The 72,089-nt window shown below is 34.0% G+C and overlaps 4 protein-coding genes across 6 annotated transcripts; 1 reads left to right on the top strand and 3 right to left on the bottom strand.

Moving 5' to 3' along the window:
* The first annotated feature begins 21,645 nt into the window (after positions 1-21,645).
* On the top strand, positions 21,646-30,114 carry LOC139890748 (vacuole membrane protein KMS1-like). The gene is made up of 8 exons (XM_071873662.1): positions 21,646-21,969; positions 23,911-24,122; positions 24,276-24,354; positions 24,893-25,195; positions 25,961-26,115; positions 26,293-26,409; positions 29,242-29,421; positions 29,665-30,114. The coding sequence occupies exons 1-8, from the start codon at positions 21,957-21,959 to the stop codon at positions 29,824-29,826; spliced, it is 1,221 nt and encodes a 406-aa protein (XP_071729763.1). The 5' UTR covers positions 21,646-21,956; the 3' UTR covers positions 29,827-30,114.
* Positions 30,115-33,321: 3,207 nt separating this feature from the next.
* Positions 33,322-36,453, bottom strand: LOC139887803 (uncharacterized). Its single transcript, XM_071870858.1, has 2 exons — positions 35,877-36,453; positions 33,322-35,792 (listed from the first exon to the last, which is right to left on the bottom strand). Exons 1-2 carry the CDS (start codon positions 36,451-36,453, stop codon positions 33,322-33,324), a joined length of 3,048 nt encoding a protein of 1,015 aa, XP_071726959.1.
* A 475-nt stretch (positions 36,454-36,928) lies between these two features.
* Positions 36,929-39,286, bottom strand: LOC139890747 (pentatricopeptide repeat-containing protein At5g15300). The gene has a single exon (XM_071873661.1). The coding sequence runs from the start codon at positions 39,136-39,138 to the stop codon at positions 37,567-37,569; it is 1,572 nt and encodes a 523-aa protein (XP_071729762.1). The 5' UTR covers positions 39,139-39,286; the 3' UTR covers positions 36,929-37,566.
* A 472-nt stretch (positions 39,287-39,758) lies between these two features.
* On the bottom strand, positions 39,759-45,140 carry LOC139890746 (cyclin-T1-4-like). 3 transcript variants are annotated; one of them, XM_071873659.1, is made up of 7 exons: positions 44,994-45,140; positions 44,089-44,671; positions 43,923-44,004; positions 43,705-43,839; positions 43,123-43,298; positions 40,281-40,426; positions 39,759-40,061 (listed from the first exon to the last, which is right to left on the bottom strand). In XM_071873659.1, the coding sequence occupies exons 2-7, from the start codon at positions 44,664-44,666 to the stop codon at positions 40,030-40,032; spliced, it is 1,149 nt and encodes a 382-aa protein (XP_071729760.1). In that variant the 5' UTR covers positions 44,667-44,671; positions 44,994-45,140; the 3' UTR covers positions 39,759-40,029. The 3 variants fall into 3 exon arrangements, 2 of the variants coding, with proteins under 2 accessions (XP_071729760.1, XP_071729761.1); XR_011773438.1 differs by lacking the exon at positions 39,759-40,061 and adding an exon at positions 40,710-42,891 and having other exon boundaries at positions 40,289-40,426; XM_071873660.1 differs by lacking the exons at positions 39,759-40,061; positions 40,281-40,426 and adding an exon at positions 40,436-42,891.
* Between the last annotated feature and the right edge of the window lie 26,949 nt (positions 45,141-72,089).

The raw sequence follows: 72,089 nt of genomic DNA, 5'->3' as shown, positions 1-72,089 counted from the left end.
AGACTTATGTATTTCGGGGTTTTGCTTATACCTAAGCACTCGCCCATATATTTATAACTTTCTATGTTTAGAAAGTCACTTATTTTAATGAATGCAATATTTTATCAAAACGTATCATATAGAGGTCAAAACCTCACTGTGGAATCAATGATTAACGTGCCGTGTCAATAGCGATTTTGACGGGTCGTTACAGTTACCATCAACTCGGGTTCACACTGACACGCTTCAAATACCCTTTCAACTTCTTGCAACCAATTGAGAGTTACAGTCGGATCAGTACTTCCAGAGAACTCGGAGAGTTTGGAATCACGAAAATTTTTTATAAGTACACATTTTGGATGGTTGCATGTAAGGTTGTTGGAACATTTGCATTTGGTATGGATTCATCATTATGGGATTTTGGTAAGTAAAGGTGTTTTGTGGTGGCATATAATATTGGTTAGGTATTTGATTCTGAAACTGGTTCCGGGGCACATTAGGAATCGTTTGGGATTGCGCTGTTGGGAATCCATTTGGTGTATCATCATTTCCAGAATGCCTCGCCAATTCAAGCTCATTAATTTTGTCCTCAGCCTGTTTTAGCTTGCTTTCTAACTGAAGGATGTAACTAGTCTGATCATCATCCGACTCAACACCCTCTTCTGGTGCTCTGAATATTCTGGGGTTGGAGGGGCCAGTTGCGTTTCTATCAGCCATACCTGTCCTACAAAACATCTCACACAAAGCTTAGTGGATAATAGTTAGTTCAATCATAACTAACACACGTATATCCTATTTTCCACTTAGCCCCCACTCCTACAGACATGTTTGACTTGCCTCATGGTTTGGGAACAAAATACGCGCACGTATTTGCTGCCAAACCATGCTCTGATACCAACTTGTAACACCGGCCATTTTTTTATACACAGCGGAAGACTATATTAATAAACACAGTATAGGTCACGTCATTACATTAATCCATGTAATTAAGTTTACACCACGGTGTTACGTTATCACAAAACATTATTTATACAAAAGTCCACATCAGAGTTGGGTTGTCAAACATGTCTTCTGCAACAGCACCCATCCCGACTAACAGTACCTAAACCTGCAAGGGGAGAATATGTGGGGGATTAGCGCACCGCTAAGTGAATGGAATCTATTTAACAGATATAGCTTAAGTCACAAAGCTATATACTAACAACAACACATGCTAACTACCAACTAGCATACAATAAGACAATACGAGGATCGGCGGCTTGTACGAGCACACGACTCCTAGCTGATCGGACTTGAGTCTACCGATAGTCCCTGCTACTCAATTCGCAGTATAGTTATCCAGATGCAGGTGATGCATCGTTCACACTATACTCCACAATTAGTAGCCTATGGACCCAACCTCCCCTAGGCACGGTTGACCTCATACGGACTCTAACCTCTCCTAGGCATGGTCTCGAGTCCCCAGTCTCCCTAGGCCCGACTGGTGCCATTCACACAGTGTACACATAAATCACATACAACATCAGGCATACTATATTATTCTAACATGGCAATTTCTACACTATGCATGGTAAAAGAGTCAACCACAGTAGCATGATATGCTACTTAAACTCTATCCGGAGATAGACCCACTCACCAATTACCAGCAACTGCTCAGTTATTATTTCTGAGCTTCCTCCTTGTCCTTATAACCTGAGAACAACACAAACAAAGTTAATATACATATCCAATAAATAATATAATCATTTCATACGATTAACTAGGTCATAACACCATATATTCATAATTTTATGAGTCTACATCATGACTCCATTAAATAATGGCATACAGGTGCGTGCAAAACACGACATACACACTAAAACTCCTTTTTCGGCCCAAAAACAATTTGATCTAGTTTCTTAAAAGTTCACCATTGAAAAGTATTCTTTATTACAATTCTAACGATAGTTTATTCATCAAAAACGGAGTTACGTTTTGAAAGTTACGCCCGTTTCAATTTCAAAAAAGGACTGTAGCAAATAGTGGCACTGTAGCAACTCGGTACTATAGCAAATAGTGACACTGAGCAACTTGGTACTATAGCAAATAGTGACACTGTAGCAACTCGGGCACTATAGCAAATAGTGACACTGTAGCAACTCGGTACTGTAGAAAATAGTGACACTGTAGCAACTCGGTACTGTAGCAAATACTGTAGCAAAATACTGTAGCAACTGGGTTTCAAACAAGTTCGCTGATTTCGAACATTTTTCGCCCAAAACTCGATTTTTGAGCGATTTTGATCAAATTTTAAGCACATGGAAGCTACTAAATATATATATAACCTTTTTCTAACATCTATTGAGCATCACAAACACATATTATCAAGAATCAAGCATCAAAATGCATAAAACCCATATGAACCCAAAACCCATTTTGAGCAAGAATTAATATATGAATCTATGATATGCATACCTTATATTGATCACGAAATCACAAGGAATATATCTCTAGCTTCAATTAATCCAAAGGCTCACAAAATCAAATTAGGGTTTATGTGTGTGTTTGTGTATGCGTTCGTGTGTGTGTTTGATGAAATGAGAAATGGATAGAACTATCCAGATATATACACTTAAATGAGTTACAAACTCATACCCCATATCACACAGGTATTTACCAGTTATCTTATCTGATAACCTTTCGTATCTCCTTAGGCGGTCCTAACGGAGTCCAAATTAAATAAACCAACCTGCTCTGGGACCCTTGTCACAAACTGGTCACAACACAATTATAATAAAACACTAATAAAATAATTAAAATAAAAGCACTTAAGACTAAGCACAAACCCTAAGGGCAAAATAGGCAACTTACAACTAGCCCGGGTTTCAGTCTGTTACAAAAACTCCCTAACTTTACTGGTTTCAAGTCAATCTTAAATGTTTCGCTAACCAGTTTAATTTCTCGATTCCGACATATATTCCCTGCTGTAATTAATTTACCGTTTGCTAATTCGAGTAAAAATTTATTATCCAAGGACATCGGTGAACAACTTAGTTTAGCACAAAAATCTCTACTCATATAGCTTCTATCCGCACCCGAATCAAATAAAACATAAGCAGATTTATTGTCAATGAGAAACGTACCCGTAACAAGCTCCGGGTCTTCCTGCGCTTCTGTCGTATTAATATTGAGAACTCTTCCGCGGCCCTGCCCATTAGTATTCCCCTGATTCGGGTAATTTCTACTAAAGTGGCCCGGTTTTTCACATCCAAAACAAACTATGGCGGTGTTATTGGTTTCGACATTATTTGTTCCTTTAGTTTTGTTATGCATTGGTCCGTAAATTTCGCACTTCTTCGCAGTATGACCATTTCTTTTACACCTGTTGCAAAATGTCATGCAGAACCCCAGGTGATGCTCTTCACATCTTTGGCATGGCTGTTTTTGGTTTTTATTGCCATTGTTGTTATTGAGATTGTTGTTGGGATTGTTATTGTTGCTGTCGTTGTTGTTGTTATTGTTGTTGGGATGATTATTGTAGTTGTTGTTGGGACGTTTGTTGAAGTTGTTGTTGCGATTGATGTTGCGGTTATTGGGATAGTTATTGCGATTGTGGTTGTGATTGTTGTTATTGTATTGGTGACTCTTGTCATTGGTTTCTTCCCACTTTCTCTTGACTTATTTCATGTTAGCCTCTTCGGTCGCCTTCTCTTTAATCCTTCCTTTGATCTGGTTCACTAATTTGTGAGCCATTCGACTTACCTTTTGTATGGAGGCGGGCTCGTGTGAACTCACATCTTCTTGAATTCTTTCCGGTAACCCTTTTACAAATGCGTCGATCTTCTCTTCTTCGTCTTCGAACGTTCTGGGACACAATATGCACAATTCTGTGAATCGTCGTTCGTACGTGGTGATATCGAAACCTTGCGTTCATAATCCTCTAAGCTCTACCTTGAGCTTATTGACCTCGTTTCTGGGACGATACTGCTCGTTCATCAATTGCTTGAATGCTAACCATGGTAGTGCGTAAGCAGCATCTTGTCCTACCTGCTCGAGATAGGTATTCCACCATGTTAACGCCGTACCTGTTAAGGTATACGTAGCGTACTTAACTTTGTCCTATTTAGTACACTTACTTATGGAAAACACCGATTCGACCTTCTCGGTCCACCGTTTCAATCCAATTGGTCCTTCGGTTCCATCAAATTCCAAAGGTTTGCAGGCAGTGAATTCTTTGTAGGAGCATCCTACACGATTTCTTGTGAAATTAGTTCCACTGCTAGATCCAGAGTTATTGTTATTTTGCATTGCAGCCTGTACTGCGGCTATGTTTGCTGCAAGGAAAACACGGAAGTCTTCCTCACTCATGTTCAAGTTCTGACGAGTCGCCGGTGCCATTTCCCTCAAAAATAGCCAAAAGAATTGAGTTAATCATATAGAATTTAAGAGTAGTCAATAGTATTTCATAGCATAATATAAACTTATTTATAAAAGCTTTTTCTTCATATTAGCATTTTATAGTTTTAATTCGGGTAGTACCTACCCGTTAAGTTCATACTTAGCTGCTATTATACAATTCAACTACTACGATTCTATATGAAAAACTTATTACAATAATATTTCGCGTTCAAACTTTATATAATATTTTACAAACTTACAATACCGCTATTATACATATAGGATGAAATATAGCACATAATAACTTGCTACCCGGCAGCTATGAAGGCAATTCTAGTTAATGCGCAAGTTGTTCAGCAAAATAAATAAAGACACGTAATTCATAAGTCCAGAAACAAGTCATGCATTCAGGTTTTACTAAGACGAATTCCCATCCTTGATCTTGTGTAAAGTAACCGTTATGACCATTGGCTAGACATCATGTTGTAATGTCATCAAAAGGATGAGAGTTTCGTAATGTCCAACAGCCCCGTAATAATCTAAAAACCTTGTTTCTCACCCCAACTACTGAATCCGTCACTTGTGGGAAGGTTTTATTTAAAGCTTGAAATCCGATGTTCTTTTTCTAACTTTGGTAAGAAGCGAACATCACTAACCCGTAAGCATAACATGCTTCTTTATGTTGCATGTTAGAAGCTCTTTCTAATTCACGAAATCCTATGTTGGGATATGTTAAGTCAAAATAGGTTCTTAACCCGTAGCGTAAAATTGCATTTGGGTTTCCCGCATTTAACGCTTTAAAGAAAACACGGCGTAACTTACGGTCTCCCCAATGTGATATACCTCACCTATCAAAGGAAAACCTTTTATAAACTAGGGCATTTCTGGAAAGTCTTTCAAATGTTTGACAAGTTAATTTCGCCATAACTAAATGTGCTGATGAATTCTGACCGACTCTAGACAAGATTTCCTCAATCATATTCTCTGGTAGGTCTTCTAAAATATTCGGTTGTCTACCCTTAACGTCCATTTTGTTTTTATACTGTAAAATAGACAAGGATTAGATTCGTAAATGACAATTAACAAACAATACAAGCAATTTTTACATAAAACATAAAAGGACAAGCACACTACAATACATATAATACACAACATGATTACAACCCTCTAATCTGAATCACTGTTTCTTCTTCTTCGGACTTGGTTCGTTTTCCTAATTTTCTAGGGATATATGGTGTTCCTCTAATACGAGCCGTCGTTTTCCACAATGGTTTAGAAAAACCTGGTGGTTTAGAGGTGTAACACCGGCCATTTTTTTTTTAAATAAACAGCGGAAGACTTTATTAACAAACACACTATTAGTCGTGTCATTACATTAATCTGAGTAATTAAGTTTAAGTTTACACCACAGTGTTACGTTATCACAAAACATTATTTATACAAAAGTCCACATCAGAGTTGGGTTGTCAAACATGTCTTCTGCAACAGCACCCATCCCGACTAGCAGTACCTAAACCTGCAAGGGAAGAATATGTGGGGGATTAGCGCACCGCTAAGTGAATGGAATATATCTAACAGATATAGCTTAAGTCACACACAAGCTATATACTAACAACAACACATGCTACTACCAACTAGCATACAATAAGACAATACGAGGATCGGCGGCTTGTACGAGTACACGACTCCTAGCTGATCAGACATGAGTCTACCGATAGTCCCTGCTATTCAATTCACAGTATAGTTATCCAGATACAGGGGATGCATCATTCACACTATACTCCACAATCAGTAGCCTATGGACCCAACCTCCCCTAGGCACGGTTGACCTCATACGGACTCTAACCTCTCCTAGGCATGGTCTCGAGTCCCCAGTCTCCCTAAGCCCGACTGGTGCCATTCACACAGTGTACACATAAATCACATACAACATCAGGCATACTATATTATTCTAACATGGCAATTTCTACACTATGCATGGTAAAAGAGTCAACCACAGTAGCATGATATGCTACTTAAACTCTATCCGGAGATAGACCCACTCACCAATTACCAGCAACTGCTCAGTTATTATTTCTGAACTTCTTCCTTGTCCTTATAACCTGAGAACAACACAAACAAAGTTAATATACATATCCAATAAATAATATAATCATTTCATACGATTAACTAGGTCATAACACCATATATTCATAATTTTATGAGTCTACATCATGACTCCACTCAATAATGGCATACAGGTGCGTGCAAAACACGACATACACACTAAAACTCCTTTTTTGGCCCAAAAACAGTTTGATCTAGTTTCTTAAAAGTTCACCATTAAAAAGTATTCTTTATTACGATTCTAAGGATAGTTTATTCATCAAAAACGGAATTACGTTTTGAAAGTTACGCCCGTTTCAATTTCATTAAAGTACTGTAGCAAATAGTGACACTGTAGCAACTCGTACTGTAGCAAATAGTGACACTGTAGCAACTCGGGCAATGTAGCAAAATACTGTAGCAAAATACTGTAGCAACTGGGTTTCGAAGCAGTTCGCTGTTTTTGCGATTTTTTCCCCAAAAACTCGATTTTTGAGCGATTTTGATCAAATTTTAAGCACATGGAAGCTACTAAACATATATACAACCTATTTCTAACATCTATTGATGTTTTTAAACATCAAACAACAAGATTTGAGCTAATTTCTTCAAAAACTCATAAGAACACTAAAACTCAATTTTCAACAAGATTAATACATAAATCTTTGTAATACTTACCTTAAGATGATCACAAGAACACAAGGAATCGATTGCTAACTTCAATTAATCCAAAAGCTCACAAATCAAGTTAGGGTTTATGATCATGGGTGCGTTTGGTATGCGTTTGTGTGTGTGTGTTTATTTTGAGAAAATGGTAGAAGAATCCAGGACATACACTTAATATTGGGTTATAAACCCATACCCCATATCACACGGGTATTTACCAGTTATCTAATTTCTTTCGTACTTAATTTGGCAACCCTAACGGAGTCCAAATTAAATAAACCAACATGTTCTGGGACCCTTGTCACAAACTGGTCACAACACAATTATAATAAAACACTAATAAAATAATTAAAATAAAAGCACTTAAGACTAAGCACAAACCCTAAGGGCAAAATAGGCAACTTACAACTAGCCCGGGTTTCAGTCTGTTACAAGAGGTTCTCGGGTTATTGTTACAATTTAGGAAATACGGACGTTGTCGATACATATAAAGTTCATCGGGGTTGGAATCAGGTTTCTCTATTTTTATACCTTTTCCCTTATTATTTTCTTTTGATTTATTAAATTGGGTCGAGGTAATTTCTATAACATCATCGGAATCCTCATCGGGATTCGATTCATCGGAAAATTGGTAATCTTCCCAATATTTTGCTTCCTCGGCGGAAACACCATTGACCATTATTGACTTTGGTCCGTTGATTGAGGATTTTCTTTTATTTAATCGATTTACAGTAGGTATCAATATTTCTTCCTCCGAAACCTCTTCTTCTTCCGGCTCCTCCTCTTCTGGTTCCTCCTCTTCCGGTTCCTCCTCTTCCGGTTCCTCTTCGGGAATTTGTGAATCTTCCCAAAGTATATTAGACTCTTTATTATTATTAGGTGAGTCGATGGGATTTGTACTAGTGGTAGACATCTATCACACAATATCAAACACATTAAGAGGTTAATATATCACATAATATTTACATATTAATAATATATAGTTTCCCAACAAAAGTGTTAAGCAATCGTTTTTAAAGAAAACACGGTCGAAGTCCAGACTCACTAATGTATCCTAACAAACTCGATAAGACACACTAATGCAAATTTTTGGTTCTCTAAGACCAACGCTCGGATACCAACTAAAATGTCCCGTTCATATCGATTATAAACGTTCCATATTAATTGATTTCGTCACGAGGTTTTGACCTCTATATGAGACGTTTTTCAAAGACTGCATTCATTTTTAAAACAACCATAAGCTTTATTTTATCAATAAAGGTTTAAAAAGCATTACGTAGATTATCAAATAATGATAATCTAAAATATACCGTTTACACACGGCCATTACATAATGGTTTACAATAAGAATATATTACATCAAAAATAAGTTTCTTGAATGCAATTTTTACATAATATCATACAAGCATGGACTCCAAATCTTGTCCTTATTTTAGTATGCAATAGCGGGAGCTCTTAATAATCACCTGAGAATAAACATGCTTAAAACGTCAACAAAAATGTTGGTGAGTTATAGGTTTAACCTATATATTATCAAATCATAATAATAGACCACAAGATTTCATATTTCAATATACATCCCATATATAGAGATAAAAATCATTCATATGGTGAATACCTGGTAACCGACATTAACAAGATGCATATAAGAATATCCCCTGTCATTCCGGGACATCCATCGGACATGATAAAACAACATCGAAGTACTAAAGCATCCGCTACAACGGATGGGGTTTGTTGAGCCCAATAGATCTATCTTTAGGATTCGCGTCAATTAGTAGACTGGTTTACTAATTCTTAGGTTACCAAGTAAAAAGGGACATATTCGGCTTCGATCGATCAACCAAAGAAAGTAGTTTCATGTACTTGTGTCTATTTTGTAAATCATTTATAAAACTGCATGTATTCTCATCCCAAAATATTAGATTTTAAAAGTGGGACTATAACTCACTTTCACAGATTTTTACTTCGTCGGAAAGTAAGACTTGGCCACTGGTCGATTCACGAACATATAACAAATATGTACATATATATCAAAGTATGTTCAAAATATATTTACAACATTTTTAATACGTTTTAATGTTTTAAGTTTATTAAGTCAGCTGTCCTCGTTAGTAACCAACAACTAGTTGTCCATAGTTAGATGCATAGAAATAAATTGATATATATTATCTTGACCCAATCCACGACCCAGTGTATACACGTCTCAGGCTAGATCACAACTCAAAGTATATATATATATATATTTTTGGAATCAACCTCAAACCTGTATAGCTAACTCCAACATTACTGCATATAGAGTGTCTATGGTTGTTCCAAATAATATATATAGATGGGTCGATATGATATGTCAAAACATTTGCATACGTGTCTATGGTATCCCAAGATTACATTACATAATATATTATAATACATGTATAATACAATATAAGTTAGCTAGGATATGATTTGTATAGAATTGTTACAATATTTCCCGTAGCTACAACAATCAAAAAAATATCCAACTTGTTTTACCCATAACTTATTTGTTTTAAATCCGTTTTGAGTGAATCAAATTGCTATGGTTTCATATTGAACTCTATTTTACGAATCTAAACAGAAAAAGTATAGGTTTATAGTCAAAAATATAAGTTACAAGTCATTTTTGTAAGAGGTAGTCATTTCAGTCGAAAGAACGACGTCTTGATGACCATTTTAAAAAACATACTTTCACTTTGAGTTTAACCATGATTTTTGGATATAGTTTCATGTTTATAAGAAAAATCATTTTCCCATAAGAACAAGTTTTAAATCAAAGTTTATCATAGTTTTTAATTATCAAACCCGAAACAGCCCGCGGTGTTACTACGACGGCGTATGTCCGGTTTTACGGTGTTTTTAGTGTTTCCAGGTTTTAAATCATTAAGTTAGCATATCATATAGATATAGAACATGTGTTTAGTTGATTTTAAAAGTCAAGTTAGAAGGATTAACTTTTGTTTGCGAACAAGTTTAGAATTAACTAAACTATGTTCTAGTGATTTCAAGTTTAAACCTTCGAATAAGGTAGTTTTATACATATGAATTGAATGATGTTATGAACATAATTACTACCTCAGGTTTTATGGATAAACCTACTGAAAATGAAAAAAATAGATCTAGCTTCAAAGGATCCATGGGTGGCTTGAAAGTTCTTGAAGCAGAATCATGACACGAAAACAAGTTCAAGTAAGATTTCCACTCGAAATAAGATTGTTATAGTTGTAGAAATTGAATCAAAGTTTGAATATGAGTATTACCTTGTATTAGAAAGATATCTTACTGTAAATAAGAAAGATTTCTTGAGGTTGGATGATCACTTTACAAGATTGGAAGTAAGCTAGCAAACTTGGAAGTATTCTTGATTTTATGAAACTAGAACTTATAGAATTTATGAAGAACCCTTAGAACTTGAAGATAGACTTGAGAGAGATCAATTAGATGAAGAAAATTGAAGAATGAAAGTGTTTGTAGATGTTTTTGGTTGTTGATATATGGATTAGATATAAAGGATGTGTAATTTTGTTTACATGTAAATAAGTCATGAATGATTACTAATATTTTTGTAATTTTATGAGATATTTCATGCTAGTTACCAAATGATGGTTCCCACATGTGTTAGGTAACTCACATGGTCTGCTAAGATCTGATCATTGGAGTGTATATACCAATAATACATACATCTAAAAGCTATGTATTGTACGAGTACGAATACGGGTGCATACGAGTAGAATTGTTGATGAAACTGAACGAGGATGTAATTGTAAGCATTTTTGTTAAGTAGAAATATTTTGATAAGTGTCTTGAAGTCTTTCAAAAGTGTATGAATACATATTAAAACACTACATGTATATACATTTTAACTGAGTCGTTAAGTCATCGTTAGTCGTTACATGTAAATATTGTTTTGAAACCTTTAGGTTAACGATCTTGTTAAATGTTGTTAACCCATTGTTTATTATATCTAAAGAGATGTTAAATTATTACATTATCATGATATTATGATATATTAATATATCTTAGTATGATATATATACAGTTAAATGTTGTTACAACGATAATCGTTACATATATGTCTCGTTTCGAAATCATTAAGTTAGTAGTCTTGTTTTTACATATGTAGTTCATTGTTAATACACTTAATGACATGTTTACTTATCATTTATCATGATTAAACATAGTGTATCAATATCTTAATATGATTCATATGTATTTAGTAAGACTTTGTTATAACGATAATTGTTATATATATCGTTTCGAGTTTCTTAATTCAATAAACTCAATTTTATGTATATAACTCATTGTTAAAATACCTAATGAGATACTTACTTATCATAATATCATGTTAACTATATATATAATCATATATATGTCATCATATAGTTTTTACAAGTTTTAACGTTCGTGAATCACCGGTCAACTTGGGTGGTCAATTGTCTATATGAAAACTATTTCAATTAATCAAGTCTTAACAAGTTTGATTGCTTAACATGTTGAAAACACTTAGTCATGTAAATAACAATTTCATTTAATATATATAAACATAGAAAAGTTCGGGTCACTACATTTGGTGATCTAGACAACTAGAATAGGAATTTCAAGTGATTGTGTTTCTAGGTTAGGTTGGTTTTCAATTGACCTTTGTTTATCATAGTGGTGTTTGACTATCTTAGGTGACTTTGATGGTTAAAGGTTTTTAAGTGATTTTAACCCGGGCATAATCTCAATAAGCAACTCATACATTACTTGATCTAGTGTTGCTAAGCTTATGTGAATTTGCAAGGTAAAATTGGATTAAGAATATCTACTAGTTCAAACAACTTAAGTGATAACAATTTGGAGAAAACAAGGGCCATCTAAGCATAAAGAGGATTAGATAAGTGAACACTCTTCATCATATTGATTACTTCTCATTTCTTGATTACTTGTTACTTGTTACTTGTTAAGTTTTAGTTTGTTTATAGCAAATTTAGTTGATTAGTCAAAAATCTCTAGCAACCCCCCCCCCCCCCAAATCAAACAAAACCCCTAGGATAACTATTAGTTTCAAATACATAATCTACACCGCTCTCACGGGACGAACTTGATAAGAATACTTGCATTAAGTACTATAGCAACCGGGTTTTAAGTGCTCGATAGATTGTGCGTGCTTTTTGTGATATTTGAATCTTGTATAAATTTAGGGAGTTATGTATGGTATATCCATGCCACGTCAAATGTTATATGTATACATATAACTGTTGACGTAGAAACATTGCGAGATTCAAAGTACTGATTGCTAAATCCCGGTAATTGGTATGGTAATTCTCGTTATAAAATGTGGATGAGTTCATGATAAAACTTCAATTGATAAATATAGTGATTTGTCGGAGAGATTTAAGCCAAAGAGTAACGAGGTTGCTGGTACATCTGCTGGTAATATGGTGAAATATAAAAGGATTCCCCGATAACAATAAAAGAGCACACATATATATCAAGGTTATAATAAGGTTGTTTCGAACGAAAAGTCGAGGTTGACTTGCTGGAGCTGTGACAAAATTAGCTAATTTGGAAAGAGGTTGCAGAGTTATTTTCGGTAATAACAATGTCAAAGGGACTAGCACAGATACGTGTCAAACGTTTACTCGGGTTCCAAGTGTTTTCAGGTACATAACTATATTCATCAATCTTTTCTTTCGTAGATGAAGTGCGGTTGGTTCATCATCTCGATTGAGGTATTTTCAAGAATCATGAAAGGTTTGAACGCATATTGTAATCGTCAAGATACAAATGAGGTTTAAGATGAAATCAAGTGGCAAACTTGAAGAAAGGTTTAGTTTCATATGTTATAATCAATATTTTAATTCATTTTAATTCATTTTAATTCATTTTAATTGTCCAATGTTGGTAGTCCACAGTTAGTAGTCCAATAATTCATATACAGTTTAATATATAATATTCGAATTAATTAGTACGTATCGTGACCCATTATATACATGTCTCAGACTCGATCACAACTCAAAGTATATATATTATTTTAGAATCAACCTCAACCCTGTATAGCTAACTCGATCATTACCGCATATAGAGTGTCTATGGTTATTCCAAATAATATATATAGATGCGTCGATATGATATGTCAAAACATTGTGTACGTGTCCCGATATTTAAAATGCGTAAATAATAGTATGACGATAAATAAATTGCGTAAAATAAATAACAGAAATTAAATGACGATAACTAAAATTGCGAGAATTAAAATTGCGATAATTAAATTGCGATAATTAAAATGTAATAGGGAATTAGGAAAAGTTAGCTAGGAATAGTTAGCGTGGATTCTTAATAAAATTTCTCATAGTTAATTTGTATGTTTCTAACAAATTTTATTTTGTCAAATGTTTTTTTCATTTTGCCACTTGTTGGATTCTGATAGGTTAAAATCCAAATATGAAATTGAATGAAAAAGGTTATTCTGCGGTGAACGGATACGTATATCGGTGGTTGTAAGCAGGATAGTAAATGACTATTGAATCAGCTTCGAAGAATGTACAGTATAACTTATTAATGTGAAATCTAAATATTCCTCGGGTATTACCTACCCGTTAAAATATTTTCACCATTAACAGTTTGTACAAAAGAAATTTTTTTTTTAATTACAATCTTTATGAAAACATATATACATATATATTTTCTTCAGATGTAATTATGAATTTAATGAGTTAATATAACATTAAACTCATTTGCTTTTTCGGTTAGAATTAGAGTACATAATCTCTAAAACATTAGAGATTTCATAATCATCATGTCGAACGAAGATAAATAATGTAGAACATTACGTAGAACGATGATTATACTCGAGGTATAGAATGAGATGTTGAGGCATGTGATGTTGAAACTTGGGTTGTTGGTGGTACTGGTTTTGATGTTGGTGGTACTGTTGATGCTGGTGATGTTGCTGGAGCTGGTAAGTTTTGCACCATGGCTTCCAAATTGATTACTCGAGAGCGAAGTTCGTTGACTTCTTCTATTATTCCGGGATGATTGTCGGTCGGAACGAGCGAATGAATAAGGTTTAGAATTTTAGATAGAATATAGTTGTGGCGAGATATCCGAGAAATGAGGGTGAAAATGGTATTACGAACAGGTTCGTCGGTAAGTGCTTCAGGTTCATCGCCAAGAGGAAAATGTGGTGGATGGAAGGGATCGCCTTCTTCTTGTCTCCAATGATTAAGTAGACTACGAACCCATCAGATGAATTGGGGATGGATGATTTGTTGATTCATTATGATGACACTGCTTTCGGAGCTTAGGTGAAACTCCATATCGGAATAGCTGTTGGAATCCGAGAAATTCGAACTGGTTGAGGGATTCATCTCGTACGATCAGATGAAGGATTTTCGATAAAAAATAGATTATAGGATGTAGATTAGTACCCTGCAATACATAATTTACATATGCATATATAATACTAAAATCCCATAAGTTACGGAGGAATCTACGGAAGCTGTCAGGCAAAGGTAACAATAACAGATACGCTAGGATATGAATTTATCTATACACTGTCTATGCAATAGAGGCACTAAGACGTGTCTAGACTTTAAGGATGATAAGCAAATAATTAATTTTCGACACTAAATGATAAGCAAAACTTTTGACATGCAGACACGGTCGAAGTCCAGACCCACTAATGCATCTAAACAACTATCAGTTAGACACACTAATGCAAGACCTGGTTCGCTAAGACCACCACTCTGATACCACATGTCGTGACCCGACCAAATCTCTCTGGACGAATACATTACATTTGGTTACATCGCGAGGTACTTGACCTCTATATGATACATTTTACAAACATTGCATTCGTTTTTAAAAAAAAAACAAACTTTCATTACATCGAAAGTTAACGGCATGCATACCATTTCATAATATATCCAATTATAATTGACTTAATAATAATCTTGACGAACTCAATGACTCGAATGCAACATCTTTTGAAATATGTCATGAATGACTCCAAGTAATATCTTTAAAATGATCAAATGCACAACGGAAGATTTCTTTAATACCTGAGAATAAACATGCTTTAAAGTGTCAACCAAAATGTTGATGAGTTCATTAGTTTATCATAATCAATCATTTCCATAATTTTAATAGACCACAAGATTTTAATTTTTCCATAAACATACATCTCATATCAGGCATTTCGCAAACTCCATAGAGATAAAAATCATTCATATGGTGAACACCTGGTAACCGACATTAACAAGATGCATATAGAATATCCACATCATTCCGGGACACCCATCGGACATGATAAACTCGAAGTACTAAAGCATTCCAAATTCCAGAATGGGGGTTGTTAGTTCCCGTAGATCTACCTTTAGGATTCGCGTCAATTAGGGGTGCACTAATTCTCAAAAGTAGTGATGTTCCCTAATTCTTAGGCTACCAAGCTAAAAGGGGCATATTCGATTTAGATAATCCAACCATATAATGTAGTTTCGATTACTTATGTCTATTTCGTAAAACATTTATAAAAGCATCGCATGTATTCTCAGTCCCAAAAATATATATTGCAAAAGCATTTAAAAAGGGAGCAAATGAAACTCACAATACGATATTTTGTAGTAAAAATATGCATACGACGGAACTGAACAATGCAGGGTTGGCCTCAGATTCACGAACCTATAACAAGTATATATATTAACACATTGTAATATTACTCAACTATGTTTATATACATTTTATAATATATATAGATCAATATCTTTATATATTATTATATTAATCATTATTATTTGTTATAATACTTATATGATATATACTTTAATAAATGTGAGATTAATAATATTATATTTGTTAATATATTAAAAATCTAATATTAGTATACTTATGATATATGTAAAATATATATATAAATTTATTAGTTATATCCTTTTTATATTAATAATATATATATGTTTCATATATTCATTTTATAAAAAAAATATTAGTTTTTGTTATATTATATGTATTAAATATATCATTTGTATTTTTATAATAAAAGTTATAATAATACCAAAAATAATATTATTAATGATAAAAATAACTACAATACTTAATATTATTAATAAAATAATAATGTTAATAATTCTGTTAATAATAATATTAATGATAATAAATGTAAATATATACATTTTATTGTTAATGATGAGTATGATAATGATTTTATAATAATACTGATAACAATAATAATGATAGTTTTATGGTATCAAAATAATAATTTTTAGTAAATATAATAGCAATAATAATAGTAATTTTTAATAATAACCATACTAATAATTGTAATCATATTATCAATAATGATAGTATTTATAATAATACATATGTTAATAATAATAATAATAATTCTAATATCTATGTAATGATACTAATACTAATACTAAATAAAATAATAATTTGTATCATTTTCATAATAATAATAATACTATTAGTACTTAATGATATTACATAATAAATACTAAAATGATAATAATAACAATAATCCTAAATAATAATATATGTTAGTGATAATAATATTAGTAATAACAATGTTAATATTAACTATAATTACTATAATTGTAATAATCATAATAAGTAATAAATAACAATGATAATAATTATAAGTCTAACAATAACAATAATAATAATAATAATAATAATAATAATAATAATAATAATAATAATAATAATAATAATAATAATAATAATAATAATAATAATAATAATAATAATAAATATGAAATCTACCTTTAAAGGCTTAAAAAGAATAAACTGCCAGAGCCAGGACTCGAACCCGCGACCTCACGTTAACCCACTAACCCCCTTAACCATTCCGCTACTCCTACTTTTCTGATTATATACGAACCCGAATATATATAACCCGTGCTTATTTTGGCCCAACAGCAATCTTGGCCCATCATGCTTATGTTCGATTGGAAAGAAAAAGGGAACCAGAATCATGATATCACTCCATTATCATCATGTGATCATCCTCCACTTTCATCAACTAATCATCATCATCATTCATTATAATAATTCACGATCACCATTTCAATCATCAATATTATATCCGAAATCCATCATCACTCACGGTTACCTCATTCATCTTTATTTATTTTTTTATTTTTTTATTTTTTTTTCAACGTTTATTGATAGGAACGACTAGTGTATTATGATAGTTAGTCACTTGGGGTTTTTCAAATAATAACATAAACATAAATATGATTTAAGTACAAGAGCGAATAATCAACATTTCAAATCATCATCCTCATGTTACAGGTTCATCGTTCATACCTCATACCTTCATTAACATCCTCGTCTAACATCACATCCTTCTTATCGTACTATTCATCGGCCTTTTCACTTGTCATCTTCCCTTAACAGAATCAACTAGTTCAATCATTAACAGAAAGGTTGAAAGATGTGACGGTTGGAAAGTAGAGACGGTGGTGATTTACGGAACAGTAAAAATTTGCAGGTTAATGGTTTTAAATGGTGATGATGATGATTGTTTTGAGGATCTCGTTGGTGATGGTTCAAGAGGTAGTCATCGTGGTTGTTCATTGTTGTTTGAAGTATGAAAATAGTGACGGTGGTTGGGTGACGATGGAGGTGTTGGTTACCACGATATTAGAGAGAGAGAGAGAGAGAGAGAGAGATAAGTAATGATGATGGTTGTATATGGTTGAAGAGGGTGGCCAGTGACAGGTTATGGTGGCGGAGAGTGGTGAGAAGATGGTGATGATGTGACGATTATGGTGGGAGATGGCGACGGTTGACTCCCGGAGGTGGTTTACGATTAAAGAAAGTGGTGACGGGTTACGAAGGTGATGATAAATAGTGGTGGTGTATGGCAGTTGTGTGTGGCCGGTGGTTGCAGGTGACCTCGGTGGTGGTAGCCAATGGTGAATACAAGTGGGTGTGCTCAATATAATCCAATATTGTATCTATATCTATATATATGTAATATGATACAAATAATAATTTATAATAATTAATAATTGATAATAATAACAATATAATAATAAAATCAAACACATGTGAAAGAACAGGAAATCCATCGGAATTATTAATGACTTCAGATATTATTTCGTGTCCATTGCTAAACAGTTAAAATATAAAAGTGTTTCTAGAAATCTCAAATTTTCAATTTAAGTCCATTTATTTATTCTGGTCATTACCTGTTTGAAACCTGATAAAAAAGATTCGATAATTATTTATTTTCTGTTCTAATTTATATGTACGGAGTGCAAAAACTTAGCTTGAAAAGGTAAAAAAATATTTATCAAAACTATTATCTTTTTAATCAAATTTTGGAACAACTTTTATTTTAAAACTTTATATATATATATATATATATATATATATATATATATATATATATATATATATATATATATATATATATATATATATATATATATATATATATATATATATATATATATTAGACCTATTTTAAAAATAATTAAACGTCAACCGAAAGTTACAGACATTTACCATTTAAGCTCAAAATTAATTATATTTAATATACACTATGTATATATATAAATAGTTGTAAATAACAAAATTTACTACGCAAATAAATATATATTAAATAATTAAATTAGATAAAACAATATATATATAAAAGAAATATGCGTATAAAATAATAGTTTTTATTACAATGTATTTTATTGTACATATTTATTTATAACAATAAATGTATATAATAGTTTATTAATGTTCATGTTATTATATATATTATACATATATTTATATATACACATATTTATATATATCCACATATTTACAAGCAATGGTTCGTGAATCATCGGGGACAGTCGAAGGTCACATGAATATATGAAAATAGTTCAAACTTTTTGAGACTCAACTCTACAGACTTTGCTTATCGTGTCGGAAACATATAAAGATTAAGTTTAAATTTGGTGGGAAATTTTCGGGTCGTCACAGTGATTCTAGCAGTAAGTTCGATGAAGAAGAATGGGATGATATGGATTTGAGGGCAGCAAGTGCGATTCGTTTGTGTCTTGCAAAGAACGTGCTTGCAAATGTGCACGGGTTATCAACAGCAAAGGAGCTTTGGGTTAAACTAGAACAGTTGTACCAGGGCAAGGGCATCTCAAATCGGTTGTGTCTTAAAGAACAATTTCATACTCTGCGTATGGATGGGGGTTCAAAGATTTCAGATCATCTAAGTATTCTTAACGGTATTATTTCGGAACTGGAGGCTATTGGAGTTAAAACAGATGATGAAGATAAAGCTTTGAGGTTGATATTATCTTTATCATCGTCTTGTGAGCACATGAAACCTATTCGAATGTACGGGAAAGAAACGTTGAAGTTTGAAGATGTTACTAGCAAGCTCCTATCCGAGGAGAAAAGATTGGAAGGTAACGGAGTCTCGTCATCAGAAGCTACGGTACTGTTGTGTCCAGATAGGCAGAAGAGAAACTCTAGAAAGAATCTGACATGCTGGAAGTGCGGGAAAACTGGGCATATAAAGGTTAATTGTCCAGGTGGAGCTAATTCGGCAAATGGCTCCAAAGGCGCTAATGATGTCTCCGTTGTTACGGAGAGTGACAAATTCCTATGAAGTCACGTCATCCTCATGGTGTGTTCGCGCCACCATGGAAAGGGATGTTTGTTAGCGGTTCCATAATTGCACATGGGCACTGGTTTGGCATTGGTGCAGGTTGTGTGGTGGAAACTGATGTTGTAGCTGATGAAACTTCCAGGGAAAGCCAAACAGAAAGTCGCACCATAACTGTTCAGCTGGTTATACAACATGTGCTGAGGTGAAATGCTTGGAATGTGATATTCTAAGTGTGATACTCTTTATGGTGGGGTATGATAATTTTGTTTAGAGTTATGATTGTCTGTTATGACAATGATTGTCGGGTCTTGACAATGTTCGATGAAGATGCAAATTTTATTTCTTGGGTTAGAGGTAATGTCAGCGGCATGAAGATGAGGATCTTGAAGTTGTCGTCGAGGAAGCATCTACGTCGGTTTCTTTTGCAAAGTGGAAGCATGGTTATCTTCTTCTATCCAAAAGGTGGAGATTTGTTGGTTATAGTTTTGGTTAGAAGAAATGTATATGGTTGCTTTGTATTTGTGAATGGATGTTATCCCACATAGGTGGGAGGAAGAGGTGGGAGGGGAGTGACTTGGTTATAAAAGGAGTGTTAAGCCTCACTTCCAAATTGCACCAATCAATACACTTTAAGTATTTGATTATTTCTTTCTTTCTTACCCTTGTTTGAGAGTTGTATTAGTTAAATATTTTGGAGAGTGTAGTTGGCTTAAGAGAGTCGTCTATATCATTGTAACAATTTGTGATATAGTGTATTTCTCTCTTTGGGGGCCGGTGGTTTTTCTCCTGTTTTGGAGTTTTCACGTTAAATCTTGTGTTGTGTATTGTTCTTATTTCTTTACGATTATTGTTGGGCTGGGTGGTGGGAAAGTGAGACCGTAATTTCCCATCAAGACGTTCACGCAAGACGTTCGAGATTCCCGAGACCCATAAAACGGCGGGTAACCTCAAAAGAAATATATTGTAGCTCGATCGAACTCTTAAAGTCGAGTCACCACTAATACATCACCACTATCATAGCATTAATAGGTAGTAATACAACTCATCAATTCATGAATATAGTGGATCTAAAATGTGGATTTATCGTTAGTCTTCTCTTTTATCCTAAAAACGGCGAGTAACCTTTTGTTTTTATCATATAGTATTAATAAAAAAAAAGTGAAATAGCGAAAATGCTCCTAGTTACTATTCACCATTTTTGTCTATTAGATAATATAGTAAAGTAATTATTTATTAATCGTAGTCAGCTATGGGTTATACATATAAAAAATTGTATACCGGACTAATAATTAGTTTTAGAGTGGTATACAGTAACATTTTTACTGTGCGTTAACAAAAGGATAAGTCATAAGTCAATAAATTTAAATAATTTTTTATAATAATGTTCCTTTTTTAACATGACTCTAAATTACTCTAATTACCAGTGTTGTAAAAAACCCGATTAATTCCCGATTAATCTCCGATTACTCATTTTAAATAGCAATCCGTTCCGTTTTTCCAAAATCCGTTTAATTAGTCGGTCAACGTAGATTGATGGTTAAAAATCGAATTTGATAATCAAAGTTGGTTAAAGTCAAAATTGGTAACATTTTAACATGAATATAAACTAATGCTTAAGAGTTTTTGAATGAAATAAATAATTTTAAACAATTATGTTAAAATTTATGTTTATGTGTATGGTTTTCTTCTATATTTACTCATTAATTTCTAAAATTTATCATTTAATTGTATAAAGTACAATCCGATTAATCCTCGAATTGTCGATTAATCCTTTCAAAGTCTCGACGGATTAATCCCCGAATAGCGAATTTTGCAACCTTTGCTAATTATACGAATGATCATATTTAATATTTAATTCTTAATATATGGAGTATATCAGTAGTATTATTCAACCCACCAAGAAAAAAAGCAAATCAACAATTCAACAATCAACAAAACAAGAATAAAAAAAAATACAAATCCACACACCAACACAACACAACACAACACACAATCGGCGCACAAATTAGTGAATCTCACACCTTTTCTTGATTCCCCTCTTCGTCTTCTTCTTTTTCTTGTTTTTGATCTTATCCCTTTTCCGCTTTTTCAGGAGCTAATTTCTATTTAACCCAATTTTAATAAAACAAAATTATAATAAATCTATTGAATTGGATTGGATTGGATGTGAGTTTAAAACAAGTTAGTAGTTGGATCTTACTCGTAAATCTTGTTTTCTTCTCAGGCGGCTTCCAACATGTCGATCTCAGGTATTCAGCTAGTGTTTTGTTTTTTTAGGTTGCAAGTAAATCTATAGATTCGAGCTGATTTGTATATATTTTTTTTTAATTTAAATTTAGTAATTAGTAATTTGGTAGTGTATATATTGATGACCTAAAAGCTAATGACTTGCTGCTATTGCTATTAGGTTTATACTTTTTATTTAAATTTAGAACCAAGGTTTTTATTAGGAGACATGGTTATGGTTATTATTAATCACTGTATTACTGTATTACAGTATTAATTATAATATATTAATCTTAATATTGTTATTATTATTATGAATTATGAATTATGATGTTACTTTATTAATTACGAGTATATGCCAATGCAATATGTACTATGTATGTGTATATGTATGTATTATGTGTGTGCACACACAAAGACAAAGTATTATTTTTCTGTTACGGTTCAGCTTCATTCGTTTGAATAAAATGTTACGGTTAACAATTAGGGACTATACTTGAAAATTATAGAATCTGTGATATATGTGTTATGTAAAGATTTTGTGACGCAATGGTGATTCTTGTCGTCTTGCTAGGATACTTGTTGTTTAGACCTTATTTAATGGTGATGGGGGTGATGGGGGTGTGATGAGTGTTTTGTGGGGTATAGTGGTGATTTGGCCAAGGTGATGGAGTTTGTAGTGGTATGGGGTAATAGTTGTGTGATGGATTTATTTTATTATTTTAATTGATTTAATTTAATTATAAATAGAATTAATTAATTGTGATTGGCTGAAAACCCCATCACCCACATTTTCTTCCATGTGATGGACTCATCACGCCATGGGTTTTTTTCCTCCATCACGCCTGGCGTGATGGGGGCGTGATGGTAGTGATTTTAGGTTGATCACGCTCCACTAAATAAGGTCTTAAAGTTAATGTTGATTTTGAATGTTTCTGTTTGAGAAAGCGTTGTTTTTTTTTGTTTTTTTTATTTTATTTATTTATTATTATCTCATCCCGAGCGTTTTACCTACATATTTTGGTAAATTAAGGAAATGTTGGTTAGATGTGCCTAAAAGATGTGAAAAAAGAAGTTTTATGTAATCAGCTTGCTTGAGTGGAAATAAAGGATCTTTTTGGAAGACAAGGAATATTTGATTCCAAAGTAACACATAAGAAACTTCCCAAATTGCGTGAGCAATAGGTCTTACATGTAAAGGGTCCTGTACCCATGACTCAAAATTTCCTTGCCAAGCTACATGAAAAAGATTTCCGGAAGTCCACAGAAAAAATGAAGATCTTTATACAGGAGCTCTTTTTCTATTATTTATTTCTGCCATATCTTTAATAGCGGGTTGGTTACACCTACAACCGAAATGGAAACCGAGTGTATTTTTCCCCCCGGGAATCTTTAGAGTTACCACTGCTTAGCTTTCAATTCGCCTCTGACCATCAAATGAAATGATATCAGACTAACTAGGAGTTTTTTAGTTACCATATACATCTATTTAATAAATGTGTTAAGATTGTCTCTAGCTTTGTTCACCCTTTTTTATATATATGTTTTTTTCATATATCTTTTTATCGTTAAGATCATTAAGCTTACCGAACTAATTTGGGATAAATAACTTGTTTTTGTTGACTACACAATTGAATATTCACCATTAATAATGAGCTAACAGGAGCATCATATAAAGCTGTCTTTTTAACTCATATTACGACTTGTTACCTTTTAGAAACGGGACATGTCTCTATAAAGTATCTATGTATACTTTAAATATAATTTAAAATCTTCAGCATTCAAGATTTATAAGAGATTCATCTGACAGGTCATTATGGATTGCGGTTAATTAGCTTTATGACGTCTATGATGATTATTCGAATATTAATAAACGAGTTATTGTTTTGCCATTTGTATTTTTCAGAGTTGGGTATGTTTTTTTGTGATGTTTGATTGGTTGTTTTCTATGTCTAATATTGTAGGACTGCGTGAGAAGCATAAACAAGAGCTCGATAATTTGACGCTAATATCACAACCTTTGAAAACTTTGAAGTTTTTCATTGTGGCTATTGCTCAATATTTAAAAAAATCGCTCGTATACCTTTTGACACATGGCGTCTGGCTTATTATATCGGTCTGCGTAACTGTTGCAGGGGCATTCTTGTTTCTATCTGCAGATGGTCCTCACGGAAAGGTACGTACGTCTCTATGCATTAATCTTCAGTTATAATTTTATCAATTATTGAATACTTAATATTTACTAGTTATATTTTTATTTCTATCTATAACTCAGTTGGTTTTTGTACCATTAATGATAAATAAATATATGATTATTCTGTTACTGCAGCATGTTGACGAGCTTCTTGAATATGCAAGGTTTGGATTGTGGTGGGTGGCTCTCGGTGTTGCATCTTCTATTGGTCTTGGTGAGCGTTCGTGCATGCTATATATAGTTTTATACTAGCATTTAAACCCGTGTATACATACGGGCATCGATAAATTTTACTCCCTCCGTCTCATATTTATTTCCCTCGAAAAAAATCACACATTTTTTAAAAATATTGACTGTCATGTCACCTGTACTTTTTGTTAACTTTCCTGTTTTATCCCTTACTTTTTATCTACTTTTTTGTTTTACATGTATGAATACTTTTTATCTACTTTTTTGTTTTACATGTATGAAGAAAGGTCATAAAAGAGCTTTACCTTATTATTATTCTTATCAAAGTGGACAATTAATTTGAGACAGGCCAAAAAGTAAATAATGGACAATAAATGTGGGACGAAGGGAGTAATATCAACTTGGTTTAGGTTAACTGGTTTATGTGAGTAGATACACTTAAATGCGTAAATACATGTGCCAATTAGTTCCTTTCATAATGGTCCAATGACTTCTATACATACATACATACATACATACATACATGGCAACTAACATTGAACTTTTTTTTTTATTCTTGTTAGGATCTGGGCTGCACACTTTTGTCCTATACCTTGGGCCACATATTGCATTCTTTACATTAAAAGCAATGCAGTGTGGTACAGTGGATATAAAAAGTGCTATATATGATACAATACAATTAAATAGAAGCCCGTCATGGCTTAAGAAGGATTGTTCAGAGTTTGGGCCCCCGTTATTTTCGACACCAGATGCCGGTATTCAGGTTCCGATTACGAGCATATTGCCACAAGTACAAGTGGAAGCTATTCTTTGGGGCCTTGGAACTGCACTAGGAGAGCTCCCTCCATATTTTATATCTAGAGCAGGTTTGTCTCAGTGTGTAGTATTCTTTATTACAACGTGCTTCTAAATTGCAGTTGTTAAGTTATACCTGTTTAGTTTAGTTATACAGTTGTTAAATATTAAATATAGATCCTTGTTTGTATCCATAATTGCTAAATAGAATGTGCTGCAGGAGATGGTGTTTAAAAATGCTTGTAATTAGGTTATTCGTTATTCTCGAGTGGTTTGCAGTTCGGATTAAGTAGGTCTTCATTGATATTGCTAAAGTACATATATAAAGTATGACAGTTTGTTTTCATTTATTTTAGTAGTAACTTTTTTTTTTATCAGTTACAACAACAACAACAACAGAACCCAATACCACACAAGTGGTGTATGGGGGAGGTGAGATGTAGACAATCCTTCCCCTATCCGAGAATAAAGACAAGTCATTTTTCCACCTAGAGTAAAGACACTCTCAAAAGTAGAGAAAGTCATCCCTCTCTCTCTCTATCAACGGATAGAGAGATTGCTTCCGAGTGGACCTCCGGCCAATAAGTAGGAAAAAAAAAGTTTTAAAAATAAAATAAAATTGACACGCCATGAAAATGGTAAAATCAAATTTCCATGGGTTTTTTTTATCAGTTCTTTGTTATAAATTTGAAGTTTCAACAATGACTTATATACAAGTAACAAAAAATTAAGAAGAAATGTAATTAAGTGTAAAAAAGTAGGTAAATGAGTACTTCTTTGCAGTTGATAATAGCTGTTTGGTTATTTGTCTTACAAACGTACGTCTTTTTATGCAGCAAGTATCTCAGGTGAAAAAATAGATGCTGCAGAAGAACTGGATGCATCTTCGTCAGAGAATAATGGAGTTGCTTCTAACTTGAATCGTATGAAGCGTTGGCTCCTGTCGCATGCTCAGTATTTGAACTTTTTTACAGTTCTGCTGCTTGCTTCGGTTGGTTTCTATGCTGTTATTTGTTGTCTTGCTTTCTAAATTAATGGATACACAACGGTTTCTGATGCCTAACTTATGTTTTATGCTTCTGCTTGAATTGTTTTAATTTGTAAGAACAAATTCTTCCTTACATGTTATCTACATTGAACTCATATAATTAGCTGATGCAATTTGTAGGTGCCAAATCCTCTATTTGACCTTGCGGGCATGATGTGTGGGCACTTTGGGATTCCATTTTGGGAGTTTTTTCTAGCTACCCTTATTGGAAAGGCAATAGTCAAAACTCACATCCAGGTATGGCCGTGTTTCTTTCTCTAAACCTTTAATGCTATATTATATTACTATTGCTGTCCCACATCAGATTAGAGAAAGAATGTTTGAGTACCTTATAAGCTTAAAGTAGTGGCTACTCATATCTCCCACTACAATTTTTAGTTGAAACATGCAGTTTTCCGGTTAGTCTACTACTTTAATTGTGACGGTAGATAGACACTCGGGATGTGACGGGCACGCGGCTCGTGCATCTCTTGGGTCCGCTTGAATATTGATTATGTTTCGGCTTGACGAGGACGTCAAGAATATAAGTGTGGCTGTTGCAAAAGAATGTGGAGTTCGCAACACCCCGTCCCATATCAGATTAAATAAGAATGTTTGAGTCCCTTATATAAGCTTAAAGTAGTGGGCTCACATCTCCCACTATGGTTTTGGTTACTCCACAACTTTAATTATGAGGGGCACCTATTGAACCTGCTCCTATTTCAATCCGTGTTCGACTGAAAAGAGCAGGCTTGTCCGGGGCAAGGGATGCAAGTATGAAAGATGAAGCTTGAAAGCGCGGGAGTTCATGGAAAATTGCTCAAGTGGGTTGTTGGTCGTAATCGTAAAAACACTTTTCATTTCATCCATGTAGTCCGCTCCTTGCTCTAATAATTAGGAAATACTCCTTTAAAGAAAAGGATCTTTACAGAAAAAGAGCTCAGAGGTTTAGTCCTAGTATTTTCTTTTTTTCTTGTAAAATGGATGGGAAACTTGAACGTGTAATTCTATCCGGGGACCGCGGTATACTCTCTCCGTAATTCGAGTGACATTGTCATGGCGCTATTCGAGCAATAAAAGTTGATTCAAATATCAACAGAAGATCGTCTCCGACAACAAGACCATCAATCTCTAATCCGAATCAAATCTACGCATATACCGAACCTACGTATGTGCAAAATACGTGATGACTTGTGGCTAGGGGTGAAAGGCTAACCAAGATCGGAGAGTCTTTGTGCAAAATACATGATGACTTGTGGCTAGGGGTGAAAGGCTAACCAAGATCGGAGAGTCTTTGTGCAAAATACATGATGACTTGTGGCTAGGGGTGAAAGCCTAACCAAGATCGGATAGTCGTTATCTGAACATGCAGTATAAGAACTCCCCCGCTTTCAAGCTTCATCTAATGGAAAGTTCAGCTGGAGCGAAAACCAACCGAACTCAGAAAGATAGGTAGATCGAGCGCTCAGAAGGAAATTTGAGAGATTTGGATTTCTAAAAAGCAAACTATCTTGATTGGTTAGTTGGCCTACTGATAGATTAGCTTTTTCTTTTCTTTTTTACGTAATTTCAGAATTCTATTTGTTTTTACTTAGAGCTTAAAAGGAATTTGAAGTATGTCTTGGATCCAAAATTAGTTCTATACAAATGCACAAAAATGAGAAAATTAAATGCAATCGCTAAATGCTGATAAGCCATATCAACTCTTATTTGCAATCTTCCTTAAAGAAAGTTTAAGGTAATTGCAGGTCTATTTTCCTTTTTTTATAATGGATTGTCATTGTGGCATCGATCCCTATTGACTTCCCCCCTCACTGCCACTAAAAGAAAACTCGATGCAAAACCTCTCGGGACCAGGTGAGTCAGAAAATCAAAGAATTTCATTTTCCTTCTTGTTCATCAATTAGTTTGGATTATCGTAGAAAGAATAAGAGGAGCCGTCTTTGGAAATGACTTAACTTAAAAGATAGATAACACCCCAGCTTGACTTGAGATCAAGACTTCTTACAGCTCGCATCAATAGCGGAGCAGGCGGAGATTGATTGAAATGGCGCAGTTCCTTTTCGGGCGGCTGTAGGACAAACGACCGCCTATTGGTGGTTGGGTAGGGTGGGTGGTACCGCTCAGATTGCTGTTAATCTTCCTAATCGTGTGCGTCCAGAGCCTACTCCTTACTCCCTGATCCGATTATCCCCTTCATGGACTCTTTAATCGGGATACTATTAACTAGGTTCCTAAGGCGGGGCGTAGGTGACAAGCAGTTATATGTATTTGGTGCTTTACTCGTGGACGCTTCTCCAGCTCTCGCAAGAATTGTATAGGAGTCGTCCACGGAGGGACTTCCCGAATGACCGTACCGAGGAATTCTACCATACTCCGGGCAGCTATTGTTGTTGATCCTGCGGAGTAAATCTGTTAGTGGGAGAGTTAACCCAAAGATTCGTCAATCAATTCTTTCTTATGGGTTCAAATCTCATTTCCTCCTAAACAAAGAAAATGAAACGGATTGGCGAAATGACGTGAGAGAAAGAGCCTCTTGTGGACTCATGGTGTGATGGGCATGTGGCTCGTGCATCTCTTGGGTCTGAGGGTCGTTTCAATTGCAATATCTAAATATATGGGTGTTCGGTTATGTGCGGTGAAAATGATTATATGATACGGAATCAATACTCCATCTATAACTAAACGTGCTTCATAATCTAGTGTTCAGATCTGATTTTGTTTTAAGCTTGTATTAGTTAGTTGTTTTAGTGTTCGAACTATTCTTCTAGATATGAAATTAATAAACAAATTGACCAAAAGTTGGTGTTTTTGTGAATAAAGAGAAGTAGAGATGGTTCACTACACATATGAAAAGCATTTCCAAAACTCAAATCCAAACACCCCAGCAATAGAATCAGTTCCGATGTTGGGTGGTGTTGTGAAACCATAACGTCTTGAAACTTAAACTTACACATATGAGTATATAACAATTAACAAGGATAGAAGTGACTTATTACCTATATAAATTTTTTTTTGAACTTTAGGATTTGTCATGAAGCCTTGAATGATAGGATATGTCTAATCAACTATATTTTATCTATTTGGCAGACAGTGTTTATAATTTCGGTATGCAACAATCAACTTCTTGATTGGATAGAAAACGAGTTAGTATGGATGCTTAGCTTCATCCCCGGTGTATCTTCTGCCTTGCCCACCATCGTTACTAAACTGCATGCAATGAAGGAGAAATATATGGCAGCCCCTCTCCCAGTGACATCAAACATCAAGGTACGTCTACTAAATGTTTTATAAACTCTTTGATTACAATGTATTAAATTTTTTATCTATTGAGTATGATTAAAATTGATTGTGGGTCGGGTTGGCCCGACCTTACAGCTTCACCTCACAAAATAGTTTTCCTTTTTGACCCGTTACCCTATCGCCCGACACATCTATGTTGCTACCTCTAGGTGCTATATACCACTTTTATAGTTTTATTATGCCGTGTTTCTAAAAATATGTCCTTTTCAGGTGAAATCATGGGATCTATCCTTCGCATCTGTTTGGAACACGATCGTATGGCTAATGCTTTTGAACTTTTTCGTCAAGATCGTGAATTCGACCGCACAGAGGTATCTAAAGAAGCAGCAGGATTTAGAAATAGCTGCTTTAAAAAAGAAGTCGGAAGAGTAAGAGGATAATAACCAACCATTAGTTGTTGTTCAATGTTTCTTCTTATTTCTTATTCATGTTAGAGGATAGGTATTTTAGAGACATCAATCCTTCACTTACCATTGAAGTTGAAGCAATTCAGAACGGAAAAAATATCCCGCTCAAGTTAAACTCATTTATAGACACAATAGCTGCAGATTTATCTCTCTTGTTCTGCTATATGTGACCGTTGTAGGGATTCCCATTTTGGGTCCAAAATATAACTGTTGTCTAGATCATATTATTGTTCATCGGGCATCTAGTTATATTTGTTTCCCATGTTCTGTTACAAATATATGTGCATTAGGTGCCTGCCTGCAATGGTCTTTAAAAACATGACATCCGAATTCCAAAACATATACGAACAAAGTTATAACAAAGTTACAACATGTTATACCACTATAGATGCACAAACCGGATAAAAAACCGGATTCGGACAACAACAAAAATCGGATTTTTTTGTCCGGATTTTTGGGAACCGGTTCCGGTTCCGGTTCTCGGCGTCGGATTTTTTTTGGATTTTTTTCCGGAACCGGTTCTTTTTCGGATCTCGATCGGATTTTTTCGGATTTTTCTTGGACTAAGATTCGATTTTGCGAATTAAATTTTTACCGGTTCTATTTTTTTTTTTTTAACGTTTGACAACAATAATATAATCGGTATAAAGAAAAGTTATAATGCTCAACACAATAGATGATATAAATAACAATATTCGAACAATACAATTATAAAAATAACACTTTTATTCGAACGATACAATAATAAAAATAACAACACTTTTATTCGAACAATACAATTATAATTAATACATTTCGAGCTTCGGCATGGCCATCACCCAATAATGTATTAAGACTAAAGTATATCGAGCTTCGGCATTGCCATCACCCGTTATACTTTAGTCGTCAAATGACCCAAATGTGTTATCTTGTTGAGCGCGTTGAGGACGGTGCCTTCGATCGTAGTCTTCAAAAGCGGGGTCATCAACTAGAGAAAGGTAAGCTTGTTGGTAACCCGATACATTCATTTCGGTTTGGTCCATATCAAACGCTTCATAGTCACCTTCATCCACTTCGTTTAGTTCATTGTCGGAATTCTCTTCGGTTGTTGTAGGTGATAATCCCGCTAAATTTTCTTCATACTCTATACATTGTTGATGCCTCTTTAAAAACTTGTAAAAAACTTGTTAATGATTCCAAGTCATCCCATTCGTCGTCACTAATTGGTTCGGAAAATCCCTTTCTAAGTAGTTTTCTATTAAAAGCTATTAACGTTTCTTTTTGACGTAAAATATTTTCGAACATTAAACAAGTAGAATTCCATCTTGTATTATTATCAAAATAAGGACCTAACCAACTGCCATGACAATCTTTAACAAAAGCCTTATAGTTATGATGTCGTGCGTTGCTCGTACGATAAATCGTTACTAATAATCTTCTAAATTTTTCTTTTAATGAAGAACAAAAAGCTAAACAATCTTGAACTCCCAAGTTTATAATATGAGCAACACAACGTGTATGAATAAATGCACCATTTAAAATTGGTCTAAGTGCAATTTTTAACTCACTCATGGCCGCATCATTATTAGATGCATTATCTAGCGAAATTGTAAAAACTTTATCGATTAAATTATATTCTTCTAAAGTGTCTTGTAACGCTTTTTTATATTATTACCGTTATGTGGATAACCAAATATTTTAAAATCGATAACACGTTTCATTAAAAGCCATGAATCGGGATTAAACCAATGAGCGGTAACGGCTAAATAAGAATTTGTCGTTCCATGTGGTGCGCTCCAAACATCACAAGTTATAGAAACCCTATGTTTATATGTTCGAAAACCTTCAATTATTTCAGTTTTAGCTTTTTTCCATAATTTAAAGGCGTCACGTCTTAAGGTAGAACGACTTACATTGCTATATCGCGGTTGTAGTCGATTCCGAATTAGCTCCGTAAGCCTTGGATTGTCGAAGTGGTTGAAAGAAAGCGCTTGTTGAATGACAAACCTTGACAAATCTTGCCGAAGAGCTTCGGCATCGTATTCAAAAATCGAACCATCGGCCCGCATTGTTTGTTGTCTCGGGTCTTGCTTTGCACTACAACTTTTGTCAAGATGTTTTCTTAACGTTGTATTACCCGAAACACCCATGAACTTCATACATTGTGTACAACGAGCTTTTTCCGCACCATCCTTCATTACACACAACTCGAATTTGGACCAAACGTTCCCTTTTCGCTTTGTTTCTTTTTTGTAATCAATATCGGCCGTAGTGTAGCCTTGTGAAGATGTTGCAACGGAAGCGGAACCGGAAGCGGAAGCTTGTGAATTATCCATTATGGGATAAGTAAGTAGAGATTAGAGAATATTTAGTGATTTAGAAAGAAATATGAGAATGTTTGTTGGTGCATTTTCAACCAAAGCTAAACCATGTATTTATAATGGACTTTGTGGGGTTAAAATGGTAAAAAAAAAAAAAAAAAAAAGGCTATTTTTTTGAAAAACCGGATCGGATCCGGATCCGGATCCAAACCGGATCGGATAAAATCCGATTTATATCCGGAAAAAATCCGGTTCTCTTGAAAATCTGGATCCGGTTGGAACCGGATCGGATCTCGGATCCGGATCCGGATTTCGCTGTGTCCGGTTCTGGTTCTGTCCGGTTCCGGATCGGGTCACCGGATCGGATCTGGATCTTTTTTTTTTGCCCATCTCTATATACCACCGAAGCTTGGCTTGAGTGGTATGGGGGTGAGATCTAATTTGGGGTAATCCCAACTTAGGATTCTCACTCCAAGCATGGAGTTTTCAACCTTTGATGGTACTGTCAATATCAATGCGATTTGGGAAGGTTTCTGGAGGATTTTTTTTTCCATCTTTCGATGGTACTGCTAACATCGTCGTGAATTGGGTTTCCTCCTAACGCGCGTGTGGTTGACAAATGAGAGCATTCGATGTCGATATTGCCGTTTAAAAAAAAAGAGTTATAACACGTTACACAACCTACTATATTTGCTCAGTCTGTCATCTCTTACTTTTACCCAGCATAAATGTGATATGATGCATATATCGTGTTGAGAAATATATACCGCAATCGTTATTTGAAGATCAAGGTTTTAGTTTTTGCTTTTGTTTTTGTTTGTGTGTGTGTGTGTTCGTTGAATAAGTCACTCGTACTACATACTTTTTTTTTTTTTTTTGAAAAGCAAGAAAATTTATTTATATAATGGAAAATTACATGCCCTATAATTTCTATACAATATGATGATAACGAAAAATAAAAATGGCGACTTCATGAATAAGTCAAAACATTTTGACACCGCGGAACTTGAAAATTCAAGTTAGATAGGATTAACCGAACAGTACCGACATTTCGGTGACAAAGTTGATTAATACTACCCAATTAACCAAGTGACAAAATGCAAAAACCTATCCCTGGAGAAGCGTGGATACAATAAGGGCTATTTAGGACGTGATGTAAATTAGCCAATGCCCGTTCTTTGTTGATCCGAGGTGTAGGATGACGGATTGATGAGCCATTGATGCCAATCGATTGTAGATTTCTTTGATCTTTTGGATATCCAAGCGTATGTTTGTGATTGGATTTCGGTTAAAATTGTAGCTACACACCATTCTTTTTTGCTAAAGACGTTAAGGTTTCTATGTTTCCAAAGAATGTATGAAGCGGCCCATTTAGTGGCTTGCCATATGTATGAACCGGATTTCGACGTAGTGAAAGGTTGCTCCGAGATGGTTACGTCGTTAAAGGAGGTGAGGGTGTTAGAAGGAAGGTTCCACCAATTTAATATAGATAGCCATACACTTGATGTTTTCGGACAAAGAAAAAGGATGTGTTCAATGGTTTCAACGTGTGAGTTGCATAATGGGCACAGAAGTGAATTGAGATCAATATTACGCTTGTCTAGTTCAATGCGAGTGGGAATTCTACCATAAATTAATCTCCAGATGAATATGTTAATTTTTTGAGGTAAAAGTTTGTTTTTCGGGGTTTTGAAAGTGTGTTGCGGAGTGGCGAGTTTGGTGTTGTCGAGGATCGAAGCAAGTTTCTTAGTTGTGAAGATACCATCGTTATCTAAGGTCCACTTCCAAGTGTCAGGTTTATCGGTTAAATTAATGGTGGCTATAAGATTGTTGAGTTCCGTTAATTCGTTGAGGGTACGCCCATATGGGTTTCTAGACCAATTCCACAAACCGATGGTTGTAGAGTTTTGTGTCGTGATACGATCGGCAACCAGAGCGTGTTTGTTGCTTTCAAGCATGTATAATCTTCTAAATTGATTGCTGAATTTTTCGGTACCACACCAAGTGTCATGCCAAAATTTGGTGTCGGTGCCGTTTCCAATGCATTTGATGATAGACTTGGTGAAGTTTGTCTTGAGGTTGTCCGCGATATGACCCGCCTTGATAATTTCATTCCAAATGGTGCAACCTGAAACATTTCTAGATAAATCATTAGCGCAAACCCCCCCACCCCCACCCGGACCGTAAATGCTTGATATTATTTTAACCCAAAGAGCGTCTTTTTCGTTATGGAATCTCCACCACCATTTGGAAAGTAGGGAGATGTTTTTGCAAGATAATGAGCCAATGTTTAAACCGCCCTTATCATAAGGTACAAGAATGTGTTCCCATTTAATCCAATTAATTTTTTTGTCCGCTTCGGTACCACCCCAAAAGAATTTACGTCTTTTTGTTTCGAGTAAATTGATGATGTTGCAAGGGGCATGGAATAAGGAGAAGTAGTATAGAGGTACACTAGATAATACGGATTTGATTAAGGTTAGTCGTCCACCAAAAGAGATTGATTTTGCTTTCCAGTCGGAGAGTCTTTTATCAAACTTCTCAATGATTGGTTTCCAAGACGAGGCTTTTGTAGTGAGGGTGCCGATGGGAAGTCCGAGGTAAGTGAATGGAGTTGTGCCGGCCGTACAATTTATGTAATTTGCCATAGCATCAACTTCATTTTTTGAAACACCAATTCCGAATAAGTTACTTTTTTTGAGATTTACTTTTAGACCCGATATGTTTTCAAAGCATTTTAGTAATTTAGACACGTTTTTTGCGTTCCGTTTACTCCATTCACCAAAGAAGATTGTGTCGTCCGCATACTGGAGATGGGATATCACAATCTTATCGTGTCCGACACAAATCCCTCGTAATTGGTCGTTTGCTATAGCACGCTTAGTGAGGATGTTTAGTCCTTCGGCCGCGATGATGAAAAGGAAGGGAGAGATAGGGTCGCCTTGGCGAATTCCTCTTTCAGGAGAGAATTCCGCGGTCGGGGAGCCATTGATAAGGATGGAAATGGAGGAGGAGGATAGACATGCATGGATGAAACTAATCCATTTGCGCCCGAAGCCCATACATGCCATGGTCTCGAAAAGAAAATCCCATTCGATGCAGTCGAATGCCTTTTCGAAGTCCACTTTGAATATGAGGCCTTTTTGCTTTTTTCTTTTGAGTTCATCGATAATTTCGTTTGCAATTAGAACGCTATCGAGGATGTTACGGCCTTTTAGAAATGCGGTTTGTTCAACACCGATTATTTTATGGATAACTTTTGAAAGACGGTTAGCAAGAATCTTGGTGAGGATTTTATAGTAACTTCCAATTAAGCATATGGGTCGATATTCGTTAAAGCCAATAGGGTTGGATTTTTTAGGTATTAGCGTGAAGAAAGATGCATTGCATCCCCTAGATATTTCGGAATTGAGCCAAAACCAATCTAGGGCCCTAATGAGGTCCTCTTTAACTAGCCACCAGTACTTTTTGAAAAATTTCATGTTAAAACCGTCTGGTCCAGGTGCCTTGGAGCTTTCGCAATCGTTAAGGGCATCCCAGACCTCTTTTTCAGAGAATTGGGTTTCGAGGATTAGATTATCTTCTCGCGAAATGTAGATACGATCAGGTTCATTTTCGAATGGACAAGACCCTTTACGTGGTTTGGAGCGGAAAAGTGATTCAAAATATTTAAGTGCCTAGTTTTTTATTGTGTTGGGTTCTTCAGACCATGTACCATTTAGGGATATGCCACGGATATTGTTTTTGTTAACTCTTCTTTTAATGTAATTATGAAAGTATTTAGAGTTTTCATCGCCCTCGAGGTTCCATTTGATTCGGGCTTTTTGTTTGAACATGTTAGATTTCTGTTTTTCTTTTACTATGTGCTTCATTCTGTGGTTAATCCATTTGTCTTTTTCGAGAACTGTTAAGGGTCTAATTTCTGCAAGTTTTTCGAAATCATTAGAGGCGTCGAGGTGTGTTTTAATTTCATTATCTATGTTATTTAGTTGTGAGCTTAGTTTTTTTAGTTCAAGTTTGACATTTTTTAGTTTGTTTCGGAGGATACAATCAGGGCGGTTTCCGCTAACGGGTAGTGACCATGTAGATTTTATGATGTCATCTGCATTTTTTAATTTCAGCCAAGTATTAAAAACACGAGTGGGTTTAGGGCCGAAGTCTACGATAGAGTTTTTAAGAATAATTGGAACATGGTCGGAAAGGTTACGGTCGAGTGATTTTGAGGAGATATTCGGCCAAATTTTTAGAATGGTCTCAGACACCAAGAAACGGTCAAGTTTACTGAATTTCATTGTCTTGAGACACAAGCGGGTGTATTTCTTACCTCCAAGTGGAATATCGTACTACATACTACAAAGTACCAGAACAAATTACAAACGGGAGGTGATACTAACACACCTAAAATTGCTCCACACACACTTTTTAGCACAAATTGACAGTTATAACCCTAAGTTTATCTAGGGACTTGAACCTTCATAATTGTAAATTAAGGGTATAATAGTAAGTTGGTGTGTATGGATCAATTCTTGGTGTGTGAGTATCATCTCCCATTACAAAATGAAAAAGCACGTGGACCCTCTCTTTTACACCAAATAACGCCAAAGGTTTGGTCCAAGCTCCCTTTAACTTGGTTGTGCCTATCTTGGCCAAAGTTTGGCTTGCGCCGAACCTCCCTATCACGCAGGATGGGGAGAGGCCTAAGAAGGTGATTTGAACTACAAAACAGTAACATTCTCACAATACAAAATTATTGTTGTTTATGCACATTATAATATATGATATATGAGTTAATGATTGAAAAATGTAGTAGCCGTATAGAATTATAGATAATCTAATTTTCATCTTCCAATTCTTATGACAAGACCTTGTCCTCCAATGATTACACGTTTGCATACTCATCAGAATTAACGATGCTTATAAACCACGAAATATATATACAAATTGATCAAAAACTGAAGTTCACTTTGAAGTTTCCCCTCCAATTGCTCGCCTTCTCTTGGTGTATAAACCAAATTATGAATATCATCAGCCAACGCTAATTGCGCTAACACCTTCCCCAAAGCAAAGTGTATAAATTTAGATCTTGGTTTTGTTATCCGTCGTAATCCCTTCTAGCTTCTCGCTAGTTTGGGTGATTTTTTGTTTGATAAAAGGTCAGCCGTTCGGAAAAAAAAAAGTGTATAAATTTCGAAGGATATTGCTGATACATATGGTGTCAGAGAAAGTGTCCGTGCAATGTGAGCAGACATATTTGGTCTAGTACAATATACACATTTGTTCATATGTTCTAAAACACTACAAGTCTATAATTGAGGATTTTGTTACCTCTTTGGCTTAATGAATCAAACCAAGCTTCTTATAGACGTTTTAGATTTTGAGTCGAGCATAAAATGAATAAGAGTCTCTTAATCTGTATCAACTAAGCTACTTGCAGCCTCTTTCAGCACCCCTTTATTATCCATCACTTTTCTTACCCTCTCAGCACCATCCCACTCACCTTGTGAAGCATAAATATTCGATAGTAGTACATAATCGCCACTTTCACTCCATCTTAATTTCAGTAACTGCTCATTTGCAAGCCTACCCAACTCAACATTGTTATGAACTTTACACGATCCAAGTAAAGTCCTCCATATTACACCATTTGGCTTGATCTTCATTTGGTCAACAAACTCAAACGCTTCTATCAAAAGTCCTGCACGTCCAAGTAGATCTACCATGCACCCATAATGCCTTTCATTTGGCTCAATCTTATATTTGTCTCTCATGAGTCTAAAATATTCCCGCCCTTCTTGAACCCTCCCAGCATGACTACAAGCAACCAAAACCCCAACGAAACTAATCTCATTTGGTCTTAGTTTTAATCTACACATCTCATTAAAAACACGAATAGCTTCTTCAGAGTGACCATGGAAGGCTAAACCTCCAATAATCGAGTTCCAAGTGGTCACCACTTTTTCTTTCATACTGTTAAAAACCTTGAATGCTTTATCAATATTCCCACACTTTGCATACATGTCTATAAGTGCATTTCCTAGTAAAATGCTTAATTCCCCGCCACCTAAATCCAAAACAGAACGATGAATTCTCTCACCAGCATCCATATCACCCGAATCTGTGCAGGCTGTCACAAGACTTAACATTGTTACCTCATCGGGTTGTTCTCCCAAACTTGTCATTTCTTTAAACATCTCCATCGCCTGTGTGTGCAACCCACAGTTTACGTATCCCGCTATCATTGCATTCCATGTCACAACATCCCGTTTTGGTACCTGATCGAACAAATCCCTCGCACTCTCCATCTCACCTCTCTTAGCATAACCTGTAATCATGACATTCCAAGAAATCAAATCTTTCTCAGGCATTTCATCAAACACCTTCCTTGCCATACCCAAGTTCCCTCTCCTTGCATATCCAGCCGTCAAAGCTGACCACGCAACAACTTGGTTAGTATCTGAATAATCAAATAACGCGCTCGCGATCTCTATATCACCAACATTGGCATGAAAATAAATTAGGGTATTTTTCGCAAACGTATTCTGTTCGAACCCATGTTTCATAACCTTTCCATGAACAGCACTACCAGCATTAACCCACGAAAGCTTAGTACAGGCCTTGAGCACAAACGGAAAGGTGTAACGATCAGGTTTAACGTCTCTTTTTTCCATCTGGGTAAATAAAGAAACGGTCTTTCCCGGGTTGGGGCTTTGAGCTGAGCCTCTAAGCATGGTGTTCCACATGAAGAGGTCTGGTTGGGTAATATGATCGAACACCTGGTGTGCATAACTAATTCCAGAAGGTATAACTAAAGCTGAAACATATATAAGTTCTCTAAGGTTAAATCGGTTGGTGTTGAATCCATTGATGATCATGGTAGCATGAATTTGTCTTAATTTTCTGAAAGTGGTGCATTCGCCCCATAATGCTGAACGTTGATGGTAATTGGGCGTTTTGTCGTTTGTTTGTCTTCTGATCATCAATTTTGATTGGATTAGGCTATTTCTTGTTTGCCACTTATAAACCCATACTGTTCACTCCTTAAGGCTTACCAAAAATAAAATAAAAACCATACTGAGTTGGACTTAAATCGTTCAATGTTTAGTGCGCAGAATTAGAAGCTGCAAAATAAAATCTTGCTGATTATGATGTATTTGCGAGAAGATGTCACTGTATTCGATCTCTCAATAATTGTTTATATTGTTTTATCTTTTTTACCCCCTTACTTTTACATTTACATGTTAAAGCAAGGTTTAAATATCAAGCTTGTGTGTTTGAAAAATTGGAATTTACGGAGTACTAGTTTACATTTGTCTTTGAGTATGTAAGAATAAAAATCTTTTACTGTACAAGGATAACATGAATATTTCAACTTCCTCGAAAGTATAATACTAAATGACATTATTAATCGATTCAACTATAGAAGTGCTCCAGTCCAAAAATGTGTGTAATAGTACAAGGTTAAGTAATCAATTAAGAAATGAAGTTTTAATAATGGTCAATCATTTCGTATAATGCTTAATGGTGATAATGGTGATTTTTTTCAGAAAAACAAACAGAGCTAAATGCTGACTTGGTTAATAACGAAAGAAAATTCGGATTAAAAAGAGTTGGATTAGTAAGGCTGGTGCAATTTATACTCCGAATATATATAATATTTGACTTTATAATCATATTAAAGTCTTCAATGCAAGATTATGTTGGATAATCTCTAAGTAATGACAGCTTCGACTATACAAGCCTTGTCAACTTTTGGTGTCACAACCAGAAAATGGCAAAAAAAAAAAAAAAAAGCCATGTAAAAAAGGCAACAAATATAGGCCACCAATCATCTTACGAACACATAATGTCACCATCTTTCATGTAATGATCTAGAACAGCTCCATCAACTGCTGGACAACATCTGCAATAAGAAAATAACGTCACTACACAAATTTAATCTCAAGAGTCGAGATCAGTAGTAGACGTACAAGTAGTTATCGCGACCCACATATGCATCCCTAAAAATGTGAAATATATCAACAGTTTGCCCTAACCCCACATACAGGTTTGCCCCCTTCATGTGTGCATTTAAGTGGGTCAAAATGGGTCAACTATGTTAGTAAGCAACAAAATTACATACCTTTGAGTACAGATGGTGGTGTGTAGAACTCTTGCCAAACATTATGACATGAAGTAAGATCCATGTTCACTGATCTTGCAGCAAGATATGCAGCTCCAGCAGCAATCTGGTGAGGTTTGAACTGAAGCCAAAGTGAGCTACGCAATCTACAAACAAAAATTACTCGATTTAAGATATTATTGAAAATACAATATCAAACATAAATTAAAAAAGGGAGCAAATTATCTAGCAAAAATTTGACGATTTGACACACCATTTGTAGCAATAGAACGAATGATCATAATCTCGCACAAATTCAATGTTACATCGAACAAACATCAGCTTGGAAATTTTTCAGGTATTCGTATTACCAAAAAGAAAGGCAAGTGTAATGTGTGCATATAAGATGTAGAACCAGGTAACCTAAGTAAGAAGGCAATTTATTCTTACCAAATACGAAAGCAGCATCTGGGGAACATTTGCAGGTAAATTGTGCAGAATTGCTGACAGATTGCCTTTAGCATAATAAAGATATACACACCGTCTACAACACCAAACCAGTGCCACTTTCATGCAGCACAATATGGACCCAACCATGTACACTTTAATTGAAAATGCAGAAAAGCAACTAACTTTGCAAACATGGTGCCAGTTCCAATATGTGAAAAGCTTGCCAAATATGCAAAGACTAAACTAGGCTGGCCTCTATCCAGTATATAGTAGCAGAAACTCTAAGCTAATGGTATCAAGATTTGCAAAAGAAGCACCATAGACAGACTTCAAGCAATAAATTTGCTATTAATACTTCTATAACTAGCATGTGTACTTAAACTGTGAAACTTTGCACATGAAAAACTTGCATGTAGTTGAATTGTAGTGCCTGACTTGTGGGGTGACATTTGCGCAACTGCTCAATACATGTAGAGTCCGAGGTCAATGAAAAACAATTCCGGTAACAGTCCCAACCCATACGAATACTGTGGCGTCGTTCTTCAATTATATAATATAAATATAATATATTCCTTAGTAATTGTGAACCACAACAACACAGTATTGAAACAGACTAACTAGTGACACACTGACACTGGACGCAGGTCATTTCATAAAACCGAACTAATAATATATGGTGGTCCTACTTTCACGTGTTCCTACTTTTCCGTGGCCATAATCTACGTGTGTTTGCGTGACAACGTATTCATACAGGGTTGTCGCTAAAATTATTTAACCAAAAAATGGCCTACAGAAAAATCAAATCCAAAACAATCTTGCGGTAGCGCCACCTCGGTGCAACTTTGTACTCAACAAATTAAGTGTCAGTTAATCCGTGACCCTCCTTTTCGGACACCCTTAAAAAATTAGATGAAAAACACGCCCATATCGCAAAATACCAAGACTAACAGGAAAGATGAACACCCGTTATGCACAAAAAAGGAAAATGTATATATAATTATATATAAATAAATAAGGGTAAAAAATAACTTATCTTCAAATGACACCTTCAAGCTGTGTATTAAAATAATATTACCTTTGGTATTCATAGTGCCGTACCAGCTCCATAAGAACACTACTAAGCTTTATAAATAAGTTTTTCACATGAAAACTCATGGTCATGGTTTCTTCACCAAAACATGGACACGGGTCCAGAGTGAAACTCGTCAGCCGCACAAATTTAGGAACTAAAAATGTTACTTGAATTAATTTCACCAATAATTAACATCTAGACTCTAGACAAGGCGAATGCTTTTCTTTTTTGAAAAGAAGTTATAGGTTGTAATTAACCATGTAAAAATGGGCTATGTATTTTTGACAGTGGGTCAGATAAGTAAAATTAAAAACTAAACGCTGAAACACGGTTTAAACACCGCATATATACTCGGGTGTTTACAGGCTCTAATATTGTTTTATTCGAAGAAATAGGATCACCAACTTGGTAACAGTCTGTGTGATCATACGTAGTATTTAACCATCTGAAACTCAAATATAAGGGCAAAGAAGGTGCTGGTGGGCCAACCAAACCCATAGAGATTTACTCAACAACTTACCTGATCAAACCCAAAATCCAACCCACCATAGTATGAAGCTGATACCAGATCACTTTTGACTAACGAACAAGGTTAGCCGCCGACAGAAACCATATTTTGGTTCGCATAATATCTCAGATGTATATCAACTTGATAGATACAAAAATTGCTAATGACCTTAAATAAGAAACCCCGACCTTTATTTAAGGCTTGATTTCAAACTTAATTTTCATTTCACTATCCGGAAGCTCTAAACAGATTCTATTCTTTCTTCATCAACTTGAACCTAATACCACTACTTATTAGAGTAATTATTTTTGTTGTGACCATACATGTTAATTGCTAGATTCACCACATGTTAGCCAAAACAGGTTAACCACTAGATGAGTTAAAAGCCCGAACCACGTATGACGTTAGGTTTGAGTTTTCTCAAAAAGGTTAGGTTAACTGAACCACATATACCCCTAGGTCAGACACCAAGTTAGAAAAAAATTTCATAGTAACTGCATCCATTCACATCGGTTGTTTAACTTCAGATGACAAATAAAACTGCATATCTATCCACCAGCTAAGTAAATCATACAGGCGTGCATGCTACACTTCTATAGTCCCTGCAATTATATGTCAATCCAAACAATCAATAAACGATACACACAACTACATGGACCACGTGTGCAGAAGATAGAAGCAAGATTACTGGATCAAGAAGCATATCTCCATAGTAGCATGCTATCTATCACTATTCCAAATTCAAGATAGCAACAATACATAACCATCAACTTCAAGATTTTCATAGTCCAGCTTCTTAATGTTTGTTAAATGCAATACGTATAATGGCTTACCCTTCACTGACCAAGCTCAACGCCAGATTGACCAAAAGTGACTGTGCAAGACCTAATTTGTCAAGAATAGATGTGAGATGGGCATATGGATGCTGCACGTTAAGCTCAAAGTTTAGAGTCGTCAATATTATCTGCTCAGCTCCAGTCACCCTCTCTTGGTATTGATCAAACCAATCCTGTTATGGTGGTGCATTAGAAAAAAAATAATCATTCAAGGTACAAGAGGCGACAACTTCAAACATATATTTGTTCATGGGTCAATTTTGGTTGTATTCTATCTTAACGGGTCAAAAGAGGGATGGGTCAAATGGGTTGAACCGGGTAGAAGTCATCCAAAGTGTAATCTAAATGCATTTAGCCTCAAATTCATTTTCATTTGGAGATTACTTTAGAAAAGAATTGCAGTCATAAAGCATTACTGCATTAGCAATATATATTTTTTACAAAACCACAAAATCAACGAAACCAAACCAACCCAGCCTGATCAGTCCAATTCCATTATTGCGAAATCTCCTTATATTGCCAGTTTTTCCATTGCTGACGTATACAATTACAAATGTATAATACAGTGGAAGTACTCACCACAGGCATTAGAAAGCATAGTACATTGAAATCCTGCTTGTAAAAAATCTCAGAGGAAGCTCTCAAAACATTATTTAAAGGGCAAGGTGTCTCCTCGGACTTAGCAGCAAGGAAAAGAGCAGCAGTAGCAATCAACTACAAAATTACTTGATTAGTAGCATTAATAGACATCATATAGCATCACTGTATTTAGTTGTTTACTTAAAAAAGCAACTTACAAATCTATCATGAGCTGCATGTGACCGCCGAACAAAAAACCGATGGCATAGAACCATAGCTGTTCCAATAGTAGTTTGTGGCCTGTAATTATATTGCATAAACAAAAAGTTTAAGTATTTAATAAACAATCAAATGCACATGGAAAATTTTAATTGTTTTGCTTACAGCTCAAGACGAACTCCGAGGTTCTGGAGAAACGCACAGTAAGAATACCGCAAATGTGTTTCCTGTGTGGCATCAATACCATCTTTTCTGGAAGGTGAAAGCCTCTCAATCTGATCCCTTGACATAAACTCAGTGTCTTCATCTTCAAATCGTGTACGGTCACGCTTATAACTAGTAGATGTACCATTTCTAGCATGAACATCAGATGATGCTACAGGAGGAAGGTATGCAATCTTGGAGTTTAAAGTGGAATATGGATAATTGGGCGCAGAAGTTTGATTATAAGATGACCCATAACTTTCCCAATTAGTAGCAGAAAACTTCCTTCTTTTAAGAGAAGGTAAAGCTTCAGCATCAACATAATTAGACATGTTATATTGTGGTCTAGGTTCATTCAATATGAAGTCTTGCTGATTGTTATAGTTTCTTCTATGGTTATTATTAACGTAACGCCTGTTAGCAGTAACCGCCGAAGTGGAGCCTGATCCATACATATGAGGATGATTTCTAACAAAGGAAGATCTAAATTCGCCCGAAAATTGATTATTTTCGGCATGATGAGGCCGGGCAATAGACATTTTTTCTGCAGAATTATCAAAACAAGATATCAAAACACATGCTTAATGATAAATATTGATATTTTATTTTAACAGTCAATAACATTTGAACTACAACCAGCAACAATATCATATCTTAAATCTTAATCATGAACACTAGATAAACATATCATCAAGCAATTCAATCATAGATCTGGACCAAAAACGGGAATTATCACTATATACAGGTTTAATTTAATCTAATTAATGAGAAATTCAACTGATTAAACTTGTTTAAGCAAAATTTAACCTAAATCATCAATAATAAATAATCGTTTAGATCAGAGCGATGATTTAACAGAATCATACCGACTATAATCACCGATCAACCGATTGAAGTAGTAGTATATTTGATCTTGATCGAATCGGCAAATAAAGTTCTGAGATTTGGGGAATTGGGGAAAAGCGTGTCGTAAAAGAAAGTGTTTTCGTTGTGGAAAATAAAGAAGGTATGAATTGGAATTGGAAAAGGGTTTGAATTTTGAAACAAATCCTCTAATATCTAAAGTGTTTTCTATTATTAAATTTTATTTTATACTTTTTTTCAGGGGATGATTCTCACACACACTTTTTTTATCCTCGCACACCTATTTTAACTTTTTACTCTTTTAATAATACTCAATTAATGTGTGAGGATCAAAAAAGTGTGTGTGAGAATCATGCCCCTTTTTTTAAATATAACCAAAACCGACCGTATAGGATGGAAATGCCATAAAATGACAACAATTAGGGTTGTGATTAACAAGTTTTTTTAATGTAAAAATAGTGGTATATTTGTAAGTTAGAGGTAGGTTTTTCTATGGAACTAGGTGATTATTTAGAATGTACAATGTACAAATCTATTAGGGAAAATTGTTTAAAAATGCATTGAATTTTTACCAAATTCCTATTGTATGCATCCAACTTTCAAATCTTCTATTATATGCATTCAACTTCTAAATCTCTACTATTGTATGCATTGAATTACCAATAGTTCAGGTAGCAGGTGAACTTGTAGAAATAATTACCGAATTAGTCCTTTTGATTTGCATTATTTTTTTCATTTGGTCCCTAAACTTCAAAATCATAACAAATTCATTCCAAAAACTTGATAATGCATCTTGAAAGATTTCAATTTAAAACTACTGATAGCTATCTTGCAAGGATATCTTTTACACTGAAAAAACTTAAAAAGTTTAAATCCTATCATATCAACAAGGTTGTATTCTCGAGTCTTTCTTATAGCGAAAAATAGTAGAGAAGAAAGGGGATGAGAGTGTTTTACTATCCTTCCCAATCCATCCAATATGGGCGGAGAGTTTTGGTGACAAAATATAAAGGTACTATCCTTCCTAATCATCTTCTCTCCTCTCATTTCCGCTGAAATTTAAAACTCGAGAATCACTGTTATTTTTTAATCCATCTATCTCCTCTCCTTTCCATCCTAAATAAATCACGAGAATACAGAAAGAAGTTTGACGCTTTTACGTTGTAAAGGTTTAAATCACCAACATTAAAAGGATTTTAATCTCTAATAACAGAGTTAAAATCATTAACACTTTTTTAGGTTCAAATCAAAAACACTGGAGTACAAAACTTTAAGCTAATTCAAAACAAAATTTTCCAATAACAAATTCAAGCTAATTCAATACCAAAATTAAGCTAATTCAATACCAAAATTAAGTTTAGAACTTTCTGAGAATTATTATAAAAAAATCAAACCTACCCAATTTTGTACACTATATGATTGGATTTCGTCCACAGTTCCATAATCAAGAACTAAAGTCGAAATAAATTTAGTTTTGATGAGAAGAACATTCACTAGGTATTCAGGAAAATCCAGGAGGTTGATATACAAAGTTTCAGAAACCTTCGCTAATCTAGAGCCTCAATTAGACCACTCCCAACGGTACCAGGACGGGAACCGCCCTCAGCCCACTCCTCCGCCGCCCTCGAGGGCGCCGATGGCATTCCAGCCGCCCTCGGCCGCCCTCCAGTCTCTTTCCTGCTTCCGTTCTCGATTAAATCATATGTATCACAGTTTGAGGGCGGGCAACGGTAGTAAATCAGAAACAGAAAATCAGAAACAAAAGTAGCCGTTGGCTACCAACGGCTTTTTTTTTTTTTTTTTTTTTTACTTTTCTTTTTTCTATATAAACACCCAATATATTTTACCAAATAAACATACAAACACTCTTTTACTTCCAACTAAAACCATTATTCTTTCAACATTACTCATCTCAAACCCATTTCCAACTCAAAAAAAAAATGCCTAAAAAATCATCCAAATCATCCAAGAACAATCAAAATTTAACGTCCGAGCCGTTCTACACACAACAAAGTAATGATTTTTTCCAAACGCTACTTGAATCACAAATGTATAACTCACCTACCGGTTCATCTTCTAACCCGAATCAAGGATTGGGGTTCGCATCTTATGCTTCACGTTCACCCGCTTTTGTTTCTACACCTCAATATTCCAACTACCGTCCTCAACAACAATTTCCTAACGTCCAACAATCTGTTCCTCAACAACATGTCATTCGACAACCTAGTTTTCAAGAAAATCAAATTCGAGTACCTACTCAAATTCCTTTCGAAAATGAATCCGAAGAAGAACAAATCGAAGAGGTTCAAGAAACTCAACCCGATGAATTTGAAGTTAGTCAAAATGAAGAACGTGTTGGGAGAAATCGTAAAGGAAAAGGAAATAAAGTAATTTGCAAAAAAAGTCTGTGGTCGGACGACGAAAGTAGGATTTTGGCAACGGTGTGGATGCAAGTTTCGGAAAATATGGTGGTGGGAACTAATCAAACAAAAGACTCATTTTGGGGGACGATCCAAAGAGTTTACAATGAGCAAGTTCGGGAACAACGTCGAATGGATCAAATTACGGGAAAATGGACCAAAATGTCCGAAGATATCAAGTTATATATCGGAATTTACTCGAAGCTTGAAAATTTTTGGCAAAGTGGCCAAAACGAAGCCGATATCATGTCACATGCTCGACGTGCGTTTAAGGATCAAGTGGGTCGTAACTTCTTATATGAGGATGCGTGGAAAGTTTTCAAAGAATGTCCGAAATTTTTAACATACGAAGGAGTCGTGAACAAAAAACATACTCCGATGGAGTTACCGAGTGATGGACCCGCGAATGAAAGTGGTCCGAGTGGTGGAGGCGCGGGTCCGAGTGGTGGAGCGGGAATCAAAGTGCTCCGAATTTCCATGAAGAACATTTACGTCGTCCGCCGGGTCGTGCAAGTTCCAAGACTCATAGGAGATCGGGTTCATCCGATGCGGCCTCACGTTTGTCGTCCGAGGAAGCCCGCCAAACGTTAATCGAAACCGCAAATGCTACAAGGTTAACCATGGAAAAAATATACATTGAAACCGAGAGGCGTACCATGTTGGATAGTTTAACGTTTCTTACACAACCTTGTGCACCCGACATGACTCCCGAACAACACGCGTTGGTGATAAGAGCCAAAAATAAGATCCAAAAAATTTATCAAAACGCGTTTCAATCCGACGACGAAGACGACGAGTAGTGTTTTATTTGTTTAATTTATATGTTCTTGTATTGTATTTTAATTTATGTCTTTTTAATTTTCAAAAAATGTAACCGTAACTTTTTAATTTAATAAAATGTGTTGTTCAAAAAAATATAATTGACATAAAAATAATAATATAATAATAATAATAATAATAATAATAGTAATAAATATTAATAAAAAAATGTGGGGCTATGTGATGGGGAGGAAGGATGTCATGGTTGGTAGTGGTGTGTGATGGAGAGGAAGTGAAAAATAAATGGAGAGAGAAAGCTGATGTGGCGCTGATGTGGCGGTGTGTTATGAGGAGGAAGTACGTCATGGTTGGGAGTGGTCTTAGAATACAATAATCATACTTGTAGTATATAATGAAAGATCTTTGCCACCCCTGTCTGAATAAAACTCGTTGCCACGTCCTTTAACAACACCTTCGACAACGTCCATTAGTAAAACCCACCTTGATACACACACATCCTCTTACGAAACTTCTAATTTATTCCTATCAAAATATTAGGGTTTATCCTTTATTGATGAAATCAAATAATAATGTAGGGGTGTCTATTACAATTGTTTAATAACTGAAAAAGTAAGAAGATGGAGATGAAGTAAATCAATCAGCAGATGGGTTTTAACTTTAAGTGCTAGAGGTTAGAAGGGTTTTAATGGCAGATGGAAGTTGAATTAATTTAGGTTTAAGACTTTAAGAGAGAGGTGCTGAGAACGTGTGATCTGATAAATAGAAAAGGAGAGGGTAAATTAGTCAAAATATAGTATTTGGTAGTGTATGTGGAAAAACAAATGGTGTAGAAATCAACCCCACATGAATCGGTGATGAAGATTATGAATAGATGACGATGAATGGATGATGAAAATGTTTTGTAACATGAGGGACCAATACAATTAGGATTTACAGATATAAGGGATCAATAATGTAAATATCTAGAAATGAAATGGAGGTGACCTGGAAGGTTACCTGTTATAACAGGTTATATACATACAATAAAACAATTTAAATAGTTCAATGCAAACAATAGAAGATTTGAAAGTTAGATGCATACAATAGGAATTTAGTGAAAGTTCAATGCATTTTAAAACAATTTTCCCAATCTATTAATGACAACACTTAGATTTTCCTATTTTTTTTAAGTTAAAATTTCATTCCATAAAAAAATGACTTTTTACCCTATATTGCTAACAACTTCCTTAATTTTTTTTTTTTGCCTGCATAATCCTATATTTCTTCAAAAATTTGCAATCAACATCCCTCCATCAAACTTATGTTAAATAATTCTGTTAAGTCTCGACATGTGCAATGCATATGAAGGTAAAATTGTCTTTTTGCTTTTTTTTTACTAAAATGGAGGGATGAATAGCACAAAAAATTCTTATAATTATATATATATATATATATATATATATATATATATATATATATATATATATATATATATTTTTAATTTATAAATTCTTATATTTTAAAATTTTAATTAATAAAGTATATATTATTATAACTATCAAAAGGAATTTCGATTAGCTCACTTCAAATCTGAAATCTATTACAGCAATCATCATTTTCTTTGAGAAATCATACACCAAAACATCAACAAATTTTAATAATTCCTGAAGAACACTAACGAAAATGATGAACTCCAACAATTGATTTCGTGATTTAGTCCGTTTTAAATTAAGAGTTCTTCATGAAACTTGCTCGAAACTGTTTTCCTGATGCCCGACACGTGATTTTTAACACCTGACATTTAGTATTTTGTTTTTATGTTGTTAATGGTTGAATATACGAATAATGAATGATAAATGGATAAAATATATGGATATATGAATATGCCGACAATTCTGTGTGCAATACTTATAGATTTTTTGTAATTTATATAAGTTAATAATTATAAATATAAATATTTATAATATATAAGTATATAGTTATCTTTTGAGAAAAAAATACACATTCCTAATTCAAACAAACCCTAACTAGCTACTCTACCTCTAACAAACTCCATCTAACTTTAAACATAACTAACTTCCTGTTAATTTGCTCATCAAACAGACATTTAATGTTCATATTTAATTAGACGTGTTTGGTTAATTCGACGTGTTCCTGGTAACAATTTAGTCGTGTTTGGTTAATTAGACGTGTGCCTGACCCCTCATTTAGACGTGTTCCAATTAGACTTGTTCCTCTTGCAAATTAGAAGACGTGTTCCTCGTAACTTATTAGACGTGTTGTCAATTAGACGCGTTCCTTTTCAATTAGACGTGTTCATAGTGTTATCAATTAGAGGTGTTATACTTATTTAGACGTGTTGCAGTTTTCTAATTAGACGTGTTCCTGCTAATACCGGTTTTTTTAAGGCTGTTAATTAGACGTGTTACTTTTGTTTAGTTAGACGTGTTATTTTGTTAACACATCGAAATGAAGGGGTCTTGTGACGATCACTCCAAATCCATATGGACGAACACATCATTCGTCGATTTCATTGCGAGGTATTTGACCTCTATATGATACGTTTTGTAAACATTGCATTCTTTTGAAAAGGCACACCATAAATGTATATTTAAATCAAAGGTTTTCGACATCTGATGATTTCTACATATAGACAATCACCGTAATAATAGTTTACAATAGTACTTCTGTTGACAATGCAGTCAAAATAAGATACATGGTGATGATTTGGTGAATGCAACGTTTCCTCGAAAAATATGCCATGTAAGACTCCATGCACATAGCTTGTATAACATATAAGCAAATAGCGGAAGACTTCTAGGGAACCTGAGAATAAACATGCTAACAAGTGTCAACACAAAGGTTGGTGAGTTCATAGTTTTAGTGTTTCGCATAATCTGTATATAAAAGTGGATCACAAGATTTCAGTTGTTTCATCCAGAAACGTTTATCAATTGATTCTATATAACAGAGCACCCTGGTAACTAAGCTTTAACGTTGTAATGATAAATACCCCATTCGTTTTAATACACGCAAACCAACGTGTCCTAAACTCAAATAACACACGTCCGTTAAAAGGCTAGCGCTCTAGCTCGGACGGGGATGTCAAGCCCTATGGATCCATATACTGTTATTCGCGCCCACCAGTCCATATCCTATGTACTGGCAGCTACTAGTTACCAAAGCTAAGGGATTTTCGGTTTAAACTCAGTGTGGAATTTAGTATGTACTTGTATCCATTGCGTTTAAAATAAATTGCATGTATTCTCAGCCCAAAAATATAGATTGCAAAAGCAATTAAAAAGGGAGCAAATGAAACTCACCTTAGCAGCACATACAGTTGTTCATCATAATGTGACCGAAACTCGGTATATCAAATAATCGTAGATCTCAACCTAGAGAACATATGTTGGTCAATAAATGTCTATCATGCTAGGTCAGGTCATAGTGTATCACAATCCTAATGCTCGAGATCGACATACAAAAGTTATCCAAAGTCGTTTCAAAAAGTCAATTTTGACAATAGTTCACAAAACGTGATGTACCTTATATAAGGATTCATTTACTTGGTTGATAATATTCAAAAATCCATTTTATTAATCTCGTAAACAAGTTGTTTAAATATTAATTGCTGATTCAAAAGCAATTCCAATAAACGTCAATCATAATTCAGTTGATCATATCTTTTAATCCGTTCATCGAAACTATTCGATATCTAAATGAAAAGTTATTGATTTTTCGCCAGCTTTCCGAAAACATGTATATCATATACCTTTTACCAGTAATATATATATTTAATTCGTGATTCATTATAAACTGTTTAACGACGAAATTTAGCATACAAACATGTATAAATATATATACTCGAGCACTAGACATGTATACACTATTAATTTATAATAGATAAAATATAAATGCTTACGTATCAATATTGTGATTCAATATTTCAGAAAAGTACGTAGACGCAACAGAGATGATAAATACTAGGTTTGACTTTACGAGCATAACCCTCGAACAATACCCATAACCTCCTTAGTAATAACCCATAATTTCCTTAGCTCTATCTCGCTCGTAAAACCATTTTAAAAGTGACACGCTCATAACCTCGTAGTAGTATTTTATGTATAATACTAATTAATAATATTAATAATAATAAGATTAATAATAATATTAATCTTAATAATACTAATAATAATAATAATATAATAATAATAATAATAATAATAAAAATAATAATAATAATAATAATAATAATAATAATAATAATAATAATAATAATAATAATAATAATAATATAAATACGGAGTAAAATGAATTAGGAAAGAAACTGGAACCCAAATCGAGCTTTTATAGCATTTGACCTGAAAAAGTACCCCATGCGAGTGCATGGGATTTTAGTGCAAATCTCATGCACTTGCATGAGCTCATGCACTTGCATGGGTTTTATGCCTATTTCCCATGCGATCGCATGGCCGTCAGATCCAGCTCACATATTTTTTGTTTTCTTGTTTGTCGACATAATTAAATATAATATATATAATTTAAATAATTAATTATATATTATATTAAATTCATGTGCATAGTTGACTTGTAATTTTCGTTCCGATGACTCGTACGTTGTCACTTGACTTATGTCCCGGTTCCGGTTTCTCGAACGCATTTTCGTACGCTTAGAAAACTCGCAATTTACGTTTCGTGTCACGTACCTTTGTCAAAATATAGCCTTAAATTATCCCTAAACTATACCACTCAAAGTATATCTTAAAACTTTCGAGTATTTTGGTCAATTACTTTTATAAATCATCGTCTCGCTATTTGTTAATATATATATCATAACAAATCGTTTTATGACCAAGTTAATATATATTTTCAACATTCATAAACATGTTTTAAATATACGTAGCAAGTTATTCATATAATTAATATTCCAACTTATCATATATATTCAAATAAATATTTAAACCAATAAGTTTAATGTACGGTATCAAACAATTAACACATTGTTACGTTTTCAAGTTATAGTATATATATATATATATATATATATATATATATATATATATATATATATATATATATATATATATATATATATATATATATATATATGTATCTATATACATATAATTGTTCGCGAATCGTCAAGAATAACCGAAAGGTATTTGAATATATGAAAGTAGTTCAAAAATTTTGAGATTCAGTTTTACAGACTTTGCTTATCGTGTCGGAAATGTTAATCATACAAAGATTAAGTTTAAATTTGGTCAGAAATTTCCGGGTCATCACAGTACCTATCCGTTAAAGAAATTTCGTCCCGAAATTTGAGTGAGGTCGTCATGACTAACAATAAAAATGTTTTCATGACGAATATGAGTTGATAAATAGAATTTTATCACCGTTGAATAATACGGATAAAACAATCCGATTACTCAAAGCGTATGAGAGAAGTTATCGTAATAGAGTGAAATGTAAAATATAGATTCGTCTTATCTCTTGATGTAGTAACGATTGATTTCCGGAATTTAAGGAATAGAAAATCTTCATAATTTAAATAAGATTTGATTCTTCGGAATTTAAGGAAATTAGGATTTCCTTTGATTAAATGCGTAATCTGCCTCGATTGCTATGTCTGATATTTTGCTATAAATTGACCTCTTTCATTTCATTTATTTTCACCACTCCTATAATCTTCTTTCTTATTTCATACTTACAAAAGATTTGTGAAAATGCTTCATCCAGTTTTGATTCTTGATATTTTCTTGGAAATCATATCATTCATTCTTCTTTTTCATCTGCCACCAGAGGAGGTTATTTTCTTCTACTATTACCTTGGGGTTATATTGTTTTTCATTCTCCCGTGTCTTTATATTGCTATACGCATTGATATACACGGTTTGTAATTTCAGAGTTGTTTTCGGGCTTTATATTTTCCATTATATTTCGGAGCTTCATGCTTTCGTTTTCTCTTCCCGACCTTAAGTCAAGCGGATAATGGTCCAAAATTCGTAGCTATAAATTTCGGAATGAACATAGTTAATGTTCTAAGAAAGAAATTGTAATGATACGATCTTGATTTTTCAAATTACCAGAATATCTGGAGAAGACCGAATCATCAAGAAAAGTATTTTCTTGATATATTTAGAGATTAAATAGAATGAAAGAGTTATGCAATATGGTTCATGATGAGGGTGTGATCTGTGAACCTTTATCACGTTCCATTAGAAACTCAGCATGACTTACTGTAATATAATCACGTTGATCAAGTGTCATTATATTATACTAACTCATGCTTCAATTCCCAACATATCTTCAAAACATCTATTTTTCGAATTTTTCAGATTTTAGAAACTAAAATAGTTTCTTTTATGATGTAACACAGATAGCGTGAAGAGATGAATGATTTCAGATAAGAATGGTTATAAAAAAAATATCTTCAGAAATATCGAGGATATTTATAATGAAAGATACGATGATATCTTAGAATTTCTAATATAAGAGGATGATGCGGAAAATCTGTCTGTGAAGGTTTAGAATAAGAAGTAAGGTTCTTACTAATAGTTTCAGCAATCACTGAGTCATTTGGATTCTTTGAAGGCAGGTTCAGTCTTTGTGATTTATCCACAGCCTCTTTCATACTTTAATCAATCCGTTTTTCAGTTCCAAACCTTCTCTTTTTCTCAGCTTTACCACCATACTATTCTTTATCATCAAACTTTTGACTGTTAAGGTCGTTTACAGTTTTTGCTGCTTCATCAGCATTTTTCCAATTTTAGAGAACTAGTTCATAGTTTGGGGTGTTTTTCAGAAACTTCACATTCGAAGTATGTAAGTCTAGAAGTTGGATGTTATCTATATATAACTGTTGTCGTAGAAAATGCTGCGAGATTCAAAATACTGATTGCTAATTCCCAGTGGTTGGTATGGCAATTATTGTTACAAGATGTGGATGAGTACATGATAGGGTTTCAATGAGTATAAAGATTTTTCGAAAGGTCAAGGATTAATAAAGTTGTTGGTAAATTTACTGCTAATGTGGTGGAACATGAAAGGTTCCCCAGTAACAAGAACGTATATGTCAAGTTTATAATAAGGTTAATCTGAAAAGTCGAAGTTGACTGGTTGAAAGTGTGGTAAAACTGGATACTTTGAAAAGGGATTGCAATATTATTTTCAGTAATAATAATGCTAAAGGATCTTTCACATTTTTGAAGTCAAAGTATAGCTTTGAAAGATATAGAGATCTAAGAATGATGTCACCCGTTAAATATTGACTTGGATTCTGATCCGTCAATATCAGAATATGTAATTGAATTTGTATGGAAATGATTGTATATCGCTGTGAGCATAGTTAATAATTTTTGAATCAAAGTTGAAGAATGTACAGTATAACATATTAATTGTGAACTTATATATTTCCCGGGAATTACCTACCCGTTAAAGATTTCACAAGTAATATTTTGTACAAAAGAATTTTCATTACAGTCTTTATGAAAATATATGTATGTATATTTCTTCAGATGTAATACGAATTTAATGAGTTAATATCATATTAAACTCATTTGATTTTCGGCTTGACTTAGAAATGATTAATCTCTAAAACATTAAAGATTACATAATCTTTGCGGAGTTTTTCACTAATGAAATCAACACTTCATTATTTATTCTTATTGATATTCCTCGGTGAAGGATGTTGGTGCTCGTGGAATTTTTGTGAACCTTACAAGGCACAGATGATGTTTTCTGGAAAGTTTCGAGTATATCAAAATTGAAAATGTAAAATCAATTATGTAATTGATTAATACACTTGGTTTATTATGAAATGGAATTCATTGGGTTGAAACAGAGATTGTAGTTAACAATGGTTAAGTTGTTAAGGAAGGATGTACATCATTGTATATTAGTAATATGAACTAACCGAGTAGTACCTACCAGTTAAGATTCACATGTAATAGCTTAGTACGAAAAGATTTATTTTGATTTCAAAATTCATATATATTAAATATACATAAAATTTCTTCAGGGGAAATGAGTTAATACTTCATCGGTTATTTTTGCTGGTATTTCTTGGTAACTACGGTGCGTATAACGTTGATGCTCGTAGAACAGATTGTGAAGTTGAGGTTTGCGATGCGGATGTTGTTGGTGGTGGTAATAGTACTGTTGGTGTTGTTGTCGGTGGTACTATTGATGCCGGTGATGCTGCTGGTGCTTGTAACCTTTGCACCATATTCTCCAAAGCCACTACCCGAGCGCGAAGCTCGTTGACTTCTTCTACTACACCGGGATGATTGGCGGTTCGGACGAGCGGATGAATAAGATCCAGAATTTGAGATAGTATATTATCGTGACAAGATACTCTGGAAATGAGAGAGAAAATGGTGTCTCGAACAGGTTCGCCGGTAAGTGCTTCAGGTTCTTCGCCAAGAGGGCAATGTGGTGGATGGAAGGAATCGCCTTCTTCTTGTCTCCAATAATTAAGTAGGCTACGAACCCATCCCCAATTCATCCAGAATAGGTGATGGCTGATTGGTTGATCCATTCCGGCTACACTGTCTTCGGAATTCAGGTGAATATCCATATCGGAATAGCTATCGGAGTTTAAGGAATTTGAACTAGATACGGGATCCATCTTGTATAATTAGAGAGATGATTTTTGATATGAAATAGATTATAGAATTTAGATTGGTACTCTTCAATACATAATTTACATATGTATATATAATACCAAAATTCCGTAAATTACGGAGAAATTTTCGGAAGATGGTAGTCGAAGTTTACTGTAATAGATACGCTAAGATATGAATTTTGTCTATACACTATCTATGCAATCAATGCAATAAGACGCGTTTAGACTTAAGATGATAAACATGTAATTTCCGACAAGAAATGATAAGCAAAACTTTTAACATGCAGACACGGTCGAAGTCCGGACTTACTAATGCATCCTAACCACTATCAGTTAGACACACTCATGCAAGACCTGGTTCGCTAGGACCAACGCTCTGATACCAACTGTGACGATCGCTCCAAATCCATATGGACGAACACGTCATTCATCGATTTCATTGCGAGGTATTTGACCTCTATATGATACGTTTTGTAAACATTGCATTCTTTTGAAAAGGCACACCATAAATGTATATTTAAATCAAAGGATTTCGATATCTGATGATTTCTACATATAGACAATCACCGTAATAATAGTTTACAATAGTACTTCTGTTGACAATGCAGTCAAAATAAGATACATGGTGATGATTTGGTGAATGCAACGTTTCCTCGAAAAATATGCCATGTAAGACTCCATGCACATAGCTTGTATAACATATAAGCAAACAGCGGAAGACTTCTAGGGAATCTGAGAATAAACATGCTAACAAGTGTCAACACAAAGGTTGGTGAGTTCATAGTTTTAGTGTTTCGCATAATATGTATATAAAAGTGGATCACAAGATTTCAGTTGTTTCATCCAGAAATGTTTATCAATAGATTCTATATAACAGAGCACCCTGATAACTAAGCTTTAACGTTGTAATGATAAATACCCCATTCGTTTTAATACACGCAAACCAACGTGTCCTAAACTCAAATAACACACGTCCGTTAAAAGGCTAGCGCTCTAGCTCGGACGGGGATGTCAAGCCCTATGGATCCATATACTGTTATTCGCGCCCACCAGTCCATATCCTATGTACTGGCAGCTACTAGTTACCAAAGCTAAGAGATTTTCGGTTTAAACTCAGTGTAGAATTTAGTATGTACTTGTATCCATTGCGTTTAAAATAAATTGCATGTATTCTCAGCCCAAAAATACAGATTGCAAAAGCAATTAAAAAGGGAGCAAATGAAACTCACCTTAGCAGCACATACAGTTGTTCATCATAATGTGACCGAAACTCGGTATATCAAATAATCGTAGATCTCAACCTAGAGAACATATGTTGGTCAATAAATGTCTATCATGCTAGGTCAGGTCATAGTGTATCACAATCCTAATGCTCGAGATCGACATACAAAAGTTATCCAAAGTCGTTTCAAAAAGTCAATTTTGACAATAGTTCACAAAACGTGATGTACCTTATATAAGGATTCATTTACTTGGTTGATAATATTCAAAAATCCATTTTATTAATCTCGTAAACAAGTTGTTTAAATATTAATTGCTGATTCAAAAGCAATTCCAATAAACGTCAATCATAATTCAGTTGATCATATCTTTTAATCCGTTCATCGAAACTATTCGATATCTAAATGAAAAGTTATTGATTTTTCGCCAGCTTTCCGAAAACATGTATATCATATACCTTTTACCAGTAATATATGTATTTAATTCGTGATTCATTATAAACTGTTTAACGACGAAATTTAGCATACAAACATGTATAAATATATATACTCGAGCACTAGACATGTATACACTATTAATTTATAATAGTTAAAATATAAATGCTTACGTATCAATATTGTGATTCAATATTTCAGAAAAGTACGTAGACGCAACAGAGATGATAAATACTAGGTTTGACTTTACGAGCATAACCCTCGAACAATACCCATAACCTCCTTAGTAATAACCCATAATTTTCTTAGCTCTATCTCGCTCGTAAAACCATTTTAAAAGTGACACGCTCATAACCTCGTCGTAGTATTTTATGTATAATACTAATTAATAATATTAAAAATAATAAGATTAATAATAATAATAATAATAATAATAATAATAATAATAATAATAATAATAATAATAATAATAATAATAATAATATAAATACGGAGTAAAATGAATTAGGAAAGAAACTGGAACCCAAATCGAGCTTTTATAGCATTTGGCCTGAAAAAGTACCCCATGCGAGTGCATGGGATTTTAGTGCAAATCTCATGCACTTGCATGAGCTCATGCACTTGCATGGGTTTTATGCCTATTTCCCATGCGATCGCATGGCCGTCAGATCCAGCTCACATATTTTTTGTTTTCTTGTTTGTCGACATAATTAAATATAATATATATAATATATATAATATATAATTTAAATAATTAATTATATATTATATTAAATTCATGTGCATAGTTGACTTTTAATTTTCGTTCCGATGACTCGTACGTTGTCACTTGACTTATGTCCCGGTTTCGGTTTCTCGAACGCATTTTCGTACGCTTAGAAAACTCGCAATTTACGTTTCGTGTCACGTACCATTGTCAAAATATAGCCTTAAATTATCCCTAAACTATACCACTCAAAGTATATCTTAAACTTTCGAGTATTTTGATCATTTACTTTTATAAATCATCGTCTCGCAATTTGTTAATATATATATAATAACAAATCGTTTTATGACCAAGTTAATATATATTTTCAACATTCATAAACACGTTTTAAATATACGTCGCAAGTTATTCATATAATTAATATTCCAACTTATCATATATATTCAAATAAATATTTAAACCAATAAGTTTAATGTACGGTATCAAACAATTAATACATTGTTACGTTTTTAAGTTATAGTATATATATATATATATATATATATATATATATATATATATATATATATATATATATATATATATATATATATATGTATCTATATACATATAATTGTTCGCGAATCGTCAAGAATAACCGAAAGGTATTTGAATATATGAAAGTAGTTCAAAAATTTTGAGATTCAGTTTTACAGACTTTGCTTATCGTGTCGGAAATATTAATCATACAAAGATTAAGTTTAAATTTCGTCAGAAATTTCCGGGTCATCACAGATCTAATTGAGCCGAAATGTAGTAGTAATTATACACCACTATAAACTTATTTTGGGCGACCAGAAAAAGAGTCATAAACAATCACGTAACTCAAATAGAATGCATCAATCGAAATAGAAAAAATTCGCCCTAGCCGAATATCTCTAACGTAAAAAAATATTATCCTTTTACCCGTTAACGTAACCATTTTTATATGGTACACTGTAATATGTTTTATATGTACAATACTCTAGATAACTGATAGTCATTCTAATAATATAATAGTCACGTTGACATGTTTGATAAGCATTTATCTGATCTAGCATGTTTTATGTAGTGACCCGAACTTTTCCATGTTTATATATATATATTAAATGAAATTGTTATTTACATGATTTAGTGTTTCCAACATGTTAAGCAATCAAACTTGTTAAGACTTGATTAATTGAAATAGGATTCATATAGACAATTGACCACCCAAGTTGACCGGTGATTCACGAACGTTAAAACTTGTAAAAACTATACGATGACATATATATGGTTATATATATAGTTAACATGATTTTATTATAAGTATGTATCTCATTAGGTATTTTAACAATGAGTTATATACATAAAAATGAGACTATTAATTTAAGAAACTCGAAAACGATATATATAACGATTATCGTTATAACAACGTCTTACTAGGTACATATGAATCATATTAAGATATTGATACACTTGGTTAATTATGTTAAATGATAAGTAAATATATTATTAAGTGTATTAACAATGAAATACATATGTAAAAATAAGACTACTAACTTAATGATTTCGAAACGAGACATATATGTAACGATTATCGTTGTAACGACATTTAACTGTATATATATCATACTAAGATATATTATATATCATAATATCATGATAATATAACAATTTAACATCTCATTTGTTATAATAAACAATGGGTTAACAACATTCAACAAGATCGTTAACCTAAAGGTTTCAAAACAACATTTACATGTAACGACTAACGATGACTTAACGACTCAGTTAAAATGTATATACATGTAGTGTTTTAATATGTATTCATACACTTTTGAAAGACTTCAAGACACTTATCAAAATACTTCTACTTAACAAAAATGCTTACAATTACATCCTCGTTCAGTTTCATCAACAATTCTACTCGTATGCACCCGTATTCGTACTCGTACAATACACAGCTTTTAGATGTATGTACTATTGGTATATACACTCCAATGATCAGTTCTTAGCAGCCCATGTGAGTCACCTAGCACATGTGGGAACTATCATTTGGTAACTAGCATGAAATATCTCATAAAATTACAAAAATATGAGTAATCATTCATGACTTATTTACATGAAAACAAAATTACATATCCTTTATATCTAATCCATACACCAACGACCAATAACACCTACAAACACTTTCATTCTTCAATTTTCTTCATCTAATTGATCTCTCTCAAGTTCTATCTTCAAGTTCTAAGTGTTCTTCATAAATTCCAAAAGTTCTAGTTTCATAAAATCAAGAATACTTCCAAGATTGCAAGTTTACTTCCAAGTTTTCTAAATCCATTCCAAGTAATCATCCAAGATCAAGAAACCTTTGTTACTTATAGTATGTTATCTTTCTAATACAAGGTAATAATCATATTCAAACTTTAATTCAATTTCTATAACTATAACAATCTTATTTCGAGTGGAAATCTTACTTGAAATTGTTTTCGTGTCATGATTCTGCTTCAAGAACTTTTAAGACATCCAAGGATCCTTTGAAGCTAGATCTATTTTTCTCATTTCCAGTAGGTTTATCCAAGGAACTTGAGGTAGTAATGATGTTCATAACATCATTCGATTCATACATATAAAGCTATCTTATTCGAAGGTTTAAACTTGTAATCACTAGAACATAGTTTAGTTAATTCTAAACTTGTTCGCAAATAAAAGTTAATCCTTCTAACTTGACTTTTAAAATCAACTAAACACATGTTCTATATCTATATGATATGCTAACTTAATGATTTAAAACCTGAAAACACGAAAAATACCGTAAAACCGGATTTACGCCGTCGTAGTAACACCGCGGGCTGTTTTGGGTTAGTTAATTAAAAACTATGATAAACTTTGATTTAAAAGTTGTTATTCTGGGAAAATGATTTTTATTATGAACATGAAACTATATCCAAAAATTATGGTTAAACTCAAAGTGGAAGTATGTTTTCTAAAATGGTCATCTAGACGTCGTTCTTTCGACTGAAATGACTACCTTTACAAAAACGACATGTAACTTATTTTTCCGACTATAAACCTGATAATGCTAAAAACGAACATATATTTCATAGCATTATTCCTTAAGAAAGACAAGCTTTTAGTTGCAATTATTCTATTTACAAGTGATATTCGTTTAAATAATAAAAGGTGAAGACAAAAGACAGATTCGACGAATTGAAGACGCAAACGACCAAAAAGCTCAAAAGTACAAAAGACAATCAAAGAGGTTCCAATTATTGATAAGAAACGTCTCGAAATTACAAGAGTACAAGATTCAAAACGCAAAGTACAAAATATAAAATTGTACGCAAGGACGTTCGAAAATCCGGAACCGGGACCGGAGTCAACTCTCAACGCTCGACGAAATGGACTAAAAATTACAAGTCAACTATGCACATAAATATAATATAATATTTAAATAATTCTTATAATTATTTAATATATTATATTATTTATAAAACGTCGGCACAAGGAAACAAGCAACATGTGAGCTCTCCCAGCTGGCCATGCGATCGCATGGCCAGGAAGAAGGAAGTCCATGCGATCGCATGGCATGAAAAGTCAGGCCACACCTCCTATAAAAATCGAGCTTTGGTGAACCAAAAACATATCCATCTTTCTCTCTTCTCTCATATATACGTAAAATATATATATATAATTTATATTTTAATTTTAATGTTAATTATAATTCTAATAATAAGGGCATGTTAGCGAATGTTGTAAGGGTGTAAGTCGAAATTCTGTCCGTGTAACGCTACGCTATTTTTAATCATTGTAAGTTATGTTCAACCTTTTTATATTAATGTCTCGTAGCTAAGTTATTATTATGCTTATTTAAAACGAAGTAATCATGATGTTGGGCTAATTACTAAAATTGGGTAATTGGGCTTTGTACCATAATTGGGGTTTGGACAAAAGAACGACACTTGTGGAAATTAGACTATGGGCTATTAATAGGCTTTATATTTGTTTAACTAAATGAAAGTTTGTTAATGTTAATATAAAGATTTACAATTGGGCGTCCCTATAAATTACCATATACACTCGATCGGACACGATGGGCGGGGTATTTATATGTACGAATAATCGTTCATTTAACCGGACACGGGAATGGATTAATAGCCACTAGAATAATTAAAACAGGGGTGAAATTACATTCAAGGGTAATTGGTGTAATTGTTAACAAAGTAGTAAAACCTTGGTTTACACGCAGTCGATAACCTGGTGTATTCATTAAACAAAGTATTAAAACCTTGTTACAATTCGAATCCCCAATTAGTTGGAATATTTAACTTCGGGTATAAGGATAATTTGACGAGGACACTCGCACTTTATATTTATGACTGATGGACTGTTATGGACAAAAACCAGACGGACATATTAAATAATCCAGGACAAAGGACAATTAACCCATGGGCATAAAACTAAAATCAACACGTCAAACATCATGATTACGGAAGTTTAAATAAGCATAATTCTTTTATTTCATATTTAATTTCCTTTATTTTATATTTAATTGCACTTCTAATTATCGCACTTTTATTTATTGTTATTTAATCGCACTTTTAATTATCGTACTCTTTAATTATCGCAATTTTATTTTATCGCACTTTTATTATTCACAATTTCATTATCGTTATTTACTTTACGCTTTAAATTAAGTCCTTTATTTATTTAATATTTTACATTAGGTTTTAACTGCGACTAAAGTTTTAAAATCGACAAACCGGTCATTAAACGGTAAAAACCCCCCTTTATAATAATAATATTACTTATATATATATTTGTATTTTTATAAAAGTAAACTAATATAGCGTTGAGCTTTGTTTAAAAGATTCCCTGTGGAACGAACCGGACTTACTAAAAACTACACTACTTTACGATTAGGTACACTGCCTATAAGTGTTGTAGCAAGGTTTAAGTATATCCATTCTATAAATAAATAAATATCTTGTGTAAAATTGTATCGTATTTAGTAGTTTTTCCTAGTAAAATATAAACTATTTTATATACACCTCGCATAACATCAAGTATTTTTGGCGCCGCTGCCGGGGAACTTTCTAAACGCCGAAAGCGCAACGCTAATATAAAAAAAAAAATTTTAGTTAACTTTTATTAAAATTCGTTTTTGTAAAAATACGTTTAATTATTCAAAAATATAAAAATAAAAACAAAAATATAAATATTTTTTAAGAGTTTGTAAGTTATATAAAAGTTTCTTTATCTTTATTTTATAAAAATATAAGTTTTAATTTATATAAATATATTACATAATTTTATTAAAACAGAAAAAAAAAAAAAAATTTCGGCCTGTACTGTAGCAGCCCACTCTATGGCCCGAAACCCTAGCCCATGCGATCGCATGGCTGGGCAACTGAGGACTCATGCGATCGCATGAGCCCATCTGACACGCCAGATTTGACTTCCTGCTGCAATAATTACGAAATTATTATTATTATTATATAATTAAAACCCTAATTAGGGTATTATTTTTTTATTATTAGTTTAGTTTTTATTATTATTAATTTGTTATATTTAGTTTTATTTTAGTTTTATTAAATTGTAAAATTAATAGTTTAATAAAATAAATAATATAAAAATAATATTTTTATAAAAATTGTACTTTTTACAACTTTTTATATATTTTTATATTTTGTCCCTTTTTAATCGTTGTAGCGTAATATTTGTATTTTTAGCTCATATTTAATTTTAAACTTAGTTTTTGCCATAGTCATTTTTACTCCTAGATTCTTAGGCTTTGCCGTAGAATTCCTTAAGTGCTTTTTCTTTAGACTAAGATTTAGGTACTTTAGAATTTTGCGACGCCTTTTGAAGTTTTAGTTTCTTTTTAAGTTATTTCCATTTGGGATTTAGTTTTTCCTGTAAGCTTTAATATTTTTAGACACCTTTTACTATGTATCAATTATCATTCCAATTAGTAATTTCAATTTGCGATTATAATTTTAAGTTAGTTGTAGTAATAAGGTTAGGTTAGTCAAGTATTTTTAAGTTTTTATAAGTTTCTTTTATTTTTCCGTCACCTTTTATTTTTCAACCATTTTTTCTTTTTCGACCTTTTTCGACGAACTCTTTTTCTTTCTTATTTCTCGCTATTCTAGTTTTAGGACATAGATTTTTATTCTACTTCTTATCTAAATTTCTTAAAATTACGAAAATTTATTTTAAGTGGTTAAATTAATAGACATCAAAATTTTCTGGTTCGTAGTAATAGTTGGATTTGTACGTGGACCGGGTTATTGGAGCCAAACAGTCCTCAATTATATTGAGACCAAACGAATCCTGCCCCTCTGCTGCATCTTTTGGCTATTCGAAACGTGGGCAAAATCAGAAAAGTCTATTGATTGGATAACTTATTATAATTTTTCTTTCCTTTTAAAAAAAACTAATAGGATATTCAGTGAATGCACCGAGCAAGACGTTCATCACCTTTTGTACGTTCACCACCTGTAACTAGATCAAGACATTTAGCAAATATAACCGCCGTTGATTTTTCTTTAGAATCGTCATCCAGTCGACCAAGTACTTCAGTTCAAATTTCCGATAATCCATTTTTTGAACCCGACCTCACAATTGAGAATCCGGAGAATATTCAGGAACGGTTCGTAGATCCTGAACCATTAAACTTCCCTCCGGAGCCACCAATCATTCAAACAGAGATTGTTGAGGAACGAACCATTAAATCAGAATCATCTAGTGATACCGATTCAACAAATTCAATTATAGAAAATCTGGAACCTTTAAGTATGGAAGACCGAATGAGAGCTAAACGCACTGGCCAAGGTCACGCAATTACTCATCCAGACATTAATGCGCCAGATTATGAAATCAAAGGACAAATTCTACACATGGTGACTAATCAATGCCAATTTAGTGGTGCGCCGAAGGAAGATCCAAATGAACATCTACGTACCTTTAATAGGATCTGCACACTATTTAAAATCCTAGAAGTAGAGGATGAACAGATATATCTCATGTTATTTCCCTGGACTTTAAAGGAAGAAGCCAAAGATTGGTTGGAATCGTTACCTGAAGGGGCGATCGATACATGGGATGTTTTAGTTGACAAATTTCTTAAACAATTCTTTCCTGCATCTAAAGCCGTAAGACTTCAAGCAGAAATTGTTACGTTCACACAGAAACCAAATGAAACTCTATATGAGGCGTGGACTAGATATGGAAAGTTGTTAAGAGGATGTCCGCAACATGGTTTAGACACCTGTCAAATAGTACAAATATTCTACCAAGGATGCGACATCACTACAAGAAAAGACATAGATATAGCAGCTGGTGGTTCTATTATGAAGAAAACCGAAACTGATGCTTACAAAAATTATTGATAACACTGCTTCCCACTCACATGAGTGGCACCAAGAAAAAGATATCATTAGATCATCTAAAGCAGCTAGAGCCGATTCTAGCCATGACTTAGATTCCATTTCCGCAAAGATAGATGCTGTGGAGAGACGAATGGAAAAGATGACTAAAGATATTCACTCAATACGAATTAGTTGTGAGCAGTGTGGAGGACCACATTTGACAAAAGATTGTCTCAGTATTGAATTAACAATGGAACAAAGAGAGAATATTTCATACATAAACCAAAGGCCTGGAAATAATTATCAGAATAATTATCAACCGCCAAGACCGATTTACAATCAAAACCAGAATTATAACCGAAATATTCCATACAACAACCAACAAGGTCCTAGCAATCAACAAGTATCCAATAATACTTACAATCAGCAAAGACCTAATTTTCAAAACAAACCACCACAACAAACCGATGATAAAAAGCCAAATTTAGAAGATATGATGACGAAGCTAGTTGAAACTCAAACACAGTTTTTCACCTCTCAGAAACAAACCAATGAACAAAATGCTCAAGCATTTAGAAATCAACAAGCTTCTATTCAAAATCTGGAACAAGAAGTAAGTAACCTAGCAAGGTTAATAGGTGAAAGAAAACCGGGAAGTTTACCGAGCGATACAAATACTAACCCCCGGAATGAAACAGCTAAAGCCATTACCACAAGAAGTGGTTCAACACTTAAACCACCTGAAATACCTGTAACTTCTGATGAAGCCATTCCTACTTCACAAGAACCACAACCTGATCAAGATAAGGAAAAAGAACCGGTAGTTGAAAAGGTTAATGAAGATAACACAGTTAAGGATAAACCTTATGTTAAACCATACCAACCACCACTTCCTTACCCGAGTAAAATGAAGAAAGAAAAACTTGAAGCCGAGCAATCCAAATTCTTGGATATGTTTAAACAGATAAATGTAAATCTTCCTTTCATTGATGTGATTTCAGGAATGCCAAGATATGCTAAATTCTTGAAAGATCTAATCTCAAATAGAAAGAAAATGGAAGAACTCTCGGCTGTTACTATGAATGCTAATTGTTCAGCAGTGCTGTTGAATAAGATACCAGAAAAATTATCTGATCCAGGAAGTTTCACAATTCCATGTTTTCTGGGTAGTCTTAGTTCAATAGAAGCATTGGCAGACTTAGGTGCTAGTATAAATCTAATGCCGTATTCACTATACACTAAACTAGACCTTGGAGAATTGAAACCAACCAGAATAAGCATACAACTAGCCGATAGATCAATAAAATATCCTAGAGGGATAATGGAGAACATGCTAGTTAAAGTTGGTACTTTAGTATTTCCAGTAGATTTTGTTGTTTTGGACATGGAAGAAGATTCTCAAGTTCCTCTCATATTAGGAAGACCATTCTTAAACACGGCTAAAGCAATGATAGACGTGTTCGGTAAGAAACTGACCCTAAGTATAGAGGATGAGAGTGTTACCTTTTCAGTTGATAGAGCAATGCAACAACCACAATCTGCAGATGATACATGTTATTATATTCAAACTATAGATGCACATGCAGAATTATTAGAAGAATTTCCAGAATTACAAGGAACAGGAGAATGTTCTTTAGGAGAAGGTAATGAACCAATTGATGAAGCTGAAATGTTAGCTACACTTATAGCTAATGGATATGAACCAACAACAGAAGAAATTCAAATGCTAAAAGAAGAAGACAGATATCGATACAAATCATCGATAGAAGAACCTCCGAAATTAGAGTTAAAGCCACTTCCAAACCATTTGGAATACGCTTATTTACATGGTGAATCTGAATTACCTGTAATAATATCGTCTTCTCTTACTGAAAATGAGAAATCACAACTCATTTCTGTGTTGAAAGCTCATAAACCAGCCATTGCATGGAAGATTCATGATATTAAAGGAATAAGTCCTTCGTATTGCACACATAAAATCCTTATGGAAGAAGGTCATAAAACGTATGTGCAACGCCAACGAAGACTAAATCCTAATATGCAAGATGTAGTTAAGAAAGAGATTATTAAACTGCTAGATGCAGGTTTAATTTATCCAATCTCTGATAGTCCATGGGTAAGCCCAGTTCAATGCGTGCCTAAGAAGGGTGGCATGACTGTCATTACAAATGAGAAAAATGAGCTTATTCCTACTAGGACTGTAACAGGATGGCGTGTATGTATTGATTATAGAAAATTAAATGACGCCACCAGAAAATATCACTTTTCCTTACCTTTCATTGATCAAATGTTGGAAAGATTAGCCGGAAATAGTTACTATTGTTTTCTAGATGGATTTTCCGGATATTTTCAAATTCCAATAGCACCCGAGGACCAAGAGAAAACCACATTCACGTGCCCTTATGGTACTTTTGCTTACAAACGCATGCCATTTGGACTTTGCAACGCCCCTGCAACCTTTCAAAGGTGTATGATGGCGATTTTTCACGACATGATAGAAGAATGCATGGAAGTATTCATGGATGACTTTTCAGTCTTCGGTGATACATTTAAATCATGTCTAGTTAATCTGGAACGAATGCTAATTAGATGCGAAAAATCAAATCTAGTACTTAATTGGGAGAAATGCCATTTCATGGTTAAAGAAGGCATCGTTCTTGGACATAAAATTTCAAAAGAAGGAATTGAAGTGGATAGAGCTAAAGTAGATGTAATTGCTAAACTTCCACATCCCACAAATGTTAGAGGAGTTAGGAGTTTTCTAGGGCATGCCGGTTTTTACCGACGTTTCATAAAAGATTTTTATAAAATTGCCACTCCTATGAATAAACTCCTAGAAAAGGATGCGCCATTCATCTTTTCAGATGAGTGTATCAAATCTTTTAATATTCTTAAAGAGAAACTCACTAATGCGCCGATCATGATAACACCAAATTGGAATCTACCATTTGAACTAATGTGCGATGCAAGTGATTTTGCAATGGGAGCCGTTTTAGGACAAAGGATTGAAAAACGATTTCAACCTATATATTATGCTAGTAAGACGTTACAAGGAGCACAAACGAACTATACAACTACTGAAAAAGAACTCCTTGCTATTGTCTTTGCTTTTGACAAATTTCGATCATATCTCGTTCTAGCAAAAACGGTGGTCTATACCGACCATTCTGCTCTTAGATACCTATTTTCAAAACAAGATGCTAAACCAAGATTAATCCGTTGGATCTTACTCTTACAAGAGTTTGATATTGAAATCCGAGATAAAAGAGGAGCAGAAAATCTCGCCGCTGATCATCTTTCTCGTCTTGAAAATCCGGAATTAGAAGTTCTAAATGAATCGGCCATACAAGACAACTTTCCTGATGAATATCTATTAAAGATAGATTATAAAGAAATCCCATGGTTTGCAGACTATGCAAACTACTTAGTTTGTGGATTCCTTGAAAAAGGATTATCGTACCAAAGACGAAAGAAATTCTTCAGTGATATAAAACACTATTTCTGGGAAGATCCACACCTGTTTAAAAGTTGTCCCGATGGAATAATACGCCGATGTGTATTTGGAGATGAAGCTAGTAAAATTTTAAACCATTGTCACACAGGACCAACAGGAGGGCATTATGGGCCTCAACTAACAGCAAGAAAAGTTTATGAAGCTGGATTCTATTGGCCTACAATTTACAAAGACGCACACCTTCTTTGCAAATCCTGTGATGCATGTCAAAGGGCCGGAAAAATAAGTCAACGTGATGAAATGCCACAAAATGTCATCCAAGTATGTGAAGTATTTGACATTTGGGGTATTGACTTTATGGGTCCATTTCCAAAATCTAATAATAATCTATATATACTCGTAGCCATTGATTATGTATCTAAATGGGCGGAAGCACAAGCTCTCCCAACTAACGATGCACGAGTTGTAGTCAACTTTTTAAAACGTCTTTTTGCAAGGTTTGGAACACCGAAAGCTTTAATAAGTGATCGGGGTACTCATTTCTGTAATAATCAACTTGAGAAAGTTCTTAAAAGATATGGAGTAACTCATAAAATCTCCACCGCATATCATCCACAAACAAGTGGACAAGTTGAAAATACTAACCGAGCTTTAAAAAGTATTCTAGAGAAAACCGTAGGATCAAATCCAAAGGAATGGTCCATTAAATTGGAGGATGCACTCTGGGCTTTTAGAACAGCCTACAAAACTCCAATTGGAACCACACCTTTTAGACTTGTTTATGGAAAAGCATGTCATCTTCCAGTAGAAATTGAACACAAAGCATTTTGGGCTTTGAAGACATGTAATCTTGATTTACATGAAGCCGGACGTCTACGATTAAGTCAACTAAACGAATTAGAAGAATTAAGACATGAAGCATACGAAAATTCGTTAATCTATAAAGAAAGAACGAAGAAATGGCATGATAAAAGAATCGGAAGTTTAAAAGAATTTAAAGAAGGAGACATAGTTCTTCTTTTCAATTCACGATTCAAGCTATTTCCTGGAAAATTGAAATCAAGATGGTCTGGACCATTCATAGTCAAAAGAGTTTTCCCATACGGAACGATAGAATTGATAAATTCAAATGGGATTGAATTTAAAGTTAATGGTCACAGAGTTAAACATTACATACATGGTCCGATGGAAGTCGACAACGAAGTTAATCACAATTTCGACACCACAGCTAACTAAGTGTGGGGAGAATCAAGTCTTTAAAGGATAATATGTATTTCTGTTAGAGTTAGATTGTCTGTTTTCGTGTAGTTCTCGAAAATAGAACCCGAATGGTCTTTCCCTAGCAGACCCTAAAGAACTAGTCTTCTCCCCCCATTCTGAATTTTTATTTTTTAGGTTTTTACAAAATGAAGACTGCCTGTGAACTAAACCATGGTCTAATGCTACACGCTTTGATCACTAAACGTAATAATGACATACTACCGAGTGAATTAGTATCAGTAATCAGAGAAAGAATGGACGGAGTTAGAAAAGAATCCAGATGCGAAGATAATAAGTTACAATTTGGTAAAGGAAAATCAAAATCCGCAGCGAAAAGAAGAGCACGACACCTAGAACGATGTCACAAATGCGGAAAATGGTCACATGGAGGTAAATGTTCAAATAATCAAACCTATTCAAATACCGAATTTGTTACTTTATGCAGAGACGGACCGTTCATATGTTTAGAAGAAAAGACACTGAATGCTCGAGGTTACGCCTATGTAGCCATGGAAAACCAATTAAACCGACTATCTTATGAATGGGATAGATCATATAACTAAGAAATTTATCTCACAGGTATGTCTGTACAGTTTTTTTTTTTTTTAACCTTTTGATAATAAACGCTAATTTGTTCGCTAAAAAGTATTAAATTGGTATTAAATAAAATTAGGTTTGGCGACCGAAATTATTGATATCATTCAAAAATTTATTACATCACTGCGAAATTTAACGTTTATTCTTAAGGTATAAATATCTTTAATCAATCAACCCAAAATATTTCAAAAATTCGTCATGAGTTAAATTAGGTCTTGGAACCGAAATTACTTTACCGAAAAGAGGGG

Source organism: Rutidosis leptorrhynchoides, chromosome 2 (assembly GCF_046630445.1).
Source record: "Rutidosis leptorrhynchoides isolate AG116_Rl617_1_P2 chromosome 2, CSIRO_AGI_Rlap_v1, whole genome shotgun sequence".
Lineage (NCBI taxonomy): Eukaryota > Viridiplantae > Streptophyta > Magnoliopsida > Asterales > Asteraceae > Rutidosis > Rutidosis leptorrhynchoides.
This window is presented reverse-complemented; position numbering and strand designations above follow the sequence as displayed.

Coding starts and splice junctions, on each gene's coding strand:
- LOC139890748 (XM_071873662.1), top strand. Junction 24,123..24,275: donor CAGATGGTCCTCACGGAAAG/GTACGTACGTCT, acceptor CTGTTACTGCAG/CATGTTGACGAGCTTCTTGA. Junction 25,196..25,960: donor ATATTTTATATCTAGAGCAG/GTTTGTCTCAGT, acceptor CTTTTTATGCAG/CAAGTATCTCAGGTGAAAAA.
- LOC139887803 (XM_071870858.1), bottom strand. CDS start 36,453: ATGAAATTCAGTAAACTTGACCGTTTCTTGGTGTCTGAGACCATTCTA. Junction 35,793..35,876: donor CCGTGGCATATCCCTAAATG/GTACATGGTCTG, acceptor AACCACGTAAAG/GGTCTTGTCCATTCGAAAAT.
- LOC139890747 (XM_071873661.1), bottom strand. CDS start 39,138: ATGATCAGAAGACAAACAAACGACAAAACGCCCAATTACCATCAACGT.
- LOC139890746 (XM_071873659.1), bottom strand. CDS start 44,666: ATGTCTATTGCCCGGCCTCATCATGCCGAAAATAATCAATTTTCGGGC. Junction 43,840..43,922: donor ATGCAGCTCATGATAGATTT/GTAAGTTGCTTT, acceptor GTAATTTTGTAG/TTGATTGCTACTGCTGCTCT. Junction 43,299..43,704: donor TATGCTTTCTAATGCCTGTG/GTGAGTACTTCC, acceptor CCACCATAACAG/GATTGGTTTGATCAATACCA.